The 63358-nt window shown below is 37.9% G+C and overlaps 1 protein-coding gene across 1 annotated transcript; it reads left to right on the top strand.

Annotated features, from left to right (window-relative positions):
• Positions 1-26990: 26990 nt before the first annotated feature.
• LOC149162121 (disease resistance protein RPS5-like) lies at positions 26991-31095 on the top strand. The gene is made up of 5 exons (XM_089435100.1): positions 26991-27234; positions 27304-28705; positions 28775-29634; positions 30507-30680; positions 30797-31095. The coding sequence occupies exons 1-5, from the start codon at positions 26991-26993 to the stop codon at positions 31093-31095; spliced, it is 2979 nt and encodes a 992-aa protein (XP_089291226.1).
• The last annotated feature ends 32263 nt before the right edge of the window (positions 31096-63358 follow it).

The raw sequence follows: 63358 nt of genomic DNA, 5'->3' as shown, positions 1-63358 counted from the left end.
TTGACATGGACTTTGCATGAAAATAGGGTGCCAAATTTTAGAGCTTTTTAAATTATGAAACCTAAAATTAAAATAAATACACCATATCTTATCCTCCTCAAATAATATAGCCTTTCCCCCATTTAGAGTATTACCAAGTACGTAATGTATAAGCACAAGATAACAAACACGGAAGACAAGAGACTTCCTAAGATCACTTCAAATGCCAATGAAAGTCACATACAAATTATGTGGGGGTGACATAAAGATTCTAATATTTTGGAGAAACAAGGATCTCAACTTTTGGAACATTGATACGGTAGAAATACCATCACATCTTAATTTCAAGACAACACGGAAGACAAGAGACTTCCTAAGATTACTTCAAATTCCAATGAAAGTCACTTACAAATTATGTGGGGGTGACATAAAGATTCTAATCTTTTGGAGAAACAAGGATCTCAATTTTTGGAAGATTGATACGGTAGTAAATACCATCACATCTTAATTTAAGGACAATTAATTTGTGGTGTGATAAATAAATAGAGGGAAATAAAATTTTTAAAACATTGTAAAGAGGCCATTAATACAAATATAGAAGATCAAATTATATTTTTTTTATAGCTAGGTTAAAGAGGAAAACCAATATTGCTAAAATAAGAATTGATTCTCATAAGGTCCTTAGCGAAACAAAGATTTGGACAATTTCTAAGATATCTACGGATGAAATAATTTGTCATATTTGTGATACTAAGAAGGTTAAGGATGAAAAACACTCTCCTAAAATGTCTTTCATATGCTCACATCAAATCTTAATTTTAAAACTATATTTGTAACAATACCAACCTTGCTAAACTATGGAGATTTACGAAAACTTCTTTGCAATTTGTTTACAACATAGAATAAAATGTCAAAGAAAATATATTAATTCCTTCACAATTTTTTTAAAGTTCGATAGATTTAAAATTGATATCAATGAATAATGAAAATGATAAATGTTTGCCTCAAAGGATAGTTGTATTGGTCGAGCCCTCATTGATAAGTACCTTGCCTATTGGGAGGTCACGAGGTCAAATCTCCTTGATGTTGTTGGGGTTAGACTTGATATATTAGGCCACTTTGGTGGATCTGTGTGGATTACTGCCCACGGATGTAGCGGCCACTAAGTGACCGTGAACCATGGTTGCCTTAACAAAAAAAAAAAAACACTGATAAAGGATTACGAAAAATAAAACAACCTTTTAAATATTGAGGGGTTTTTGCAGGCAAACATATGAGATATCAATTTGGTTTGCATTATTTACATAGAAAAACTCTTTTATCTAAGGTCATATCCCAAGTATTAACCACAACTAACCTTCTTATTATTTACTTGTATAGTCCACACTTGAAAAATATAATTCCTACTTGTCTCAGTTGTGATTCTTTCTATGTAAAGGAGTTTGTTCCTATTTCTTAAAAATTGTTTAGATCTAGATGTTTCCTAGATTGGTGTGTGGTTGAGATATTCTCTCGACCAAGTGATTGTGTGTCCAAGATAGTATACCTATCTTGAGACAACACTACGTGTATTTATATGTAACATTATTTGATTAATTTAAGGTGTGATTAGCTTTTCTAAATTGGTATCAGAGCTCATATGAGCCTGGACCTTGGCCCTTCTAGGAGCCGAGGGAAATAGGAGAATAATGTGACCATGTGAGTGATTGAGTGTGGTTTTTGATTAACTGTGGAAATGTGTGTTTTTCCATCTATTACATAAAGAAGTGACATGTTAGTGGTGACTGCAAGTAGCATTTTCTGTGACTTACAGCCTTGAGAATAATTGTGTGTGGCTTATGGCCGAACACAGTGTGGAGACTTGGCATCTGATTCCTGCCATTAAAAATGCTCTATGAGCGATTTGGTGGCCAGTACAGATGACTAAGCATAACATAGGTGGGGAGAGTCGTTTCGCTCCCTTTTCATTTAGACAATTTAACGATTCCGACATTGGTACCATATTTTCATGGCAAAATCGCTCATGTTATTGCTCTATCTCGTTTCTCTCTGCAATGTTGGGAACCCATCATGGGCGCAGACATACTACACCAGCTCCTTCGACAAAAACACAACTGAATTTCTTGGGCACGGTACCATGCGCTGAGAAATTGAGTTTGAACATTTGGACAATAAAGGTTACATTGTCAGAAGGGTAATTACCATTCAATCGAATATATGTTTTTTTTTCGTCATTTCATGGTGAAGGAATCACTATTTATACTGAACCCCAATGATGGAGAGATCGAAGGTGAAGCAATGCGAATTATTGTTCATCTGATCACTTGTTTTTAGATTTAAATTGTGGTTTTAGCGCAAAAATTAGATCTGCATTGCCTTGGAGGGTTTTGTGGGATAGATTCTTTGGAAAAAATAGATTAGAGGTTGTAATTTGGTGATCTAGCAAGCTATCTGGTAGAAAAATTAGTTGTATTTCTTGGTGTGTATTGGAGAGTCCACATAAAATATTTTTCTCACTTTGACTGTGTAAAGCGTACATAAGGAAGCAATCTATAGCTACAATCAGGGTTTTGAAAAGTGGCATTGACATAATGTTCAGGTAAAGGGTGTTGGTAAAACTCTAGATAGTCGTTTTCTCAATGGCCTTGCAGTTCTTCGTAGCAACATTCCAGAATTGTTGTGTAGTGAAGCGATGGACTCCCCTGGTGTTCCAACCAATCATGCCTCTGTCTTCTCACCACAGGAAAATGTGTTTTTTGGGACATGTTTTATGATGGTAATCTAAGAGAGGAAGCAGGAGCGATTGTTTGTCTTGTGGAACAATCTCTCCTACGTTTTGGACTAGTGGAAATGTTGATACACTCCCAGTATGGTGTGATTTTTTTTCAAATAGTGGTTTAAAGTCATTTGTGTGTAGAGATAGAGAATTTTAATGTTTTGTTAATATGAAAGTATATTTTTTCCTTGGAATCATGAATAAAAATATTGAGCCTTATTGAGCCTAGATAACTCAATATAGGTAAAGTTATTTTGTTAGAATTCTCGACTCTAACAAATGACAAGTTAAGCATGGAATTCCAAGACTTAATTGACAATGAAAAATACAAATATGCTCAAGATGTGAATAATTTCAAAAGATGAGGTAAAGGAGCAATAATAGCCATTAAAGGATGATAGACAACCAAGTTAAAGTCTGTGTGAGTTTGTGGAATAGACTCATGATGATGTACTATGTTTCATATACATTTATTAGTAAGCAAGTCTAGGATGTTTTGTAGTGGTATTTGTAAAGTATATACCTTGTAACTCCATGAGTCGGAGTGTGTAGTGTAAGCCTAATGAGGCATGTGTACCCCCATAAAGTTCGTGGTAATCTTAAAACCACTATGTAAGTGTAGTTTTTTGGTAAGCCATAAACCACTTTGCATTGTAGGTTTATGGTAAGCCAAAAACCATGTGTGGGGGTGAAGTGGACAGAGATTCTTGTAGCCATGGTTTAGGGTTAACCAATAAAACCCTGGGCATGGTTTAAGGTCAGCTGACAAAACCCTGGGCATGGTTTAGGGTAAGCCGATAAACCCAGAGCATGGTTATGGGTAATCCGAGAAACCCATGATGACAATGATGGAGGGGGACTTGTAATTACAGGTACATGTATGGAGGTATTGGTTGAATGAACCATGTACACGAATATGGAGATATTGGTTGACTGAACCATGTACACGAAAGACATCCTAGTTGACTGGTGATTGGTACTCATGCATTCCGGTAGATGGTTATTCCTTTATATGGACGTTGGCATATTATTTTTTATCATGTTTGTAAACACTTGGACCGCAACTAGACTTTGTAGATTGAGATTGCGACAAGTAGCTGTTAAAGGGGCGACTTAAAACATAACATTCCTACTTGTCTCAGTTGTGATTCTTTCTATATAAAAGAGTATGTTCTTATTTCTTAGGAGTTGTTTAAATCTAGATGTTTCCTATATTGGTGTGTGGTTGAGATATTCTCTCAACCTAGTGATTGTGTGTCCAATATAATCTACTTATCTTGAGACAACACTACATGTATTTATATGTAATATTATTTGATTAATTTAAAGTGTGATCAATTTTTATAAATTCCACTTCACTTTTTAAAAACATTTAAAATTAAAATTAAAACTCCTTTTTCATAATAATGTAGATAAAAATTGACAAATGTAAAATTATCATAATTTAACATAAATTTTGATTAGATATTCAACTTGATCTAAGAAGAACAAATAATCTTCCTTTACACAGTGTTTTCAAAAAGTGATTCTATTAATTTAAAATAGAGAACGAGAAGAATAAAAACACTGAAGCGTACATAGGAAAAGGATATTAAAGTATAAGTGATTGATGAGATTTTGGGAAGAATAAATGACAATCTTGACCGAGTTTAAAATTGTATGTAATTAAATGTTTCCAAATTCTCGGGGTTGGAAAAAATGGCATTGCATAGTGGAAATTGGAATACTTTTCCTAAATGGAATACGTTTTTGGAATGGCGAAATATTTCATAAAACTGACCTGCTTCCAATAGTGAAAATAAGAAGAAAATGGGGCCATTTTGGAGGGGACAAAAACCTTGCTACTCAGTTCGAATGGACTGGAGAGAAAAAAAAAAGTACTCATGGTTTCCTACCACTTCATGGATGCATTCAGTCCAATTTGAGAGCAGTAGGGTTGAATATCTGGGTTTTTTATTATATTTCTAAGCGTTTGAAGTGGAAGTGGAAAAACAAGCCAAAATCTACTATTTGGCATATAATTAAGGATGGTTCTGGTATAATGGAGTGTAGTTATAATTAGATTTAACAAGCAAGCAATGTGAATGATTGGATCAAAAATGATGGTTGGACTTTTGAATTTATTTTCATTAGAAGAATTAAATTTCTTACCATTTTCATACTTTTGTTTATAATTATTACTAGTCTTCATTGAATTAAATTTCTAACTTTTATATCTATTAAACTTTCATTCTCTTTTGGTAGATTGCATGTATTGGATAGTTTGAAAGGGGTTTACTCAAATTCATTTTTTCAAGCTTCTTTATTGGCTCTATAGAATTTTTCAAATCCTCATTTCCACCGACAATATTGTAATTATTGAAGTATTTGTCCTCAACTTCACTTGGGCTATACTCACTATATAAAGCATCAATTGCATGTTTCTATGAATTATTCTCATTTATAACCTTTCATTCAGATTTGACATCTTTTACTCTTATTCGAGATAATTTATCTCAACATATTCATCTAGTGTCTCTCTTTCCTCCTTACACTCATCAAGCACATCCTCTCTTTCCCCTCCTCCCACTATGTTATTGCTACTACCTAGCATGACTTCTTCCCTTTTCCTCAAATTAGGTAAGACATGGTTTTTTGTTGTAATTTAAACATCATGTAGAAATATTTATTCAATCCCTTTGACTCCTTGGTTTCTCTTGGAATCTCCTTCTCTATCTACCAACTCCTTAGTACAACATTGAATGTATGATAAAAAAATGAGTTCATTTCTCCTTGAAATTTTATTTTCAACACTGCTCTTTTGACAAAACCATATATGTTCATATCAATCCTCCATGTCCTTGTATCTACTCATTAACTCTATTTATCATAGATAACTGAAAATCGCAATGGCATTCTATTTGTCAATGTGCCCAACTTTCCAAATTAGCTATATGTGTATCCCACTAGTGTGCAAGGGTACCTTTCACAATCATGTCTGAAGAATGTATTATTTTTTCTTCTAGTATGAACTCCTCAAATACCATGAAATCTAAAGGGGCCATGCAACACATCTCCAATCTAGCGCACATATTTCTCAACTAATGTGCATATTCTATTGGACATCTCATATCCTCTTTCCTACCATCTATTCATTGCATCTTCATAATTTGTATCAAAAGAATATATTATCCTCCAACTCAACTCTCCATTTGCAATTGAATTTATGTAGTTATTTCTTATTGATATAATATTGCATATATTCCCAAAACTAAAGTTTGAACTTCATCATTGTTTGAGTACATGAATCTTTCACCTTTAATGGGATCCAAATGTGCAACAACCCTTAGTGCATCTATTTCAAAGACATCTTCTTCTTCTTTAAATTCATAATTGCATTGTCATCAAATGTCCAATATATTCCCAAAACATTTGGGTAAGGATCCTTTCCATCTATTATTTCATTCATTTCAAAATAAACCAGTTTCTTTTCCCCATCAATGTCAACCTCTACATCCTCTGCCCCTTGATGGGATAAATCCTATACAGATTTGCTAATCTTAGTTGAATAGGTGACCAAACTAGCTTTGGTCTCCCCATAAACTCCCAAGACTTTTGTGAAAGAATGTTCATGTTTATTTGTAGATCCATTATAACATACTCCATCTCATAACCTACTAACTCTGTTTTCATTTTAGATTCCTTACATGTCCTTATCTTGTTCTTAATAATGTTGTTCAGGAAAAGGAGCCAAGATAGGAGTGTCATCATCTAACATAACTTTCCACCTTATTAGAATCTTTGTCAACTTCCTAGATGCATTCCAATCATTAAGTAATTTGCATTTGAGAAAATAATTTACTTTCCTCTCTAGTTCAATATATTTGTTCTTATGGTTTGTGCATCCCTCTCTAACATTGGTGCATTCTATGAGGTCTCCATTTCATTATGTAGCAATTTCTTTGATTTGGGTAGATTAAATTTTGATGGTGATGGATAAATTATTATAAATTATCTTACTTGATAATATTTTTTCTGCATCTAGGTTAGTACTCCTTGATCTTCCTCTTGTCAATACAATGATTGTAACTACTTAACTATCTTCTTCCCTTTGTGGCTTTAAACTTACCATGTTGACCCTCCTTCATTTTTCTTCCAACTTCTCTATCAATTTAGAAAATTATTCAATATTGTGTCCAATACCATGGCAATGTCCACACACTATGTGGGGTTTAGTACAATAATGTGCAATTTTCACTAATTTTCCATAATTAAAGAAAGTAAATAGTTCACCATATCATCTTCATCCTTGTGCTTAGTATCCTCCTATTCCCTTGGTCATGCTATCATTTGACCCATGAACCCTATGTGTATCAATGATATGCTCCTTCTTGTAGTGACTTAAAATTATTTACATCATGCCACATAGATTTGCAAAAATCATAAAATGTTGTGTTCACGTTAATCTAGTATTTCTATAGCATGGGGCATTGAGGTGGCTTGTGTCCCACAACTTGCGTATTTCATACAAATTTCACTTTGTTCTTATTGGGAAAGGATTTGATGCACCAATCAAAATTTAATTAGTCAACACTAGATATTCATTTCTATGGTGACATACTATTCTACATAAAGTACATGGCACATTCTCTCTTCTAGCCTTACACTTGGGCATATCTTATAGTTGCATTAGGGGAATATTGAGGTCTAAAATGGGCATCCTAAGGAAATTATAAAATAATAGTGGAAATAATAAAATAAGACTAGATTACATCATCAAATTTTAGAGGGAAAAAATAGAAAACTATTTTTTCAACTCGTATTTTCAACTTATCTCCCTATGGGTTTACTCAAATTTCGAGCGACAACACACTTTGGATGCATAATTTGATCCCTCATCCAAGGAGTGCCCATGTTACATACTTTTGATGGATTTTGCTACACGAAAAATGAGAAATACATAAAAAAACATGAATTGTGATCACGTTTTCTCATTTTTCTTGTAGCAGGGTCCATCAAAAGTATGAAACATGGTTACTACTTGGATGAGGAATTAAATTTTACATCCAACGAGTACTACCACTCAAAATTTGAGTAAAATATTAGGGAGATAAGTTGAAAAATTAGTTTTATTATTTTTTAATCTTTTTACTTTTTTTACTCCAAAAATGGTGTATCATCCCCTATGGTTGACATCATCATCTTGAATCCTATTGGTTATTATAAAGTTTATTTTGGCTATATATTTTTCTTAGGAGGCCCATTTTAGACCTCAAAATTCCCCTAATGGACTAGTTAAGGCATCCAATTGATTTTGAACCTACATTAATCGTAAGATTGATTGAACACATCCCCTATGGATTCAAGGAGTGTAACTATATGTGAGGCTTCAACATATGTGGATATCTTATGCTGAGTAAGGGGAATTCTAATATGCGGGAATAGTATTAGAATGAACCACTCTCTATGCTAGACATATTGGCTTTGGAATGTCATTTTTTCCACCAGATCCTTAAATATTTGATCATAGTCCTAAATTATTTTCTCCCACTTTTTGTTTTATTTCCTTCAACTCTACAAGGCATTAGTTTTTAAACATGGGCTATTTTAATTCTTTCATCAATTCATTCTTTATTTCATTTATACCTTTGGTTTGTCCTACTGGAAGATATATTTCGCCATTCATGTACCATTGTATATCTCTATCTTTAAAAGGTATTTCTAAATGCACAATCCTTTGTGCTTTATATGTGATTTTATTCATGGTCTAAATTGCTTAACACACAAACTAGTATTGCTTGGCATCATCCCTCCAAGTTCCATGGAACATGGGGGGCTGTTTCTCGGACAACTAGTATTCCTAAAGAATGCTAGCCCTCTAGGTTTGGTAGCTACCCTATAAACAATAGTTTAAATCTATTCAGTGATTTCTTCTATGTGTAACAGATAAGAGAAAGATAAAGGAACCAACCTAGAACTTTCGCTTGATCCTTTGCTTGCTCTCTCTCTCCTTTGACAGAACCCACAATTCCTCCCCGTACTTAACACACTTGGAGAGTACCTGCACATGTACAACAAAAAAGAATCGTCAAAGTATAGCGATCTATTGAAACATAAACACTATAGAATCAAATACATAGTGAACATATGATAGCATTCACAAATAATAACATTCACAATTGCACAATCATATGGAAGAAAACTTGAAGAACTTTATTGATAGAAGGGAGAATTACAACCCAGTTGTCTGACCCAGCATCATCCTCCCAACTTTAATCCTTCTTCACCTCATGAAATAGCAAGATCACTCCAACAATACAATGCTCTTTCTTCAATTACAATCTATCAGCACTGACTTACAATTCACCACCTTCCAGCCTCTGGATCTCTTGAATGATGGATCCATTTATAGATGTTTGCAAGGGTGTGAGTCGTCCATGGGGTTTGATTAGTGTCATTCAACTTGTTACACTTGGTTCCATAAGAGAAGAGATAACTAAAGTTTAGATCTCTTACTCATCCTTGGGCGAATTCAGAGAGGCAAGTGGCAGAGGGAAGTTTCTAGAAGATTCTAAGAGAATCCACTTAGAAAACTGTCCCGGACATGTTTCCATCCTCACCCATCGCACCCTATAGAGGTCTAATCAGTATGCATCGCACCCTGGCAGTGGAGGAGTTAGTATGCATCGCACTTTGCCAATGGAGCAGTCAATATGGTCCAATTTAGGCTATTTCTGGATGGTTTCTCAGATGGAGCTTTTGGGGAATGATGTATTCAGATGATTATGTTCCTTTAGGGTATGAAACAACTCTTTTAGGGGTTGATGAGCCTTATTTTATCTACATATAAGTTTGGGGTTGATGTGCCCAAATATGTCTATAACAGTTGCCCCCTAAAGCATGAAGTCATAAATATTGATGTCAGGTGAAATGCTTTATAATGAGGATCCGAAGTTTCGAAACTGGAAGGTGACCTACATAAGTTACAATAAAATACATCATCATAATATAATTTCATGATCTAGCTGAGGGAGGCATTCCCATGCTCAGCTTTATAAATTCCATTTCATGTACATAGATCAGATAGTCGTCTGCAGATACAGACTGGTGATTCTTCAGATGTAGAGTCATCATCCACGGTTAGGATGACCATCTGTGTAAAGCCTTTGTACATTTGATGTTTTTTATTTTCCTGAATATATCGTAGCCCGGATGGATGAAACTAGATCCGGGGTCTTCAAAACTCGTTCAATATTTGCTCGATGTGCAAGTTGATCCATGTGAAAAGATGTTCTGAAGTTGAACATGGAGAGACATCGCCTGATTACCAACCAATAATGTGAGTTGTTAACGGATGCGAGAGGAATCATCGATAATGATAATGACCCTCAAGGTACTACAGTACAATTCACGTGGTGTGAATATATGATCCGATGTCGAACACCACGCAAAATCTTTCGGTCGAAGGCCATTGATGTCAACCTGTCGCCGGAAGTGAGAAACTTGCCATTGAGGTATGCAAGCTTCAAAGCACTGAAAGGGTTGTTCCTAAGTCAACTTCTTGGATAATGAGCTGATGTCGACAAGAAGTGACTCGTTGTAGGAGGGCCTTGATATCTCCCACATCTACGACACGAAACGAAGCAAATGATTTTCTGGAGGTGAAAATGAATTGACGACAAGGTTCAAGAATGGCGGTCATGAAAAAATGAAGGTTGGAGGTATTGTAGTGGATGAGATGTTAACTGGATGGTGGTTTCTCAACTGAATTACTTCTCTTGAACATGTCGGCGACACTGAGATGAATCGGTAGCGTTAAACCCAAAAGATGGATGGTATGAAAGACCAACGATGAGATGACTGTGAACGAAATAACCCAACCCAAGTCAATCACGGAGATGAAGTGAAAGTGTCATGTTCAAGAGCGACCTGCTACCATAAATATCTTCAAGTTTTTCCCTTTTCCCCAGTAATTGCTGACCAGTACCTCTTTATTTTTGTCAAGCTTGAGGAGGATAACATATGCTTGTTCTATAATTCACCCTTCGGGCAACCTGTCGTTATGTTTTAACGAGTCTAGCGACAGTGAAACTCGGTCTCGTCTAGAGTGGACAAGTTTGTCGCTATTGTTTTAACGAGTTTAATGACAAGGATAACTTGGTATTTTTCAAGTTTAGAGAGCTTGTAAAAGGACGAAAAGAAAACTCCATAAGTTCTTTTTTGAAAATAATCCCTTTGGTCCGAAAAAGGATAAAATAATACAAAAGGGATGACATTTCCGATCACTTTAACGAGCCGAAAATGATAAGCGCTCGACAATATTTTCATATTTAACGAGTCTAAAAAGGGTTTAAAGAGGAATCTTGACATTTCCAATCATGTTAACGAGCCAAAAATGACAAGTGCTCGACAATCTTTTCATATTTAACGAGTCTGAAAAGGGTTTAAAGAAGACTCGGTTTTTAGGCACGAGTGGTGTTTAGGGTAGCAACTGGTTCCTGGTGAATTCGGAACTTCTCAAAACATGTTGAATTCTGTGAAGAGGTTGGCTAATAAGACCACTCATTGCAACTGTTCCTCAAAAAGGTAAAACAACCAAGTGAGAGCGTATGATCGACCAAAAGGATGGTGGTGATGGGAGGTACACAACCAAGGTACAAAAGCTGATAGAATGGCAATCACAAAGGTTAATTACTGAGAATGGGTTCATTTTTTGACAAGCTTGAACCATGGGGGAACTATGCTTGGACTCAGTTTCATTTTTTTACAAGCTTAAAACAAAAAGATATGCTTGAAGGATGGGTTCATTTTTTGACAAGCTTGAACCATGGGGGAACTATGCTTGGACTCAATTTCATTTTTTTACAAGGTTAAAACGGAAAGATATGCTTGAAGAATGGGTTCATTTTTTGACAAGCTTGAACCATGGGGGAACTATGCTTGGACTCGTTTACATGCCCCCACCATGATGAAAAGGAGAGTCTTTTGTAACCAGATGGAAGTCACTGCGGTGAAGCAAGATGGTTATCCAACACCTATTTGGCTTCGTCCAGATAGACAAAGGTGAATGGGGTGATTCACTTCACATAACCTACAGGGAAATTTAACTATACCACTAGGTGCATGCCCCCCAAGCTTCATTACATTCACCTAAGTAGACTACTCATGGCTATCAGGTGGGTGGAATGAAGGTTCTTTTACGAGATCAAGTGAAAGACTCAACTAGGATTTTACAAGATCTAATCAAGGACTCGACTTGGAACTTTGCTCTAGGGGTCCTTGTTTCATTTTTTAACGAGGTTGACACGAGACAAGGAACTCTCCTCGAAGACACTTGTTTCATTTTTTAACGAGGTTGACACAAGACAAAGAACTATCCTCAAAGACCCTTGTTTAAAACTCATAAGTGGTCATGAAGGAGAGATCTGGTTCCAATGCCCGTAGTACATAATGTACAACATCACTGAATTGATCGTCAGTCGATGTAGGTATGGAACAGGTTGCCACATAATTAACCCGTGGCAGGGATGATACCATTGGTACAAAAGGACCATTTAGGGAAGATGGTTGACTAGGAGCCATATTTGGACTGGGAAATGAAAGTTGGTCAACGATGACAATCCTGCCTTCATGCGGGAAACAAATCACTCGAAAGAGTGTTGAAACAATAGCTCCATTGTGATAAACATAGTCACGCCCAAGAAGTAAATTGTAATCTAAAGGTCCTGGGACCACCATCACATTCAGATAAATGGTTTTTCCTCCCAAAGTGATAGGTAACTGAGGAAGGATCCCTAACAGTCAACTGATTCCTTTATTAAATCCCAACAAATTCTGTGAAACAGGCACAAGCAGTGGCGAACCGAGTGCTTTCCAAGAAGTTGAGGAAAGGATACTCACTGATGCACCTTCGTCTATAACAGTGCCAAATACAATCATTTTACAAACTTGTACTATGATCTGGAAAGGCACATAAGAAGGAAGGCGAGATCCTGCCAATCGATTCCAATCAAAGGAAGTGACTAGACTACTTGGAGGGGGTACCATAGAAACGGGATAATTAACCCCTTGAGTTACGAGAACTAGAGGATTTTCCTCCTGTCTTGATGGAACAGGCGGATTGCCCCCAAGCTCGTTAGAATCCGAAGTAACAAAAAGAACTTGAGCGGTATCATTTTCACTCTCTTCGGAAAAGGTACGATTTGCTGAAGGTGAAATCAGGTCAACTTTTGCCTCGACCTATTGATTTGGGTCGGGTATAGACTCATTGGATTCACTTTCAGAGAGAGTGGTTTTGACCAACAGTTGATTTTGGTCAGTCGGTTCATCAACTAGTGAAGGATTTAGGGAGAGTTTCCTGTAACCAGATGAAAGTCGTTGTGGTGAAGCAGGATGGCTCTCCATCACTCTTTTGGCTTCATCCAAATAGGGACAAAGGTGAAAAGGGTGATTACGTTCACATAACCTACATGGAAAGTTGATTTTTCCCTTTTGTCCATGAACTTTACTATCACTTGTTGATGGTGTGTTACCAACATGATCTCCAGAGGTTGATGACACGGGATGGTCTGAACGGGAAGACCATTCTTTCAAGATCCGAGGAAAGTAAGGAAAATTTCTATGAAAATGGTCTCTCGCACAAATTATGCATGGATATTTGACTTTGTGAGGCTTAAGGGACGGATTTTCATCAGATGTTGCATTCAAAGCAATGATTGCTTGGTTGCCCCCTTGCTGAATTAGCTTCTTCTTCTTCTTCTTCCCTTTCTTCTTCTTCTTAGCCACCTGGTTACTAGTACCAATACTTTCACCAAGCGAAGAGGAAGAGGGGGAGGGAGAAAGAAACGAGGAAGAAGGCAAAGGGTCAACATTAGGATCAACTGGAGGTTGATTTTGTCCAGTTGGAGGTGTACTCGATTGCGGAGAAATCACGACATTTTGAACCAAGGAGGTTGAAAACAACCATAATGGCAAGCCAATGGTAAATTCCGGAAGGGAAAATGTAGCCATATAAGGAGCACCAATATTTTCGAAAGAAGGAAAAAGACTAGGATTCCCATCAAAAGGGATTCCTTAATCGATGGACTCTGGATTTGTCGCCATATGTTTCAACCTAAGATCAACTAAGGAATAGGAATGTTATTCACAATCAATTAATTTTAACAACACTTAGATGCAACTTTGCTTTTTCAATTTTAAAGAGTCAAGAAAAAGCTAAAGATGACTCTAGTCTCCTTCAATTTTTAATGAGCCTGAAAGGACAAGTGCTCAAATGGACCTTTTCTTTTAAGGAGTCGAAAAGGAACGAAAGTGACTACTCTGGAAAATCTAGACAGAGGGATTACCAAACCAATCGCAAAATTGCAATATACACCTTGGTGATAAATTAAAAAGAAATTACCAAGGACTTATGTATGACAGTCAATCTTCCTGAATGTTGTGTTCAGTGCATTGCGATCAATAAGGCGCAGACTCAGTTTCCTATGGATAAAGGATTTAAGCATATTGTGGTCTCCCAATATATATGCAACGGTACAGGGAGCACAAGTCCGAGCTAGCACTTGTCATATAAAGGAGGATGAATCACCCAACCTTTAATGAAAATGATAGCCACTAGTTTTAACAACGCTGGAACACGTCACTAGCCTAGACCTTTAGATATGTTGCGTTAAGTTCCAAAGCGTTGTTAGGTTCATTGAAATTCATTTTAAAGTTGATATTGTTTAGAGTTTTCCTTTCAATGGTTCAGCACGTGATGATGATCTGAAATTCCTAAGATGCAATCTACAATGATAAACAATCTTTGTTTATTTCAGCAATGAAAATCCTAGCTACTAGGGAAAGAAGATAACAGTGCTTTTAAGAAAAGAGCAAAGAGCACACACTAGTGCATTTCCCTAAATCATATTTTCGTACACAAATCAAAAAATGCTAAATGAAAATGCATGTATTTTTTTTCGCTCTCCTTAATGTGAAAGATGCCAAAAGGAAAACTAAATGCAACAAAGATCTGAAATATTTCACTCAAAATGACATTTTCGACAATTTCTTCTTCAAAAGAGAAAGGAAGACTAAAAAATGACACTTTCAATTTTGAACAAAATGCTTTTGACACTTTGAATGTAAACAAATCAAATCAAATGCATCAAGAAAAGTTCAATCGATTATCAAGGGAAGGAAGAATTTACGACACTTCTCTTTTCAACAAAAAACGACAATTACAACACTTTTTGTACCAAAGCGACAAATCGACTAAAACAACTTTTCGAAAAAGGATTGTAAATGATGAAAAAATACACAAAAAAAATTCACTAATCCTAATGTAATTGAGGCTAATCTAAGTGATGCAAGTAAGCTTCAGTAAAGAGGCACTGTTCATTTGCAGCAAAACAACCAAACAAAACTAAAAACAGGTCAAAATCCTTCAATTTCTAGATGGAAAAAGATTTCAATCAATCATCGCACTTAGGCTTCACAGAAATTGAGATGGATCGCACTTTCTACACTCGGGAGGTGCTATGTATACTGAGTCACAGTGAAAAATAGCGTGATGGCCCAAGGAACGCAACTGAAATGGGTTTTGGCTCAAATGTGGAGTTGTTTTCAATGAGTTAAGTTGGGTTTTGATGAACAATGATAAGCAAAGTATGATGGAATGTCTTGAGAGGTTATTGAGCTACCAAAAGGGCATCTAGATGTGCTTCCAAGTCAAATTTTTAATTCATAAACTAAACCAGAGATTGACTGAAGCAACATTCATCTACTATGCAATTGCAAAGCAAGAGCAGTTCGAAAGCTACCTGGTTGACTTCAGACTCTATCTATAGTTTATCAAATTGAACATAAAACAAACAATAACAACAAACAAACATCTATTCATTCCCCAATAGAGTCGCCATTTTGTTTCTAGGAAAACTAGTATTCCTAAAGAATGCTAGCCCTCTAGGTTTGGCAGCTACCCTAGAAACAACAGTTTAAAGCTATTCAACAATTTCTTCTATGTGTAACAGATAAGAGAAAGATAAAGGAACCAACCTAGAACTTTCATTTGATCCTTTGCTTGCTCTCTCTCTCCTTTGATAGAACCCGCAACTCCTCCCCGTACTTAACACGCTTTGAGAGTACCTGCACATGTACAACAACAAAGAACCGTCAAAGCATAGTGATATATTGCAACATAAACACTACATAATCATATACATAATGAACATATGATAGCATTCACAAATAATAACATTCACAATTGCACAATCATATGGAAGAAAACTTGAAGAACTTTATTGATAGAAGGGAGAATTACAACCCAGTTGTCTGATCCAGCATCATCCTCCCAGCTTCAATCCTTCTTCACCTCATGAAATAGCAAGATCACTCCAACAATACAATGCTCTTTCTTCAATTACAAACTATCAGCACTTACTTACAATTCACCACCTTCCAGCCTCTGGATCTCTTGAATGATGGATCCATTTATAGATGTTTGCAAGGGTGTGAGTCATCCATGGGGTTTGATTAGTGTCATTCCACTTGTTACACTTGGTTCCATAAGAGAAGAGATAACTAAAGTTTAGATCTCTTACTCATCCTTGGGCGAATTCAGAGAGGCAAGTGGCAGAGGGGAAGTTTCTAGAAGATTCTAAGAGCATCCACTTAGAAAACTGTCCCAGACATTTGTCCATCCTCGCCCATCACACCCTATAGAAGGCCTAATCAGTATGCATCGCACCCTGGCAGTGGAGCAGTTAGTATGCATCGCACTTTGCTAGTGAAGCAGTTAGTATGGTCCAATTTAGGCTATTTCTGGATGGTTTCTCAAATGGAGCTTTTGGGGAATGATGTATTTATATGATTATGTTCCTTTAGGGTATGAAAAAACTCTTTTGGGGGTTGATGAGCCCTAGTTTATCAACATATAAGTTTGGGGTTGATGTGCCCAAATATGTCTATAATAGGGGCCTAATAATTGTATCAATTGTTGTTCTTTCCATTGAAATATTGAAATTACTTGTCATTGCTCCACCTGTATTATTTGTTACTATTCCTATTCTTTGCTCGTTTATATTTCTAACTTCTATACTTATCAAAAAATTATCATTTTTTTTAGAGTACATGCAGGGGATGGTTCTAAAGGGGTTTGTTCAAATCCATTGTCTCTAATTTCTTCTTCAATGTATCTAGAGAATTCTTTGATCTTCATTTTCTCCAATAGTTCTACAATTGCTAAAGTATCATCACTTTCAGTGGAATCATCCTTCACTTAACTTAGGGAATACTTTTTTTGTAAATCATGAGTCACATGTTCCTCAAAATCATTCTCATCATTAACCTTCCATTAGGGATTGACATCTTCTACTTCAACTCTATCATAAATTATCATCGTATATCTTCTAGTGCCTCTCTTCTCTTTACACATACCTCTAGTTCCTCTCTTTCCTTTGCATACTTAGGCATACCATCTCTCTCTCTCTCTCTCTCTCTCTCTCTCTCTCTCTCTCTCTCTCTCTCTCTCTCCATACTACTACCTAGTATGTCCTCTCTCATTTTCTTTAAAGTATCCATCTATAGCTTCCAAATTGTTTTGCATAATACGTTCTTGCATTCATATCTCCTTGTCACAACTTTATTTCACTCCTTTAGATCCTTTTTTTACGATCTATTTCATCTTCCCTTCCTCTTTCATCAAGCCCCCCTTTCTAAGGGCTTATGTTTCCATTGTGCTTGATATCATCTACATCAACCCTTTGTACAAAAACAAAATCTTATTCCATAATAGGATTACTTTGAGAAATATTCCTATTGGCCTCATCCTAAAATACCTCTCATTAATGCTAAAAGAGGTCAACTATAATTAATAACAAACTCTACAATGTAACCCTCCTTAACTTCTTGAAACTAATAATCTATTGCATACAACCACTAGTTATCTAATATATTGAGCCTTTCAAGTATATCTTGATAACAAATTATAGGTCCTTACCTTGCGTTCAAATCATAGTCTGTAACAGTGACCTATTGTGTCATAGTTTACAACAGTGATTATATCTCAAGTATTAATCACAACTAACCCGTTTATTATGGAGTTGTATAATCCATTTCACTAAATCCCAAGTATTAATCACAACTAACGAGTTATATCTGTTTAGGATTATTTGCATAGAAAAACTCATATATATTTATGATTATATCCCAAGTATTAATGACAACTAACTTGTTTATTATGGAGTTGTATAATCCATTTCACTAAATCCTAAGTATTAATCACAACTAATCCGTTTATTATAGAGTTGTATAGTCAACTTCACTTAATATTATTAAAATTTTACTAAATAAATTAGAAAACAAAATAAATTTAAATCAAGATCAAATAATAAATTTAATTTTCTCTTCTTAAAAAGATGAAAAAAATATATAACATTTAAAAATAAAAATAAAATTAATAAATTTATTTGTATCTTCTCAGGAAGATGAAAGAAAAGAATATATAACATCTAAGATCTTCTAAGAAAGATGAAAGAAAAGAATATATAACATCTAAAATTCCTTGTGAGAAAAGAATATATAACATTTAAAAATAGAATTAGAATTCGTTTTTCACAACTTTAGAATATTAAAATGTAGAATTATATTTGATTAGAGATTAAATTTGATCCATAGAATTGAAAATAACAAATAATCTTTGTTTACACATTATTTTTAAAAAGTGATACTATTAAATTTTTATTAATATAAAATAAAGAATTGTAAGAACATCCATAAGAATAAAAAAAACCGAAGTGTAAATATTAAAGTATAAAGGGTTTAATGAAATTACGGGAAGAATGAAAAAACCTTACATGTAAATATTAAAGTATAAAGGGTTTAATAAAATTATGGGAAGAATAAATGACATTCATTGTTTAAAATTGCATGGGGTTAAATATTCCATATTTCTTTTCATGGAGTCATTATTTTAAGCCCCTGCAAGCTTCTTTGAAGCCCTTGTGTAAATTAGTATTATGGTATCAGAGCCAGTAACGTCTGGTTCAACGGTTAGTACTCAACAACACTCTATATTCAAATGGAATCTTTCAGAAAGTCTATTTCTTTCTGTGAAATAGAAGAAAGAGAGTCATTTGTTCAAGAAAATCCCCTTAGGGATATGTTTGCATCTGCATCTAGTCTAATTCTAAATTCTGCTGAGTTAGAGTATGAAGAAACACAGCGCTCTACTAGATGGCAGTTACCCAGAATAAATGCATCTGAAGTTTACTCAGATCTGTCTGCTTTTCATTTAAAAGGTGCAACTAGAATTTCTATTAAGGAATCTATAAGCCAAATTCAAGAAAACTCCGATTTTGTCCAATCTATTCCTCTTCTGAATTCTAAACAACTTCAGGCCGAGGCAAAAAGATTAAAAACTTAGTATCTTCATCTGGGATGTATACACATTGGGATTCATGCTTTAATGCATCAGGGTCTAAACACATTTGTCTTGGCCACTGTTCGAGATTTGACCCATAATAAATACACTGACTCATTGATAGGTGGAATTGTAGCTCCCCGTCCAATGGCCCTGTCTATTTTGATTGCTATCCTAATTTCTCTGTATATGTTTTCGATGAAACAATTGAAAATATGCTTCAGATGCAAATCCAGACAACTGGATTTGACATGGCCAAAAAGAGACACAATGTTGCTATACAAACTAGAGGTTGCTTTTGTCATACAAATACCCTCTATCATGTAGACTTACATGCCCCCAACAAAGAGTCAAAAGCAAGTGTAGTTGTGTTAACAGATTCTCGAAATCAAAATATTGAACACCAAACTATAAGATGGGAAGACCTTACTTTCCCAGAACACTGGGTGGTATCTAATCCCAAGCCTCCTGCCATAAAGAAAATCACTTCTGCTGATATCAGAGAAGAACCCTCCTCTGCTATTCTTTCCTTCCCTCGAAGATCAACTATTGATAGGCAAATAATAGATCACATGGGCAGAAGTTCACCATTATACAGAAATCCTGAGTTTGTAGATACAGCTTGCTCTAGCTCCAGTTCAAATTCTTGTAAACATATTTCATTATTTGAGTTCGCACAGATAGTAAATTTTTCCTCACTTGAAGTAAAATGTCCAGAATGCCATTGCTCTGTAAATCTTAACCATCTTGCTAAAATGGTCATGCATGAGAATCATCATCCTAGGACGGGAGAAGCTCCAACTTCTACTTCTGTAAATCCTTGTGCAAACCCTAAATGTTCAGACATACCATTTCCCCATGAGTCTGAGCATATTTTGATGATGCATGAAATAACCACTTTAGAAAATGAAGATCCAAGATTAACATCAATATTTAGCACCATGAGGCCAGCAAAGCCTAGATATGGGCTAGGATACTTAGAGCAAGCAAATGGTTTAATACCAGATTCAAGATTTGGTAAAATACCAAATCACTGTAAGAAGCCTGCAGTCATGGAAATGCAAAAAATTTTTACTTTGATGAATCGCTATCCAAAACACAAAATTGGTGCTCAATGGATAAAGGCTATGTTAAATTGGGATATCTTTACTCATCCAAAGGCTGAAGAATTTGGTTTAAGTCATTCAATTGAAGAAAAGATAAGATTGTCCCAAGATTGGAAACAGTTCATGGAAGAAACCAATACCTGGATTTCGTTCTATTCATGGATCTAGAAGAAACAATCAGAAACAGTGATGATGATTGATAGCACTGCAGCCACATAATCTAAACACTACTATTCAACATTAGATGGCAGCAAAGTTGAAACTCCTACCACATTCCCCTCTTACAGAGGAATAGTCTTAGGAGAAGGCTAGAGTTTTGCTAAAGCCATTCTAGAACACATTGATTCTACTTCAGGAAAAATAAATGAACTGGTAGGAAAAGTTGATAAAATGTCTTTATCAAAAGAAGATAAACCAGTTCCATCCTCCTTTTTGTACAAAAGAAGTGGAAAAATACAAGATCTTGTCAAACCTGTTGACAGGTTTCCCCATCTATTTCCTAAAGAAGTTGCACCTACACAGAAAGAAAAACTGAGGCCTCTAGTTCAGAGGAACACATCTCTTTGGCATCTCTGTTCAAAGAAGAAGAAAAGGAAGCAGAAGTACTTCCTATATACGAGCCCTTTGAAAGCTAGTACAACAAATATTCTGCTCCAGATTTAAGAGGCAAAGGTAAACCTCCAGATTCCCGCACATTCTTTCCCGACTCTCACAAAGAATGGAACATTGACAACCTTAGTGTTGGTCAAATCAGGAAAATGGTGGACATGATGTTCACTGAATATCAGCTCAAGTGTTTGAGAGGGAAAAATGAAGTAGAAGCCTGTAAAACAATAATACAATGCTTCACCGAGACATTATTACGGTGGTGGGAGACTGAGTCCTCTCCAGATCTAGTAGCCAAAATGGAAGAACGATTGCTCAAAGATGAGCAAGGAAATAATATACAAAATTCTGATGGGATTGTTCAGAATAACATGATTGGAGAATTAACCTCCATGATTGTAGAGCACTAGTGTGAATTAGAAGCAGAAATGGCTGATAAACATGAAGTCATCCTAATTAACTTAAAGCGCAACAAGATGTCCCAGTTTGAAGATTTCCATCGAGATTGGATGCAACGCATTTATGAGGTAAAAGATTCAAAGAACCTCCTCTGGAAGTAGGTATATTTAGCAGCCTTACCTTCAAGGTTTGTTGATTATATTCGCCTGCAAGAAAATTTTTAAATGCCATTTGAATCTTATACATGGGGATAGATTTATTCTAATATAACAAAAGCTTTGGTTGGCTTATGCACTAGCACAAAAGTTAACAAATCTCTTGAAAAATTGTCTAAAATTCCAAACAGTAAATCTATTTGCAGTAGATATGGATTATCTATTGATGATCCATTAGTCAGAAAAAGAAATATTAAGAGAAGAGCTAGAGAAGAAATGAAAAATACCACCAAGCACCATTACAAGAAAAAAGGCCTATCTTCTAGGCCTAGAAAGCAACAAAGAAAGGGATATTACAGGTATGTCCCTAGAACTCACTACTACAAGCCATCAGATATCCATCTACATAGTGCTAAGCAATAACAATGGAACAAATTAACATTCTAGCTTTGGGGTAAACTGGACACATTGCAAATAGATGTCCAGTAGGAGAAGAGTCCAAGAAAAATAGACGAAAGAAATCTCAACCTCTATCACAGAAAAAGAATGTAAAAACAGAAAAACCAGAGACCCCAATGTTTTGCATGAGATGTGGGTCTAGAACACATAAAACAGAGCAATGTTAAAATGTAGTAATCAGAGATCGTCCTCTGATTCAGCAACAACAATTACTTTATTCTTCCGCTGGACACTCTAGTTCCAGTTCTATTTATACATCAGAAGAAGAATATGAGGAATTGAATCTTCACACTCAGGCTTGTAACTGCTTAGATTCTAAAGAATGCCAATGTAATTACTCAAACACAGATTCTGACTCTTTTGGTGATTCTTCTAATGATGAACCAGAAATCAAATAAAAAGAAAATGTCTTAATGGCCCAGACAGAAGAAGAAGAAATCAAGATTTTGTCACAAATAAGAGCAATGGAAGACGGTGAGATGAAAAACCGTCTTACTGAAGCGTTCATGGACCAGCTAAAATCTTCCAGCCAGAGTAAAGTATCTTCAAAGAAGCCCTTATTCATTGATGCCTCCTATGATCGCAATGAAAAATCTTTTCAACGGCAAAAACAGCAAGATAAGGTTCATGCACTTACCTTGGGGGAGGTAAGTAAAGAAATTCATAACCTTAAATCTAAAATTTCTGCATTAAAGATTCAGGTTGAAAGGTTAGAAAAAGGAAAACAAAAGGATGCAGTAGATCCACTAGATGAATTTGATCCACCAGACTTCCATGGTTCAAATATCCAGATATTTGAGGGAAAAAGGGATCCCACTGCTGGTTTTCAGGAAATGAGGATACTTGCAATAGAGTATCAACAACACCATGTACAGGTTAACATATGTATTCAAGGTGAAATGTTTAGTCTAACTTCTCTTATAGATTCAGGAGCAGATGTTAATATTTTAAACACCAAAGTTGTCCCAACTAAATACTGGACATCTGAAGAAAGAAAGGTGATTGGATTGGGTGACAAAACACTTAAATATGAAATACCCAAGACTTCAATCTGTTTTGATAATCATTGTATAAAGTTAAAATTTGTAGTCGAAGATATCCCAGTAGACTGTATTCTTGGCAATATCTTTTTGGCTGCAGTAGAACCACATGGGTCTATCAAATTGAAGAAAAACAAAGGTGGATATTTCATCACACTTCCAACATCCAGTGGCACCCCTAGAAGGATTGAGATGCGTTACATTTCAAATCCCAGAGTTTCGACAATGGTACAAGCCATGAAGGAGTTGGATAGAGCAGAGTCAAAGCTGTTAGATCTTAAAGATCTAAAATCTACAATTCAAGTCTCACAATAGTTAAAGCATCCTGCCAACCAGAAGAAAATTGCTGAGATAAAATAGCAGATTGAAAAGGAATGTTGTGCTGAAGAACCTAATGCTTTCTGGCATCGAAAGTAGTATTCAGTAGAACTACCATACAAGGCAGAATATACAGGAAAGCTCTGCAAAATCAAAGCCATTCCAATGAATAAAGTGTACCGTGATCTCTATGAAAAGGAGGTACAAAGACTACTAGAGAAGAAGCTAATCAAATAATCTGATAGCCCTTGGAACTGCTATGGGTTCTATGTAAATAAAAGGGTCGAACAAGTCAGAGGAATCCCAAGACTGCTAATAAATTATAAACCTTTGAACTCTGTTTTAGCTGACAACACTTACCCAATCCATCATAAAGGAGATCTTATCAGCAAAATTGCAGGAGCTAAAATATTCTCCAAATTTGATCTAAAGTCAGGGTTTTGGCAAGTTGCAATTTCAGAAAAAAGATAAATTCAAGACTGCCTTCAGTGTGCCAGCAGGGCACTATGAGTGGAACGTGATGCCTTTTGGTCTCAAACATGCACCATCCATATTTAAAAAGGTGATGGATTCCATTTTTAAACCCTTCTTTGACTGGTTAATTGTATATATTGATAATATTCTTATATTCTCAAAGAATGTCCAAGACCATTTTCAGCACATAGAGATTTTTGTAAATACCATTAAAAGAAATGGTCTTGTTCTCAGCAAAAATAAAATTGAAGTCTTTCAAACTTCAATTAACTTTCTTGGTCATACAATTTTTAATGGCCAAATCTCTCTGCAAAAACATGCTCTGGAATTTACCAGTAAATTTCCAGATGTTATTACAGATAAGACGCAGCTCCAAAGGTTCCTTGGATGCTTAAACTATGTTAGCAATTTCTACAGAGATTGTGCTAAAGATAGAAGTTTGTTGAATCAGCGTCTTAGAAAGAATCCAGAACCTTGGACTGAAGCACACACCAGAGCAGTGAAAAATATAAAAGCCAAGGTTAAATCCCTTCCTATTTTGCACATCTCCGATGATGAAGCATATAAGATTGTTGAATCTGACGCTAGTAACATCGGATGGGGGGCATCCTAAAGCAATATAAAAATAATGAAGAGCAAATTGTACAATTTGTTTCAGGTACATGGAATCTTGTTGAAAGAAACTACTCTACCATAGAAAAAGAAGTGAAGGCAGCATGGAACTGTATAGATAAATTTGAAATACATCTTGTCAATAAGCCATTTCTCCTCAAAACAGATGCATCAGCTCTCAAAAAAGTCTTGACCAAAGACATTAAAAAGCCAAGAGAAGAAAAATTCGCAAGATGGCAAGCTCTCTTTGCTAAATTCGATTTTGAAGTGGAGCACATAAAAGGAGATGAAAATTGTTTGCCAGACTTTCTCAGTAGAGAACATATTCAGAACCAGCATCAAGAACATGTGATGATCATTGTGACAGAATGGGACCCAGCTCAGCAACAAGAAGTGTTGAGAACAATCAATGAAGATCAAAGTTGGGATGAATATAAAAATAATTGGAAACCTACATGGCAGCTCAGAAATACAAAGGTTTTAGATGCAGACTTACAGCCGCACACTGACATCCTACATCTTGTTCCTGAAAGAAGAGTATTTCCGAAAGGAAATCGATGGATACATGATATGGTGTACAACAGCAGTATGGCCGCATCCCACCAAGCTGAAGAAGCATTACAATATGCTTTCCATGACATTGCAATGGTATGGTCAGAAGGAGGAGACAGAAGGAAAATCTTTCATAGATTTTTCTCGATTAATAGAATCAGAAATACAAACTGGCCAATGATGAGAAATAATACTGCACTTTGGCCAAAAAATGATCCAAATCACATTTTTCCTAATACCATTTATAATTTCTCTGGATACAAAAAATTATGGTGGGACATTTTAAATTTCAATGGAAAAGATGAAACTCATTATACAAAGCTTAAATTTGGATCCACAGGAAGCATGCAGAAAAATCAACAAGCATAATGGTTAAGAGACTGGTGGAAAGATTATGGAGTAAATAGAACTACAATTGATCCAGTCTACTATGAAAGTTATTTCCAAATGCAGTGTGAAAAATGTTTTGAAAGAAATATTTTAGAATGTTTCCATATACCATGTAAAAGGGTCAGAGATTTATTTCAGTACCCTAACTATGCAACCTTACAATAATTCATGGCTAGGCATGATGAATGGCTAGTCATGACAAAAATAAAACATCAATATGTACTCAATAAACCCATGATCGTCCAACGAATTTATACTAAAGCATGGGATGGGATCATATATCCTAGAATCCGTTTTCCAGGGAATACACTTCTTAGTAGTCCCAATATATAAGTGGTTCTCGTGGGCTTTTCCGAAAAGTATCTACAATGTAATTATGATGTCTAGTCACGGACTGAATGTGACCAAGTTTCTAGTGGGCTTTACTGTTCAAAAAGCATCCACTATGTAAAGTTTATGCTTTCACTATATAAATATAGTACAAAGATTATTTCCTCATGAGACTCGGAGCACTTCTCCGACTTTTGGTGTGCTTTGAGCCACATCTCATGGATTGACAGAATATTTCGTACTAAGTTTGTTTGCCCGATGGTCGGATGATTGTCCCCTCCTTTTCCTATATAAGAAAGGGGTAAGGCTCATAAGAGGCATTCGGAGTGAGAAGATTTTTAGAGTCGAGGTATTTTCCTGCTCTGCAATTGTGGACTTCGATCTGATTTGTTTGCATCACGAAGAGATCTCAAAGTCTTAGGTGATCTGAGAAGCCTGCGCATCTGTGTGTTCGGCACAGGTGAGAACCTAAAGTGGCCAGATCTTTAGAGAGTCTGTCTATATGAGTGTTGATTGTTTAAAGACTGAGTCTGTGATCTTGCCAGGTAGCCTCCAGTAAGCTATCTCTTTGTTGAGTAGAAAAAGTCTAGTAAAAGCGAACACAGTCTATCTCAGGATTGAACATATTGTAATCCATTGTAATCCATTTCTGAATTAATATAAAATAGTGTTATCTTGTTTCCGCATCTGAGTACTTGTGCATTATAAATGAGTTGTTGAGGTAGTATCCATTTGAGTTACTATATATTGAGGTTCGCCAAAAGTTCGCCAGAGGTTCACCAACGCACAGAAGGGTCGTCAAACTGTGTAAGACGAGGAAGCCATGAAAGGTCGACAGAGAGAGAAATGTGTTAGTAGGTTCATGCATGGGTTCATATATGGGTTCGTGTAAATTAGAGTAAGTGGAAAAAGTGGAGAAGAGACTCAGCAAGGCCTAGCAGCTGTGTTGCTATTGCAAGCTTCTTTGAAGCCCATGATATGGAAGCCATCTGTAAAGGTTCCTCCCATCTCTGCAATACGAATTTCTGTAATAAAGCCTAGAATTGATTCTCATCAAAATTACGTTGGAATCGAAATAGAAATGGTACTATAGAGATTGAGGGTATCCAAACCTCCTCTTAAGTAGGGCCACTGTAAATAGTGAAAAGAAGAACAAGGTGGGGCCATTTTGGAGGGGACAAATGGCTTGCTTCCACCCACCTAAAGTCAAGTTGAGTTGCTGCTTCCGAGCTATTGAGTAGGAATGGACAGGAGAAAATAAATAAATACTCATGCTTGCTTGCTACTTCATGGATGCATTCACTGCAATTTGAGAGCAGAAAGATCTGAATATTGTTAGTGCTTTTGCAGTGGGAAGAGAAATCTTGAGCGCCTCTCATTTGGAAGACCTTGCGCTTTCTCACTCTTGTGAATGCAATGGCCTACTGCTTAGATATTGGGAGTGGGGCTGCAGCCAATGTTTTGCCCAGCCTCTTGAAAAAGGTTGTTCAAGAGGTGAAATTGGTCATCTCTTTGCCTCAATCTTTCCGCGACATGGAGCATGAAGTTGAGCGTCTGAACAATCTAAGGCATGATATAAATGTGGAGCTCACTCAAGTACAAATGAACCCTAAAAGAGTAGTGAAAGCTTGGCTGGATAAGGCGGGCGAGGCCATTGAAAGTTCATAATCTATTCGCACAGATTACGAGCAACACAGAAGGTGCCTAAGTTGGTGTCCTAACTACTTAGGCCTCTACAGAATCAACAAAGATATCAGAGATTGGAAAGTAACTGTTGCTCAGCTCCACTCAGAGAAGGATTCTGATTTTCCTCCAATCGAGGAATATAGGGATTCTAATCTGCCTGCCCAGTTGCAAATTTTGACCCCCGAAGCTGGTTTTGTAGGAAATGCAATAAAATCTTTACAGTCGGAGGTTGAGGAGAGGTTGACAGAAGATAGCAACACCCGAATTATTGGTGTTTATGGCATGGGGGGTGTCGGTAAGACTTCGCTACTTCAGACCATCAACAATAGCCTCAAGGTACGGAGTTCTTTTGATCCCATCATTTGGGTAACAGTTTCCAAAGATTGCGATATCTCAAAGATGCAAGATTGCATAGCCAGTAGATTAAACTTACAGAAAAAATTCGCTGACAAATCTGATTTGGAAGGGCGAAAGCATAGGATATGGTCTTATTTAAAGAATAAAAGATTTCTTCTTCTCCTAGATGACTTGTGGAAGACTCTTGAGCTGCAAAGCCTAGGAGTGTCAATGAATGACACTGGTTCTAAAGTTGTTTTAACTACTCGAAATAAACGAGTATGTACCAGTATGGGAGCCAAAGATCCAATAAAAGTGGTACCTCTGTTGGAAGAGGAGGGCTGGCGGATATTTTCTAAGCGAGCAAATGCTCCACAGGGAATAGAAGGCATTGCAAGACAAATAGCAGGAGAATGCAAAGGTTTGCCTCTCGCTATAAATGTAGTTGCCGCTGTAATGGCAGATAAAGTTTATCCACATGAGTGGGAACATGCTCTACTCCAGATGCAAACCATTGATAAGATGTTTTATGCGCTGCACGAAGAAATGGACGAGAAAGTATTCCGACATTTGAAATGGAGTTACGATGTTCTGCCAGATTATTTGAAGACGTGTTTTGTGTACTTTGCAGCATATCCCGAAGACATAGAAATCTACTGTGAAAAGGTCATAGACATGTGGATCGCAGAAGACCTGGTGAACAGTAGTGGAGAGAGCTATTTGCTTGATACTGCGCACAGTTTTATCGACTTCCTCCAAGATCGTTGTTTGATTAAGGTGGTAGAGATGGATAATGTGGGAAGGGTTGAGTCTGTTAAAATACACGATGTCATTCGTGATCTGGTGATTCTCATTGACCAGAAGGAGCAGATGTGTTTTTTTAAAGCAGGGCAGGGCGTGAGTCATTTTCCCTCTGAGACAGACACCAACGGCTGTGCAAGAATGTCATTGATGAGGAATGCTCTACGCTCCCTGCCCACAACCTTTCGATGTTCGTCCCTCTTAGTTCTGTTGTTAAGGGAGAATCCTGGTATTAAAGAAATTCCTAGAAGCTTCCTGAACGAGTTGCCCTCATTGAGGGTGCTTAATCTTAGTATGACAGGAATAAAGTCTCTTCTGCCCAGTATCAGAAATCTGAAACATCTTTCCTCCCTCCAACTACAACTCATGGGCATCAGGGAATTGCCAGAAAGCATTGGCGATCTGAAGGAGCTCCAATTCTTGAATGTTAGTCAATGTGTTCATTTAAGGTGCCTTCCGGAGAGGATAAGTGAACTCAATCATTTGAGGGCCCTAGACATAAGGGTTTGCTTAAGATTGGAGCATCTTCCGTGTGGTATCTCGGAATTTGTTTCACTAGAGAGATTGCAGTTTAGCCCGATGATTGTATTGGATTTAGAGGAGGAGGAGGCATGGGAAGATCTCCAAAGTTTGAGCAGTCTCAAGGTTTTGGAAGTCGAAATAAAATCGGCAGTTAAGGAGGGAGTTATGGGAAATTGGTCAAAGATGAGACGTTTATCTTTGTACTTTGAGGGTCAAGATTACCTTCCCCAGGATATGCAGGGGATGAAACATCTGGAAAGTTTCTCTCTTTTCAGATGTGATGTGGAGCGGCTGCCTGGTTGGGTTACGCAATTCCGAAAGCTCGCACACCTTTGGCTAAATGGATGTAACCAGCTGAAAGATCTCCTCGTGGAGTTGCCATGTCTGAGAACACTATGGATAGAGGGTTGCTCTACGTTGGAGGCGTTGGAGTTGGGGATGGGTTTTCCAAAGCTACAGGAGTTGAGTCTTTGGTATTTAGAGTCGTTGGAGTGTGTGGGGCCCATGGGGGCAGCAAGTGGAAGTGGAGGGTTGGGACCATTACCCCCCATGCTTAAGTTTCTACAGGTACATGGATGTCCGAAATTGAAGAGATTGTGTGGGGCATGGGATAAGTTGAAGTGTCTAGAGAAAATAGAAGGAGAGAGAGAATGGTGGGATGCAATTCAATGGGATGAACCCACCATGAAAACGTCACTTGATGATAAATTTAAAAGTATATTTTCTTAGATATCGTACGTGGAATGGATTACAGTCACTCATTGTGCAACTTGTATGTAATATCTTGTAAATATAATATTTATATTAAATCTTATTTAGTCACTCGCCATTTAACATATGTTTCCCTCTTAACTTGTAATTCCAATATATAGACAATTTGATATTTCTCTGCAGAAATAAAGATTTTAATCAAGATATGTCGAAGCTATATTTTTTTAATTAAGATGGGGAAAAGTCATATAGCTAGGCAAATATATTATACATTCAACATAATAATTTAATAATATACGTTGACCGAAGGCGCGAGGACCAAAGGCATGAGGACCGACCACCCCGTCCTCTCAATGCACCTTGTGTACGGGAGATGGTAATGTAACTTGTGTGAGACTTCAATCAGTGTTGAAACTCATGGTTAGAATTCAACCTCCTCTTTAATAATAACAATATTAAATATTTTCTCTGATGGGGTTGATTAACCAAGCCAATGATGATATCGAGGTAACATGTGGGTATTCATGAATACCACATGGTCAAAGGTGCAGTGACCGACCTCCCCGTCCTCTCAATGCACCTTGTGTATGGGAGATGGTAATGTAACATGTGTGAGACCTCAATCAGTCTTGAAACTCGTGGGAGGTGGCATTCGTCGACAATTTATGGAGGGTGGCGAGGTTTGCTATCAGACATTTTGGGTTTGGTCTTGTTATGGTAAATGCAGTTGAGCTTTGAGTGAGGGAGCCACTGTTTCTGATGACACCCTGTCTCGGAGAGGTGTTGTCTTCGTCGTCGGCATCCCATCCTCCGCTTACAAGTGTGCATTATTTTTAATTGCCAGCTTGATATTCGATTTATGGTCATCACGCACAGGGAAGGATTCAACCTTCTGGCTCTGGTTTTGTTTTGTTGGTCCTGCTGGGGTCTGGTGGCATCCCCTATGCGCTAGAGTGAAATTTGGCTCGTTGCCTTACATGGTCCCCTCTCGAGGTTCTGCAAGGTCAGGCGATGTCTATGGAGCGTGTGTGCTGGATTTTGGATGGTTTGGTTAGTGGGGGTCCTATTTAGGGAGAGGGACTATGAATTGCAAATCCAAGTCCTTGTTGCTGGTTTGAAATTGTGCTTCTTTGTGTTCATCCTGGGTTGGTTGATTGTGGTCCCAGCCACAAGGGTGGGGCGTTTCTTCTCGGTGACATTTGAAGTCACCCGCTGGTCAGCTTCAACTCATCCCAATGGTGTAGGGTCGGTCATAATGTGTCTGACTCCCTATTTGGCCCGTTCATCTTCGCAACTTAAGCCCAATTTTGGAAGCCCGGGGGGTGGTGCGTCTCCCTCACAAATGGAAATGGTGGCAACTAGCTTTGTGCAGGGTGGTATTAATGCAGGTCGCTTGGGACGGGGGGCCTCTAGCAGTCACGGTGGCAGTAGGGTGAGTCATTATGGTCAGGTGGTTTTTGATTAAGTACTTGAATGATTGGAAACCTCTAAGTGGGTGAGGCGGGAGGAGCATGTAGAGCTCATTGCCACTTTGAACAAAATGTACTATTTCCAACACCATGTATGCGAGCGCGTAGTGGTGGTCTGGCGATGCCAAAATATGTTATCTGAGAAAGTAGAGAAGTTGGAGGCTTGGATGGCCCACTTTGAAAAGCACGTTCAATGCTCCTTCCGTCCTCCTCATCTTGCAAAAACAACTCCAAACAACCCAACCTCCAACCTATATCATATGGTAGTAAGTTTATAAAACATCCTAGATGGTAGTCACTCATTACGTAACGTGTATGAAATAAAATATGTTGTAAGTGTTATCACTCAGGTTGTCCTTAAGCTCCGGAAAAGGATACGGCCGAGGTAACCACAGACCAACTTTGGACTGCAGGTTCTAGCCAACCTGCAATCAGAGAGGGCTCTCTCTTTCAGATTTAACTTTGTTGAAAAGGATTTTAGGCTAGGTTTTGAGTTCAGAGGGTTTTTGTTTTGTTTTTGGTGGGAAAATTGATGTTTTCAGATAGAGGCAAGGCATAGTCTGAACGTTTCAAACCATTGGGCGTGGAGTCGAGGAGGGGAACTGCTGGTGCACTTCTTCAGTCACAATAAGGAACATGGAGCAAGATAGTTGCGCATGAAACAATGTTTCAGGTATTAATGATGGAAAGAATGCTAAGTAATGAGAGGCAGTTAAGAATCTCTCAATCAGCTTAGCAGACGGGGGTAACAGAGCTCTACCTAGGGGCAGTAAGGAATCCCTAGATAATTGGCAAACACAGGTGAATCGGGGTAAATATGAGCCCGGGGGAATTCACATTCATAACCAATACATTCAGAGGAAAACATAAAGAAACAGCAGAATTGAGCATAGAGTGTACTTAAACAAATTCTAAGCTATTCTTTCTTTCTGCTATTTAGATAGTGGTAAACAATAAACAGAGGTAAGATGCACTTATTGCTTCAGACTGCAGCACAAGAATTCCATCTTCAGATCTTCAAAAACATTCATTTACAACAGACAGTTTGCCCTCCAAGCTTTCAGCAATCTTTGATTATAGAAAAAACTCAGGTATACAATGCGAGTCTCTAGTGAAAATTCTCAATTTACCAACCTTTGTAACAATGTAGAGGGCGGTATATATAGGAAAAAAAAACGCTCTACAGCTTCTTTTATTACATCTTGACCTAAACAGGTCCTAAAGAATGATTAATTTGACCTAATCATATCTGAAATAAATGCATGAAAATATCTTTGGCTGCGTTGAGGGCCGCCGTATCAAAACTGAGTAAATGATGTCCTCGGTGGCTTGATGCAGTGTTTTCTGAAATAAATGTGTATGGGTTTCTGTATCTCTGCTGTTTGGTGGCCTTGAATGCCTTAATTGTGATTTGAGGGCAAGGATGGGCTTACGCCTCCTGACTTGACTTTTCTGAGGGACTTATTAATGTACAGGTGCTTCGAGCCCATAAAAAAATCTTCGGCTGATACTCTTTGGCTCTTCTTCTTCCTCTGATACTCTTTGGCAATAAACCGATGCTGCTCTGACGTGATGTGTGTTAAATCAACATTTAATGGCCGCTGTTCGGCCTCTGTTTTCTTCAAAACTGTTTTCTGCTCCTCTCGGCAAGCTTCGCGAAGAAAAATGGGTCATCTGGCGCCTTTCAGGCCTGCTGGGGCTGCATAATGAAAAGATTCCCTAAAGATTCCCCATTCAGGCCTAATTTATCCAACGAGGCGCCAATCGCTCATCAAAAACTGCCTCAGAAACTGATTCCGGGGCTCCGGAGTGCGATTTTCGCCCTTCGCGCCAAAAAAGTGATGATGACGTCAGCGATGGGACCTCGTACGATGGGTGACGTCAGCATGATGATGTGGCGGGATGACGTCATCACGTACGGAGGTGACATGGCAGTACGGCGGCTTTGATGATGTGGCAGGACACGTGGCAGGTGACTCGGCGGTACAGTGGCAGGAGGGCCACGCAGGTGGATGACGTGTCATGGTGACTGGGCAGGGGGGTGACGCAGGCAGGTGACGTCATTGCGCAGGAGTGGTAAATGGTTTTGGGCGCACCGCCTTAACGCCTGGGCTGTTTCGTTAGAGGGGGCTCCGCCACAGCCCAGGAGGTGACGTGTGGCGGGAGTACGGCGACAATACCGCCCATCTCCCGGACGCTAACCTTCGGGCGGTTCGGAGATGGGACAGCCCGCCAGCCGTTGATCTGGGCGCAGGACGATCGGACGGTTGGCGGGAAGGGCGAGGCGACGGCGGGTTAGTGGGCGGGGATATCCAAGGGATATTCCGATTTTAATAATGCGCGGCGGGGGTTGTAGACTTAGGGAAAGTGGGTCATGGGGTTTAAAATGGGCGGGTTAATGTATTTACAGTTGGGGCTTAGGGATAAGGGGTAAAACATGGGTTTAATGCGCGCGGGTTTAATAATTTATGCCCAAAACTTTAAGGTAAGGGGGCGGAAAAGAGGGTTTTTGAGGGTTTTTAGGGTTAGGGGAGAGGTTGTTAGCATGACCAGGTGTCATCTAACTCCTGCTATGACTCGGATGGGCTAAAAACAGCCCCAGGTGGACCATTTTTTCCCGGACTTGGAAAAAAAATGGCTATATTGCCAGGGAGGGGATATTTACATAGGGAAATTTTATATACATAGTTTTAGTAGGGGAAGGGGAAAACTAATAGGGAGTTATATACTAGAGTTAGTAGTTAATATGGAGATGATAAGCAGGCGCTAAGGTAGGGGACCTTAGGCTTATTTTCGAGGGAAAAGTGATTCATAGATGAGAAATAAAGGATCCTTGAGTGAAGCAGATCTTCACCAAGACAAATGACATGGAACATGATGAAACTAAGAGGAATCAAGCAGATCTTGACCTCTTTGGGGAAATTAGTAAGTGACTTGGGGAATAAGAAGAAGGGGGAGTTAGTGATGTCCAGCTTGAGCTCCACCAAATGAAAAACTGCCTGCAACTGTGATCTGGAAAGATATACACTTAGTAACACAAAATTGATCATAAGTCATCTTTCTGCAACCTCTCAGCTACCTACCCAGCCTACTTTCCTAACATTTTTTCTTCTTTTTGGTTTGGGTGCACTTAGACTTGCAGACCCTGATTTATAATTTTTCTTTTGAATGTTTCCTATCTAAGTCTACACTTATTTCTGCCAAGGGCCCAGATTAAACAGTTGGGTCCCTTTTGTTTCTCTACCTATCTACAAATCTGCCAAGATTAAACTGTTTGGTCAGATACATTTCTCTATATTCTAAAACAGGAAATTGAAACCTAGGGAGGCCAAGATTAGACTGTTTGGACCTCCCTTAAATGAAAATTCTTCAAAACTGGAACAACTCATCAAAATTGGAATCAGCAGTGGCATTTGGACTAGCACACTTCATGGCTTTCTTCTTTGGTCTCCTCTGGAAATATGGAACACTGCAGCTTGCAAAGTATGACATATTTGGCATGTAAAAATGTCAATCATGAAAGATGAAACCCTGTTGCAACAGGAGGCTAACAGTGGCTCCACTTGGGGATGGCTTTTCCTTGTGAAAAGCCAAGAACAGCAGGTCAGACTGCCTTGATCTTCTGTGGTTGCTGTAGACTGGAAACATTTGTTCTGGCTGCTAAAAATATAAACTTTGAACTATGAACAACCTCCTCCTCAACTGAATTACTGTGAACTGTACAGCATCGCCTGCTTTCTTCTGCGTGCTTGATAATTATGTACAATGCTGTTGGAACATGCCTTTGATTGCGGATAGTTCTTTTCTACCATGAATTGCTTGTAATGTGACAGTTTTCCTTTTACTGTTTTGCTGAAATTGGTGCAAAGACAAAGTTTTCAGAACTGGGGCACTTGCATCAGCTACATCTTCACAGAATTTACTGTTGTTCTTTAAACAATCGGCCTGCTTATACAAAAATAAAAACAGAGTGTTGATATACACAAATAAGACTGTACAAAGATATATACAAAACTGCATTGTGTCCCTTAAAAGGGATCATGGTAATGTTTCAGCATACGGCCATTGACAGGGCCTTCTTCGGCAGTGCCGTCCTCTATAGATCTGAGAAAATAAGTGTTATTTCCCTAAACAGCAGAAATAACCAATGGACCTCTCCATAAAAAATCAAACTTGGCATGTTTGCCCTTGTCTTCCCTTCTTGAGTCCCTTCTTAGAACTTTGTCACCAACATTGAAATCCTCAGCCTTAGCTCTCTTATCAAACATCTTTTTGAGCTTTTCTTGCACAATTTGAGCTCTGTCATAAACTTGTTCTCTGGTTTGCTGCAGATGGATGGTCTGATTGATTCTTCGTTGGATGTCATTTGGTTCAGCCTGAATCTCTTGTAACAGTTTGATAGTAGGAATGCCCAGTGATGAAGGAAATCTAGCCTCCATGCCATATACCAGCTCATAAGGGCTCATCCCAATTGATCTTTTGCTTGAAAGTCTGTCTGCCCATAGGGCATTTACCAGCTTTTTGTGCCAGTTCTTCTTGTTTTCTTCCAACACTTTCTTTATAATGTTGATGAGGCTTTTGTTAGATGATTCGGCCAAGCCATTACCTTGAGGGTAATAGGCTGTGGAGTGGCCCAAGGTAATATGAAATCTGTGGCAGAAATTGATCATTTTTTTGGACTTAAAGGCAACGGCATTGTCAGTGATGATTTTCTCAGGGTAGCCAAATCTAGAAAGGATATTGCACTCAAGGAATTGGATAATGATGGTGTCATTGGCTTGTCTACAGGGAATGGCTTCAACCCACTTAGTGAAATAATCAGTGGCTGTTAGGATCCATTTGTGCTGGCCTGAGGAAGAGGGATGGATTTCTCCAATGAAGTCAAGACCCCATTGTTGAAAAGGTTGTTCGGTTGAGATGGGTTTAAGGGGCAGGGGTAACAGCTTTCTCTTGCCGTCAAAAATTTGGCATTTGTGACATGACATGGCAAATTTCTTTACATCTGCAAAAAGAGAGGGCCAATAGAAACCAGCCCTTAAAATTTTATCAGCAGTGGACTTCCAGTATAGATGTCCTCCACATTCACCTGCATGGAATTCTTTCATGACATTGTTAGTTTCATTCATGGTTAAACAATTAAGCAATATACCTTCATGATTTCTCCAAAATAATGCACCATCTATAACACAAAACTTTAAAGCCTTCATTTTCAAAAATCTTTTCTTGGTTTTGGACAATCCTGGGTGAGCACACAAGTTTAACAATACAAAGCATATATCAGCGTACCATGGGGATTGTAAAAAGATTTCACTGATCTGTGGAGTCGCCAGCTCCGGTTTATTGTCCAGCTGGTTTATGTCTAAGGCTTGAAAGTTTGTTTCGGACATCAGTTTAGCTAAACCTTGTCCCTTTATCAGCTTGGTTGGTTTTATTTCTATGTCATACTCTGTTGGGTCCCTATAATACTAGTGATTACCCCATTACTATTGTAGTTATACCCCTTATTTATATTGTTGTGCCCCTATTACCCCCATATTGTTATTTCTGTGCCCCATAGAATCCCTCTATTGTTATTTTTGTGGCTTTATATTATTATTGTTAGGTCGGCTGGATTATATTGTGACTCCTTAGACTCCTATATATAGAAAGGAGGTTTTGTCATTTGTATCATCCAAGAATTGTTCATTTATGTAATGTAAAGGAGGTTGCCCCCTCGAAGAGGCTGAATTCTAAGGCGTTGATCTATCTTTTCTATCTTTTCTTGAGCTGGTTTCATAACATTTGGTATCAGAGCTTTGGATTCTAGGGTTTCGCTGCTCCAAACAGGTCATCGTGGCATTTTCGCTATAACTTTTTTTCTGTGACGTTTCAGAAGTCGCAAAAAAAAACCATTTGAGAAGAATTGGCGCTGAACCTTGGGTCCGAATTTCAGAGCTTTTTGCGTGATATTTTCGGAGATATGATCTGAGGAAGTTGGTCTTTTTGCAGACTCCTGAATTACATTCAAAACAGGTGACCTGGGGAAAATCGTCATAACTTTCTCTCTGAGGATCGGATTGAAATTTCGTAAAAAGGTACAGAAAGAGGACGGACTGTAGTTTCTTGTGTGTGTGTTTCAGATTCAAAGGTTGAAACAGTGACTCGTGGCACGTCGTACAAGTTCGCTCTACTGAACCAGTCTAAAAGCAAGTCACTGTGGGAGATTTCACATAACTCTTCCTTGGAGAATCCAATTTGGCTCAGACTTGTGGCATTGGAAAGAGGACGCAGAAGGCTACTACAGGTAGCAATTTCAGAACTGGATGATCCGAAATTACAGAGATACATCAGATTCAATATCAGGCTTCTATAAAGTGAAAAAAGGTGTGTAGTTTTTTTTTTTTTTAATTTTTATGTAAGCTTGGTTTAACGGAATTCAAAGGGCATAGTAAAGCATTATTATCGGTAACTGATGCCCCGAGGAAAGAAAATGCAAACACCTAGTAAGGAACCTGAAAGCTCTAGCATGACTCATGAAGAAGAGGAAGAAATGCTACATGATATATCAAAATTACAAGAACAAGTGCAACAAATGTCACGCTCACAAAAGCTAACAGAAGCTAAGATAAGTGGCGTGGAATCTAAGATAAATGGCGTGGAATCTAAGATAAATGGTGTGGAATCTAAGATAAAGGGCATGGAAGCTAAGATGGAGGATTCGATGGTAAATTTGAAGATAGATTTGAAGACATACATGGAAGAATTGAAGAAGTTGCTACAAGAAAGGGTCACTAATGGTGAAAAGGTAGTAAAGGAAACTCATGATGAGAACAAAAGAAATGTTAATCATGATTCCATAGACTCTAATGTTGGATCGAAGACTCACCATGTTCCAAAAATCGATATGAGGAAGTTTGATGGCAAGGATCCCGCCACATGGATATTACAGATGGAGCAATTCTTCGATCTCAATAATGTGCAAAACACACAAAAGGTACGTATGGCAACTTTATATTTGGAACCAAATCAGTTTGTATGGTATCAATGGCTTTGTTCTCGTAAACAATTTATCACTTGGGCAATTTTTACGGAAGAATTGATAGCACATTATGAGGATACAAAAAGCAACACTTTTTTTAGCCAATTGATAAGTCTCAAACAAAAGGGTTCAATAATGGAGCACATTGAGGAGTTCCAAAAATTGAACATAAGGGTAAAAGATATTCCAGAGGAGCATAGGATTGATGTGTTCATAGGGTCTTTAAAGGATAATATCCAACATGATGTGCGCCTTTGGGAACCTGATTCATTAGAGAAGGCATTCAGGTTAGCAAGAAAAATGGAAAGCAAAATTATGGCAACTAGGAAGCATACCATTCACAACTATAAAGACGGAAGTGTTGTTGCCCATAGTCTTCCACAACCTACAAGGTTGACACCACAACAATTGGAAGAAAAAAGAGCAAAAGGGCTTTGTTACAATTGTGATAGCAAATACACAAAAGGTCATAAGTGTGCTGAGAAGAAATTATTCTACATAGATTGTGAAGAGGAAGAAGAAAAGGAGCAAGAAAGGTCAAAAGAAGAGGATATATTCCAGGAACAAAGCCTAGATGAAGAACAAATAAATCCGACCATATCTTGTAATGCATTGGCGGGAATTACCACTCCTCAAACCATCAAGATAGAAGGACAAATCAAGAAGAAAAAGGTAATAGTGTTGATTGATTCAGGAAGCACCCACAATTTTATTCATTGTAGGGTAGCAAAAGAATTGAATTGCTTCCTATATCCAGCACCAGAGTGTCAAGTGATGATTGCAAATGGAGGAACAATAAATTGCTCTAGAAAGTGCCATAATATCAAGCTATCCATGGAAAGTGCCATAATATCAAGCTATCCATGGGAGAATATGTATTGACTAGCCCAATGCTTTCCATTCCAATGGGAGGTGCTGATGTTGTACTAGGAGTCCAATGGCTACAATCCTTGGGTACAATAGCTTTTAATTTTCAAGAACTTTTCATCAAATTTTCTTCGGAAGGAAAGGAAGTTGAATTAAGGGGTATTGCAGGGAAACCAGGAAAGATAATCAGCTCTAATGGTATGACAAAGCTTCTAAAAAAGGAGCAAAGAGGTGTAATTGCACAATTATGTTCGCTAGATGTTTCCACATTGGAATCATCTATTTCTCCAGATCTCCAAAAAGTCTTGGACAATCATTCCAAGGTATTTGAGACTCCCAAGGGTCTCCCACCTATGCGTGATCATGATCATGCTATTCATCTGATTCCAGGAAGTGTTCCTCCAAACATCAGGCCGTACAGATATCCCTATGTCCAAAAAAGTGAAATTGAACGTATGGTTGCAGAAATGCTAGAGGCTGGTATAATTCAACCGAGTCAAAGTTCTTTCTCAGCTCCAGTAGTATTGGTGCACAAGAAGGATGGATCATGGCGCATGTGTCCAGATTATAGGGAGCTCAACAAGCTCACTATTAAAGATAAGTTCCCCATTCCTGTTATTGATGAATTACTGGATGAATTGCATGGATCAATTTACTTCACCAAGTTGGATCTTCGTTCGGGATATCATCAAATCAGAATGAAGATTGAAGACATTCCAAAAACAGCATTTAGAACTCATGAGGGTCATTATGAATTTTTGGTCATGCCTTTTGGCCTTACCAATGCACCTTCAACATTTCAAGGTTTGATGAATTCAATTTTCAAACCATTCCTTAGAAAATTTGTGTTAGTATTTTTTGATGATATACTAATCTACAGCAAGTCTTGGAAGGATCATGTTGAACATGTTGACAGGGTGCTACAACTATTGGAGGAGAAACAATTATATGCAAAAAGATCCAAATGTTTCTTTGGAGTCCAGGAGGTGGAATATTTGGGTCATATTGTATCTCATGAAGGAGTTAAGGTAGACCCTAGCAAAATTAAAGCCATTAAGGAATGGAAAATCCCCACATCCATAAAGCATCTGCGAGGATTTCTTGGGTTGACAGGGTATTATCGCAAGTTTGTTAAGAATTATGGGAGAATAGCAGCACCTCTAACAACATTATTGAAGAAAGATTCATTTTCATGGACTCCGGAAGCAACAAAGGCCTTTGAACATCTTAAAGAGGCAATGTGCCAAGCACCGGTCTTAGCTACACCGGACTTCACAAAAACCTTTATTGTGGAATGTGATGCTTCAGGAAATGGAATTGGTGTTGTTCTAATGCAAGATGAAAGACCCATTGCTTTTGAAAGTCGTCCAATCAAGGGAAAGTTTTTAAGCAAAGCTATTTATGAGAAGGAAATGTTGGCAATACTCCATGCACTTAAGAAATGGCGACCCTACCTAATGGGAAGACACTTCAAGGTAAAAACGGATCATGATAGCCTTAAATACTTTTTAGAACAAAGATTATCCTCTGAAGAGCAACAAAAGTGGGTCACAAAGATGTTGGGTTATGACTTTGAAATCATCTACAAAAAAGGGAAGCAAAATGTGGTGGCAGATGCACTCTCAAGAAAGGATGAGGATGTGGAAGCATTGTTGTGTGCCATTTCTATTATCCAACCAGATTGGATAAACGAAGCAAGGGAGGAATGGAAGAATGACGAAGAAGTGTGGGCACTTATTCGAAAGCTACAACAAGATTCCAGTACTTCTGATACATTTAGCTGGCAAAATGATTCGTTATGGTACAAAGATCGCTTATACCTCTGTAAGAATTCCCAGCTAAAACAAAAGATTCTTATGGAATTGCACACTTCTCCCTTAGGAGGGCACTCAGGATTTTTAAAAACTTACCACAGGGTTAAGAAGGAATTTTTTTGGGATGGCCTTAAATCAGATATTCAAAAGTTTGTGGCGGAATGTTTGGTTTGCCAACAAAATAAAGTTGAAACAATTAAGACACCAGGTCTATTACAACCTTTATCCATTCCAAGCCAACGTTGGGAGGAGGTTTCAATGGATTTTATCACAGGTTTACCCAAGTCTGAGGGAAAGAGTGTCATCATGGTGGTAGTTGACAGACTTACCAAGTATGCACACTTTTGTGCATTATCACATCCATTTAAAGCCAGTACAGTTTCTACTGCATTTATGGAAACAGTTCAAAAGCTACATGGAAACCCAAAGATTATTGTAAGTGACAGAGATCCCATTTTCACTGGAAATTTTTGGACAGAATTATTTTCTTGTCTTGGTACTCAGTTAGCTCATAGCTCATCTTATCATCCTCAATCTGATGGGAAAACTGAGATAGTAAACAAATGTTTGGAAGGATATCTTCGTTGCTTTGTATCTGATAAACAGACACAATGGGTCAAATGGTTGCCTCTGGCTGAATGGTGGTATAACACTTCCTTCCATACAGCAACAAAAATGACCCCATTTATGGCACTTTATGGGTATCAACCACCATCCATCACATCATATTTAAGAGAAAATTCTAAGGTTCAGGCAGTGGAACATCACATCGAACATCAACAACAAGTCCTCCAACTCTTAAAGGATAACCTCGTGTTGGCACAAAATAGAATGAAACAACAGGCAGATCAACATCGCAGTGAAAGAAGTTTTGATGTAGGTGATTGGGTATTCCTACGGCTACAACCATATAAGCAAATGTCCCTAAAGCAAGCTAAGAAGGATAATAAATTATCACCAAAGTATTATGGTCCGTACAAGGTGTTGCAAAAGATTGGTACTATGGCATACAAATTGGAGCTTCCTGCAGCTTCTCGATTGCACCCAGTTTTCCATGTTTCATGTTTAAAGAAGGTTATAGGTGACAAGCTCCCAATTCAAACAATATTGCCAGAACTTGATGAGGAAGGAAAAATTATATTGGAACCGGAAGCAGTCACAGAAACAAGAACTCGACAGCTACGAAATCGATCAATTTCAGAGTATCTTATCAAGTGGAAGAACTTATCCGCTGAAGATTCCACATGGGAGGATGAGAATTTTATGCAGAAGTATCCAGAACTACTCAAGCGTTGAGGACAACACTTTTTTGAAGGAGAGGGGCATGTTGGGTCCCTATAATACTAGTGATTACCCCATTACTATTGTAGTTATACCCCTTATTTATATTGTTGTGCCCCTATTACCCCCATATTGTTATTTCTGTGCCCCATAGAATCCCCCTATTGTTATTTGTGTGGCTTTATATTATTATTGTTAGGTCGGCTGGATTATATTGTGACTCCTTAGACTCCTATATATAGAAAGGAGCTTTTGTCATTTGTATCATCAAAGAATTGTTCATTTATGTAATGTAAAGGAGGTTGCCCCCTCGAAGAGGCTGAATTCTAAGGCGTTGATCTATCTTTTCTATCTTTTCTTGAGCTGGTTTCATAACATACTCAAGGATGCTTGCGATCCACTTGCCTCTTTTGCCTTCTAATCCTTCTTGAGTCAATATGTGTTTTACAGCGGCATGTGGGACATAGGCAATCACGTGTGAATATAGAATGTAGACTCTGAAATCCTTGATGGCCTTGACAAGTGCGTAGGCCTGATTTTCCATTATTGGGTACTTCAAAGGGGCGTCTCTTAAGGCTCGACTAAAAAAAGCGATTGGTTTTTCGGCTCCCTGTTCATCCTTTTGCAAAAGGACAGCGGCTATAGTGTGATCAGATGCAAACGAAAATATGATGAAATCTTTGTCAAACTGCGGGCTAGTTAGGACAGGGGTTTGTGTTAAGGCCGATTTGATACTCTCAAATGCTTTCTTGGTTTCAAGAGACCATTTTACCTTGGCATCCTTCTTTAACATGTTGCTTAACAATCTTATCAGCTCAGCTAGATTTGGAATAAATCTTCTCAAGAAGTTGATTTTCCCAATGAATGCTTGTAGCTCTTTAATGTTTCTTGGAAATGGGATTTGGAGGATGGCTTGTATTCTTTCGGGATCAATTCTGATTCCATCCTTTGATATGATGTGGCCAAGTAATTTTCCTTCTTCGAGGCCAAACAGAGACTTTTTGGGGTTCAAGGAAATACCATATTTCCTACATGTCATGAAAATTTGCCTAAGATGCTTGAGGTGTTCTTCATCAGATTTGGAAAATGGTGTTAAGTCATCAAGGTAGACAACTAGGAAGTCATGTATTTCTTTGGCAAAAGCAATATCCATTGCTCGTTGAAAGGTAGCACCAGTGTTTTTAAGACCAAATGGCATCTTTACATATTTAAATGTTCCCCAGGGTGTAGTAAAGGCAGTTTTGTCTTGGTCGTCCGGGTGAACAAGTATTTGGTTGAAATCTGAAAAACCATATAGCAAAGAGATTCTACATGATCCCACTACCCTTTGTAGGATGTGGTCCATTTTGGGCAAAGGGTAATGGTCTTTTAGGGAGACTTGGTTTAAATTTCTGAGATCTACACAAAGTCTGATTTCACCTGTCTTTTTCCTCGTAGGAACAAGATTGGACACCCATTCAGAAAATCTGATGGGTGCTATTATGCCTGCTTCAAACATCCTCTTCACTTCCTTCTCAATCGGGGGAAGAAGCATAGGGTTAATTCTTCTAAGTTTCTGCTTGAAGGGTTTCTGGTTTGGTTTTAAAGGAATGGTGTGTTGGATCACCGAGGTGTCATAGGATTTCAAGTCCTCATAACTCCAAGCAAATACATCTTGGAACTCTTTGAATAAGTCAATGTACTTGGGCTTTTGATCAGGTGGTAAATTTTTGGACAGTTTGATCATTTTTGGCTTCTCTGCTGTCCCAATGTTGTGTTCCTCTATCTCAGTGTTTATGGGCTGCAGTTTTGGCTTTCTGGGCACGTCATTAGCATCAAACATGTCTTCTAGTGGGGTCAGGCTGGCAGGCAGAAAGTTATCTTTTAAGTCAATGATCTCTGTCTCTGTTTTGTCTACTTCTTCCAAGTGTATTTGTTTCAGTTGTTCTATGTTTTCTTTGTCAAAAATAGTTGGTTTCAGGATTTGTTTGGTTGTTGCAGCTGTTATATTTTGCTGATTTTCATCTGTTTGGTGTTGGGATCCGTTCATAGCATCCATGTCGATGTTAATATTCGCAAATTCATGCTCAAGGGTGAGGAAATTATTAATCTGGGCATCATTTTTGAATACTTGCCAATCTTTAATGTTATTTGGGACAGCGGGCCTATGTTTTATTTCAGTCGTGAAGTGATGGTTTGGGTCAAAAGGAAGCTTACATGTACTAGCAAAGGTGGCTAGGCTGTGTGCATGAATGTTGTGATTTCTGGAAATCTTGTCAAGCTTGAATTCAGTGAATGCCTGGAGTATATTAGTAGCAGCAGTCCTATAGGCTCTCATTCTATTGTCATTGGTTACAAAATTGCCTTTCATCTGTTGTATGATTAAATCAAAGTCTCCTAAAATAGACACTTTTGCAGCTCCTAGAGCTTTGAGGAGTTTGAGGCCTAGCAACAGAGCCTCATATTCTGCCATGTTATTTGTGCATTTAAAATTCAGTCTGTAGGCATGACCTTCTGCATGGTTGTTATATGTATTGTGAATCCAGACACCTGCCCCTGCTTCTAACTTGTTGACAGAGCCATCAAACTCTAAATACCATGTGATTTCTTGCTTGTGGTTGATGCCTAAAGTGTCAGTCAGCTTAGGATTGGGCAGATTCGAAACTTCTGTTTGGGAAAGTTCTTTTGGTATGCTGGTTGCATTAGCTGTTGTGACAGTTTCATCAGTGTGTGCAACTGGTTCTTCGTTGATGTGTGCTTGTTGCTCTAGAGTAAAGGGCTCATTATCAATTGGAGAATTTGTATCATCATTAAACAAAATAAAGGAATCCATATCCGAGTGGATAGAATAAATGGGAAAATTTTCAGGCTTGCTCTCACTACTTACCACATATTTCATGAGCGTTTCTCTATACAGTCTCTTTGGTTGCCCAAAGACTGAAATGGTGGCATAGGAAAGGTCTAATTGAAGGGATCCTTGGAGCTTTGCTCCCCATGATCTTGACAGGAGCATACCGTACTTTGGTGGAATGTCAGCAACCACTACATCCATGAGGATGGTCTTGTTGGGATATTGGACTAAGGAGACACACAAGTCTTTGATGACGCCTAGACATTTCACTTGACTTGAGTCAAATGAGTATAAATCTTTGTAAGGTCTTGTAACATCAAGATTCAGTTTTTCCATAACTGCTTTGGGCATAATATTGTGCGATGCCCCTGAGTCAAACATAGCATTGTGAAAAACTTTGTCATGTATATGCAAACTGACATAAAAGGGTGGGACAGGTCCATGTGTTGATTTTCCATTAACTTCTGGGCCAAACAGCAGCTCTAGGGTGTCATCTAAAACATTTACATCATCCTTAACCTCTGGCATTTGAAGTGATCTTTGAATTTGCTGCCTATATACATCGTGTTTGGCAAGTTCTGAGAGGGGAATGGATATTTTCAACTTAGCTATTTCTGTCTCTAAATTAAATGGCTTTTCCATTGGAGTCTTGGTGTTGATAATGGCAGTTTTTTCTGTTTCATTTGAATTATCTGCGTTTCGCTTTTGTTTATCACTGCTATGGGAAGTTTTTGCTTGCGGTTTTTCAACTTCAGGAAAGTTTTTTGGAACCCTGTTCGAGCTTTCTTTCGAGGAAGAAGGTGGCAAAGGCTGATCTTTGGAAGGCTGTATTTCTGTTATGTCTTCTACAGTCACTTGATGCCGGTTTGGAACAGGTATATCAGCTGGTTCTACTATGACAGCCTTGCCTTTAGTCTTGTTGGGTTGTTTGCCTTCCTTTGTTTTGCTAGGTTCGGAAATGTCAATGGTCCTAGTTCTCAGCTTATATTGTTTGTGTACTTCATACACAGCAGTATCATAACCTTGTTTAAAGTCAAAAGACTCGCCAGACTTAGTCTGAAACTGATTGTAATCGAGTTCATTTTGGTCTTCTTGGGACAGGACAGTTTGGTGCTCACCCTTTAGATCCATTAAGTTCATTTGAGTGTCCTCTATGGGTTCACTAGAAGTAGATCCTTCAACATAATTATCTTGGAAAGGGGGTCTTATATCATGGTCTTGGTTAGTCCTACCAGCATTTGTGTTCTGCGTTTTCCTAAAATTTGGGTTCCTTATGGTATTGGACTGCTGTCCTTCCCATGATGCTTTTCTCTCAACATTTTCTACTCCCTCTCCCAGCCTTTGCAGGCCATTGATGATAGCATCAAGCTTTTGATCAAAAGCTGAGGGTTCTTCCTTAAAGGTGGTTCTTCTTTCTATTCTAGCTCTGTTTCTTTTGGCAATTAAATTGGCTTGTACGCTAACAGCAACATTTTGCATGTCCGCAAGGGTCTGAGGAGCTCTTTCTTTTAACTAGTATGCCATATCCGGGTCGAATCCATCGGGAAATTTGTACAAGGCAAGGTCAGGTGGAGGCCTTAAGTTCTGTGGTATTGCATTATATACATTATTGAATCTTGCACAGTACTCCAAAACGGTCTCTTGAGGACCTCGTTTAATCGTATCATATTCAGCTAGTATGTGCAAGGGGTCTTTCTTTTTCTCCCATCTGTTGGTAAAGGATTGGTAAAGCTCATCTGGGGTGGTTATGGAATTTGCAGTAAGTGATCTGAACCAAGTTCTTACATCACCTGTTAAACTCTGAACAAAAATTCTCATTCTCACGCTATCATCATCTATCTCGTAATTTTCAAAATAGTCTTGCATCTTTTTGGTATGCTGAATGGTTGTGAAAGGACCGGTGCTGTCAAAATAGGTAATTTTAGATTGGTACTCTTGAGGTAAAGCCCCAGCATTAGCAGGTAATTGCAGGGGTGCATATCTATTAGCCATATTGGCAGGTATAAGTGGAACAACTGGGGTAACGGAGATCACAGGAGTGACTGGAACGCTGGAAACAACAGTAGTGTTAGTATGTGCAGTGAATGAAGGTGTGGAAGAAGTACTTCAAGATGTAGGTGATGAACTAGGGGAGACAGGGGCTGAACGAAATAGAACCTTGACAGGAGTCGAAATACAGCTAGGGTAAGCTATTTCAGGGCTCAAATCAGCAAAATTTTCCTGTCTTTCTTGCTTCCTAAGGATTTTCGAGATTATGTTAGGGTTTTCAAAAATAGCTGGAGGGTTGGGATCTGGATTTGACCTTGTCTATCGTGGATTTTTCTTGGGAGCCAGCTTCCGAATTGTTTTTTGGGTATTTTTCCTGGGAATGTTTTTGTAATCAACAAGGGACAAATTAAAATTTGGGACAGCTTATTTGTAACTTAAAACTTAGCATGAATATTGACTGAAGCAGCATTTATTTACTCCTGTTAATGCAAAGCAAAAAACAGTTTCAAAGGCTTCCTGGCTGACATTCAGACTTCATCTGTAGTTTTAAGAGATAAACAGAAATTGAAAAGTTTGATTTATGGTCTCAGCGGAGCTTTCTTACCTTCTTCATGAATCTATCTGAGGAAGTTCCCCAGTGGAGTCGCCATTATGTTATCACTCAGGTTGTCCTTAAGCTCCGGAAAAGGATTCGGCCAAGGTAACCACAGACCAACTTTGGACTGCAGGTTCTAGCCAACCTGCAATCAGAGAGGGCTCTCTCTTTCAGATTTAACTTTGTTGAAAAGGATTTTAGGCTAGGTTTTGAGTTCAGAGGGTTTTTGTTTTGTTTTTGGTGGGAAAATTGATGTTTTCAGATAGAGAGGCAAGGCATAGTCTGAAAGTTTCAAACCATTGGGCATGGAGTCGAGGAGGGGAACTGCTGGTGCACTTCTTCAGTCACAATAAGGAACAAGGAGCAAGATAGTTGCGCATGAAACAATGTTTCAGGTATTAATGATGGAAAGAATGCTAAGTAATGAGAGGCAGTTAAGAATCTCTCAATCAGCTTAGCAGACGGGGATAACAGAGCTCTACCTAGGGGCAGTAAAGAATCCCTAGATAATTGGCAAACACAGGTGAATCGGGGTAAATATGAGCCCGGGGGAATTCACATTCATAACCAATACATTCAGAGGAAAACATAAAGAAACAGCAGAAATTGAGCATAGAGTGTACTTAAACAAATTCTAAGCTATTCTTTCTTTCTGCTATTTAGATAGTGGTAAACAATAAACAGAGGTAAGATGCGCTTATTGCTTCAGACTGCAGCACAAGAATTCCATCTTCAGATCTTCAAAAACATTCATTTACAACAGACAGTTTGCCCTCCAAGCTTTCAGCAATCTTTGATTATAGAAAAAACTCAGGTATACAATGCGAGTCTCTAGTGAAAATTCTGAATTTACCAACCTTTGTAACAATGTAGAGGGCGGTATATATAGGAAAAAAAAACGCTCTACAGCTGCTTTTATTACATCTTGACCTAAACAGGTCCTAAAGAATGATTAATTTGACCTAATCCTATCTGAAATAAATGCATGAAAATATCTTTGGCTGCGCTGAGGGCCGCCATATCAAAACTGAGTAAATGATGTTGTCCTCGGTGGCTTGATGCAGTGTTTTCTGAAATAAATGTGTATGGGTTTCTCTATCTCTGCTGTCTTATGGCCTTGAATGCCTTAATTGTGATTTGAGGGCAAGGATGGGCTTACGCCTCCTGACATGACTTTTTTGAGGGACTCATTAATGTACAGGTGCTTCGAGCCCATAAAAAAATCTTCGACTGATACTCTTTGGCTCTTCTTCTTCCTCTGATACTCTTTGGCAATAAACCGATGCTGCTCTGACATGCTGTGTGTTAAATCAACATTTAATGGCCGTTGTTCGGCCTCTGTTTTCTTCAAAACTGTTTTCTGCTCCTCTCGGCAAGCTTCGCAAAGAAAAATGGGTCATCTGGCGCCTTTCGGGCCTGCGGGAGGCCGTATAATGAAAAGATTCCCTAAAGATTCCCCATTCAGGCCTAATTTATCCAGCGATGAGGCGCAAATCGCTCATCAAAAACTGATTCCGGGGCTCCGAAGTGCGATTTTCGACCTTCGCGCCAAAAAAGTGATGATGACGTCAGCGATGGGACCTCGTACGGCGGGTGATGTCAGCGATGATGTCAGCATGATGACGTGGTGGGATGACGTCAACATGATGACGTCATCACGTACAGAGGTGACGTGGCAGTACGGCGGCTCTGATGATGTGGCAGGACACGTGGCAGGTGACTCGGCGGTACAGTGGCAGGAGGGCCACACAGGCAGATGACGTGTCATGGTGACTGGGCAGGGGGGTGACGCAGGCAGGTGACGTCATTGCGCAGGAGTGGTAAATGGTTTTGGGCGCACCGCCTTAGCGCCTGGGCGGTTTCGTCAGAGGGGGCTCCGCCACAGCCCAGGAGGTGACGCGTGGCGAGAGTACGGCGGCAATACCGCCCATCTCCTGGACGCTAACCTTCGCGCGGTTCGGAGATGGGACGGCCCGCCAGCCGTTGATCTGGGCGCAGGACGATCGGACGGTTGGCGGGAAGGGCGAGGCGACAGCGGGTTAGTGGGCGGGGATATCCAAGGGATATTCCGATTTTAATAATGCGCGGCGGGGGTTGTAAACTTAGGGAAAGTGGGTCATGGGCTTTAAAATGGGCGGGTTAATGTATTTACAGTTGGGGCTTAGGGATAAGGGGTAAAACATGGGTTTAATGCGCGCGGGTTTAACAATTTATGCCCAAAACTTAAGGTAAGGGGGCGGAAAAGAGGGTTTTTGAGGGTTTTTAGGGTTAGGGGAGAGGTTGTTAGCATGACCAGGTGTCATCTAACTCCTGCTATGACTCGGATGGGCTAAAAACAGCCCCAGGTGGACCATTTTTTCCCGGACTTGGAAAAAAAAATGGCTATATTGCCAGGGAGGGGATATTTACATAGGGAAATTTTATATACATAGTTTTAGTAGGGGAAGGGGAAAACTAATAGGGAGTTATATACTAGAGTTAGTAGTTAATATGGAGATGATAAGCAGGCGCTAAGGTAGGGGACCTTAGGCTTATTTTCGAGGGAAAAGTGATTCATAGATGAGAAATAAAGGATCCTTGAGTGAAGCAGATCTTCACCAAGACAAATGACATGGAACATGATGAAACTAAGAGGAATCAAGCAGATCTTGACCTCTTTGGGGAAATTAGTAAGTGACTTGGGGAATAAGAAGAAGGGGGAGTTAGTGATGTCCAGCTTGAGCTCCACCAAATGAAAAACTGCCTGCAACTGTGATCTGGAAAGATATACACTTAGTAACACAAAATTGATCATAAGTCATCTTTCTGCAACCTCTCAGCTACCTACCCAGCCTAATTTCCTAACATTTTTTCTTCTTTTTGGTTTGGGTGCACTTAGACTTGCAGACCCTGATTTACAATTTTTCTTTTGAATGTTTCCTATCTAAGTCTACACTTATTTCTGCCAAGTGCCCAGATTAAACAGTTGGGTCCCTTTTGTTTCTCTACCTATCTACAAATCTGCCAATATTAAACTGTTTGGTCGGATACATTTCTCTATATTCTAAAACAGAATTGAAACCTAGGGAGGCCAAGATTAGACTGTTTGGACCTCCCTTAAATGAAAACTCTTCAAAACTGGAACAACTCATCAAAATTGGAATCAGCAGTGGCATTTGGACTAGCACACTTCATGGCTTTCTTCTTTGGTCTCCTCTGGAAATATGGAACACTGCAGCTTGCAAAGTATGACATATTTGGCATGTAAAAATGTCAATCATGAAAGATGAAACCCTGTTGCAACAGGAGGCTAACAGTAAGTATAATATTTTTGTTAGTCACTTACCATTTAACATATGTTGCACTTCTCACTTGTAAATCCAATATATGGTGAATTTTATATTCTTCTCAACATAACATTATTTTTAATCAAGATCTGTCGAAGTTATAAATGTGTAAGATGGGTCAAAGTCATACAGCTTGGAAAAACAATTCAAATTATACATTCAACATAATAATTTAATAAGTTGCCTAAATGTCACGTTGTTAATGAAATAAATAATTAATTACTAATCATTTTTAAGCCTTGCAACTTCAGTTTTATAAATAATATGTTTTTTAAGGTTTGTAACTTTCCTTTTATAAATAACATGTTTTTATTAATATAAATATCATATGATTGTAAGATTATATCATAAATAATTTGTTTTTATTAATACAATATATCATATGATTGTAAGATTATATCATTAATTAATTAATTATTTAGTTTAATTAAAATTAAATTTGATATACTCAAATTTATTATATGAGAAATAAGCAGTTTAATTGTTTTAGATTTTTTATGAAAATTAATCTATTTAATTTTTGGTGAGGTTATAATTTCGAAATTTTTTAAGTCACTTGACTTGTACACATTATATAACTCAAATTTGCAATTTTAATAAATCTTTCCTAAGGACAAAAACATAAAACAATTACACAAGGCTAAAATAAATAATCTATCAAATTTTGAAAAGTACTATATATTCATTATTTTGAAACAAAAATGTATTTAAATAAAAAAAAGATTTAAATAAAATATTGAATATGTAGAAATATATTTTAGAATCCACTTCTTTCTCAAGGATAAAGTATAAGTTATGGTCTTCTCTAGGTGGAATAAAAAGATATTATCAAATTGATCCATGTATTATCATCTTTCAGGGATCCTGTAAGTGCAACTAAGAACCCTTGACTTATGACCTTGTTGAATAAGTAGTAGACAATCTTCTTGATCCATCTTCCTATAGAGGTGAATCCAATTCTTATCTTAGAGGGAGAAATAATTTCCTTTAAACCAATGAGGTGATCTTTAATCTTCTTCGACCTTAGCTCTGATACCATGTTGAGAAATCAATGCTATTAGGATTAGGGTTAGATTTCTCTTTCTTGATAATTACTTGTGAATTATGTTGCCTTATTTTACTTTTTTGTTATATTATCTTTCATCAAGCAATTACTAAATTATGTGTGCATGAAGATCACAAAAACACAAGACATGATATATAGGCACTCTGCCAGGGAAAAACCCCTATCTAAGGGAAAACCTAGTCAAAAATCTCTTCCTTCAATAGTTTTCCTTGAGACCCTTCTACCTAGACAAAGACCTCCTACACACCAAGCCAACCTCTCCTTATTCAATCAAACCTTCAACCTAGCGGCAACAACACTTCGACCCTAGAACTTCAACTTAGCAGCTTCTGGCAACATCAACAACTTCGACTTAGACAAGGAGACTTCGATCTCCTAAACCAACCCACACGAGAGAGAGCGAGAGAGAAAGAGAGAGAGACCAAAATTTAGATTTTCTTCTTCTCCTTCACCTAGACCAAACTGACACTCCTTTTGGACCCTTCCTTTAACTTCACACTTCTTCCCAGCTTCCATATTCCAATTTCCAAAGATCGAACTACTCTTGAGAGAGTGAGAATCGAGATGCTCAAATGAAGTTGAACTGCCTTGTATATATAGCCTTCCTTGAGGCCGACTTGGTGTGAAGTGTTGAAAATAATACTGAGAGGGCAGGGAGGTGAATCAGTATTATTAAGTCAAATGCTTTTTCAATTTATACAAAGATTTGTATACGCTACTTTAGTTAATTAAAACAGCGTGTATACGCAACTCTGACTAATGAAACTCGCGTATAACTTTCAGACATAGAATTTACTTTATTCTTCAGATGTTGATCATTAATCTATTTGTCAAAACCATATAACAGTAAGCAGGAACAGAAAAGTAGAGTAGACAGTCAGACAAAAGAACACAAGATATAAGGTGGAAACCCAATGTGGGTGAAAACCACCTGCTGCAATATGTCTCTATCTTATTTCAATTAGAAACCTCTTTTTACAATGATTCTGTACTAGTGCAGTCTTGTACCAGCACACAGGCTTCAACCTACAGAAGCTACAACCTTCTCTCGTTCTCCAGCTTCTCCTGGAAGGGAGCTACAACCCCCTTAGCTCTTGTACTAGCTGAGGTACTAGTACGTAGGTGCTGACCTACAGAAGGCTTCAACCTTCTCTTTCTTCCAGGGACAACGTTTCATAAATTTTCAAACTGGATCCATGAATATCAATCAAACATAAAGTAGATCTGCAACAACCAATCTCCTTTGTACAAATACAGAATCAACCAATAACTTCTCAGAATGTTGTAACCAGAAAACAACACCAGTAACCAGACACCAAATCTGAACCCAGAACACTGCAGCAATAAACAGAGGCAGCTAAAACATATTTCAAGAGACGTATGCTACTTCACCAATAGAAACCTGCGTACATACGCAGATATGCCAAACCCAAACAGCGTATACACAGTCTTCACTTGCTTAACCTGCGTGTGTATGCGCCTCCGTTGTATCGAACCTGCGTACAGATCTATAAAAGATAATTTATCCTTTTACTTAATCAGACATCAGTTATACCCAGATTATCAGATTTATAGATTTAATCATGCGCCAAATATAATAGATCAAAATCACACAATGATACTACTATTCAAGCCTTGAGATCTCGACCCATCAATAGATCTTAACCATCGTGTAATGCTCAGGTTCCTCCTTGATTCAGATCCAGCTGTAACTTACCAACCAATCACCAGTATTCCAGATCTTTCTCTTCTCAAGATATTCAACACATAAGTCCATCCCCTTGCCAAATGATCTCCTTCCCTTTTTATAGTCTTAAGCCTTCCTCAAACCATGGTCCAAAACCATTGAGAACTAATACTAGGGACCCAATACTTGGGTTCAACACTTTAAATGCAATACCAAGGACCAAAACCATAGGTTCAAATATGTCAGACTAAATACCATGGACCAACCATAAGTTTTCCCACATGTACGCGCTTTTCTTTGCATGAAAGTGTGTGCATACGTATACGCGCCTTATGATCAGTACACCCACGTGTATACGCGACTTTGTTACGAGGAACCTGTGTATACCTCATTTTATTTCATTCTGAGAGTCTGAACTGTGATCTGCCATTTGAGTGAGTTGCCATCAAGGACAATACTTATGTCATAGAGCCAAACCTGTTCCAAACCTGTGTCATAATGACAACATGAATGTTACATAATTTATTTTTGACTCAAAAATAATTCTTTTTACATTGTTCGAAAGCCCAAGAAGGGTCTCATAAAATATACAATGACTATATTGACTCTTTATTAATCCTAGAAGTCCACAATGGGGAATTTGACTAATAAAATGAGGACCCAAGCATGAAACCCATGCTTTAATAAGTCATTGTGACAATAATAAAAATTCCTTTTGCAAATACATTTTATGAAGATTGAACTTGGTTACATTTTTCAACACTGCCAACACTGACTTGGAATGGATAAAGGTTGTAATAGACTCGGGGTCTTCATTTTCTCAACTTTATTTTGTTGGAAAACCAAACATTCTCCCACAAACTTCTAAATATTAGATTTAAGGCCATCCAAAAAAAAATATTCTTGACTCTATGGTAAGTTTTTAAAAATCATGAGTGCCCTCCTAAGGGGGGGTGTGCAATTCCTAAAGAATATTTTGTTTGAGTTAGGAATTATTACAAATATATAAGAGGTCTTTGTACCATAATGTATCATTTTTCCAGCGAAATCATTCAGATGTACCAGGATCTTGCTGCAAATTTTGAATGATTGACCACACCTCTTCATCATTCTTTCATTCATCCCTTGCTTCGGTTATCCACTCAAGTTGGATAATAGAAATTTCACAAAGAAATGATTCCACATCTTCATCCTTTCTTGAGAGTGCATCTGTAACAACATTTTTCTTCTTTTTTTGTAGATGATTTCAAATACATAACCCAACACCTTTGTCACCCATTTTTGTTGTTCTTCTGAAGATAATATTTGTTCCAAAAAGTATTTAATACTATCATGATTTGTTTCTATCTTGAAGTGTCTTCCCATTAGGTAAGGTCATCATTGATTCAGTGCATGTAGTATTGCCAACATTTCCTTCTCATAAATAGGTTTATGTAAATACTTTCCTTTGATTGGATGACTTTCAAAAGCAATGGGTCTTCCTTCTTGCATTAAAACCGCATTTCGTGAAGCATCGCATTCCACAATAAAAGTTTATATGAAGTATGGTGTAGCTAAGACCGGTGCTTGGCATATTTCCTCTTTAAGATTTTGAAAGGCCTTCGTTTCTTCTGGAGTCCAAAAAAAAGTATCATTAATGATGTTAGAAGCGTCTCGCATAATTCTAAACAAACTTGCAATAATACCCTGTCAAGCAGAGAAATCCTTGAAGATGCTTTATGGTTGTGGGGATTTTCTATTCCTTAATGGCTTTAATTTTTTTATGGTTTATCTTAACACCCTCATGAGATACAAAATGACCCAAATATTCCACCTCTTGTACTCCAAAGAAACATTTGGAGGTTTTTCATATAATTGTTTCTCCTCCAATAATTTGAGCACCCTATCAACATGTTGAACATAATCCTTCCAACACTTGTGGTAGATTAGTATATCATCAAAAAATACTAACACGGATTTTCTAAGGAAGGGTTTGAAAATGGAATTCATCAAACTTTGAAATGTGGAAGGTGCATTAGTAAGGCCTGTTGTAACATGATTAGTTTAGATAATTTAAATTTTCTAATATATTAGGTTTTAGTAGTTTATAAATAATAAATGGGCCTGAAAGAGTAAATGCGCCCTCAAAATGTAAATTTAAGTTTCATTGGCTGGTTGATTTTGTTAATCATGCATTTAAACATGATTAAATGATGTGATAAATTAAATTCAAACATGGTTTACAAACAGATGAGAGCGAATTTAATAAAAATGGAAAGAGGTTTTTGTTGATAACATACTCATGTACAAAAACCTCTCTCAGATTTCTAACAGTTGTTATGGTTTGGGATATTCATATGAAGCTTTGCAGCCATAGTTTCGTGAATTTTCCTGTTTTTAGTTAGAGTTTTCAAATGCAGTTTTCGAGCAAGTGGAAATGAATTTTTAAAACCTGAAAGAGGTTTTTGTTAACCACATCCTCATGTAAAAAAAAATCTCTCAATTTTCTAACAAATATTATGGTTTGGAAGATACACTCTCATCATGTTTAGCCTATTTTTCCGATTGTGCAATGTCTTGTTTAAGCCACCTTTTTGTAGAACATATTGTGGATAATAAGAGATGAATCTTTGCAAACTGGAGGAGTTTTTTGTTCCTAAGATACTATACTACAAAACCTTCTCTTATTTTTCACACAGCTAGCTCGTATTGAGATATTCGAAGGGATGGATAAACCCTATTTTTCATAAATTTGGGAGGAAAAAGCTCAAAGACAGTTAGTGACTTGGAGGCCACCTCATCAAATATGAGTTGCAATCAAATTCGAATTGCTCTTCTTTATCAATAGAAATCCTCAAAGATAGTACCAGAACTCTTCAAATAGTTTTAGTTACCTTTATTTGTGTTCTATTTTTGTAATACAATTTTCAGATATTTGTAATAGCTCTTGATATTTTTATCAAGATATTTTGTGATGAAATTGTATAAATACTTCATCAATTGAAGTAATATGTGTGGGATTTTGATGCCAAGGCTCTTCACTTCGTAATAGCGTCTACTATAGTATTTCTAATGAAAGCCTTCCAACTCCAGTTTGACAGAATTTTGTGTTTTCTAGTATGTCTTTCTAGTGTTTCATATCTTATTTCTACACATGTTCAAAGAATTTATATGAAGGTGTGGGTAAGTGTAGATTAAGTCTTAATCTCTCTGAAATCCCATATAAAATCATAACCTTTAGAAAGAGATTAGCGTATTGGACTATTTGTCCAAGATAACTACTCTCTGATTGGTTTTTGCTTTATGCCTTCTGATAGCTATTAAAAGATATTAGCTTATTGGACTATCTGTCCAAAATAGCTCCTCTTAGAATTGGTTTCAGTTTGGCCTTTAGTTGCCTTTGAATATATTTTTTTGGGCTGTATAAATCTTCTACACGCATCCAAATTTCCCTAGTTGTTAAGAAGTCTGTCTGACTACTTAATTATTAGGAATCTCCTTACATTCTTCTATCATAATCCTTGAAAGCTAAGTCATTCTGTCAGGCTGGAAGTTGACACTTTCTGAAGGGACCCAGTGAGAGAGGCCTCTAATCATGAATATGGATTGTCATTAATCGCCAACCATCCCCAATTAAAACCATAAATATGGCCATTTTTCGTCAAAGGTTGTTGTTCAGTGACAGGTGAACAATGTTAAACAAAGCCTCGTAACACATGAGGGAGTCCCCTCTGGTTCAAGAGCCAGCTTGAACCTAAAGGCTGGTTGAATTGGTTTTCTGGTGTAGTTTTTGCAGCCAAGGACTGCCTACGGGAAACAGGTACAACAAGGCCAAAAGGCATGACCAAAAATTCATAATGACCCTCATGAGTTTTAAATGTTGTTTTTGAATGTCTTCAGTATTCATTCTAATTTGATAATATCCTGAACGAAGATCCAACTTGGTGAAGTAAATTTCTCCATTTAATTCATCCAACAATTCATCAATGATAGGAATTGGAAATTTATCTCTAATAGTGAGCTCCCTATAATCTGGAAACATACACCATGATCCATCCTTCTTGTGCACTAATACTACTGGAGCAGAGAAAGAACTTTGTCTAGGTTGAATTATACCAGCCCCTAACATTTCTGCAACCATACGATAAATTTCACTCTTTTGGGATAAGGATATTTGTAAGGCCTAATGTTTGAAGGAACACTTTTTAGAATCAAGTGAATCGCATGATCATGATCACGAATAGGTGGGAGGCTTTTGGGAGTCTCAAACACCTTGGAATGATTGTCCAAGACTTTTTGGAGATTTGGAGAAATAGATTATTTTGATGTTTGAACCCCTAGTGAGCATAATTGTACAGGTACGCCACATTTTTCTTGCTTCAGAATCTTTGTCATTCCATTAGATCTAATTATTTTTCATGGTTTCCCTGCGATACCCCTTAATTCAACTTCCTTCCATTCCCAAAAAAAATCAAGAAAAGTTCTTTAAACTTGAAGGTTATCGTCCCCAAAGATTGTAACCATTGGACTCCTAGTACAACATCAACACCACCCATTAGAATGGAAAGGATTGGAATATTCAATACCGATACCCCCATGTTTAGCTTGATATTATGGCACTTTCCAGAGAAATTTATAGTTCCTCCATTTGCAACCATCATTTGACACTTTGGTGCTGGATATAGGAAGAAATTCAATTCCTTGAGTATCTTACAATGAATAAAATTATGGGTACTACCAGAATCAATCAGCACTATTACTTTTTTCTTCCCTATATATCCTTCTATCTTGAGAGTTTGAGAGTTACAAGATATGGTCGGATTCATTTCTTCTTTCTCTAGGGTTGGTTTGTATTGTATGCTCTCCTCTTTTGATCTTTCTTGTTCCTTTTCTTCATCCTCTTCACAGTCTATGTAGAATAATTTCTTCTTAGCACACTTATGACCTTTAGTGTATTTTATATCACAATTGTAACAAAGGCATTTTAATCTTTTTTCCTCCAATTGTTGTGGTGTCAACCTTGTAGGTTGTGGAAGACTAGGAGCAACAACACTTCCATCTTTATAGTTGTGAGTGGTAGACTTCCTTATTTCCATAATTTTGCTTTCAACTTTTCTTTCCACCTTGAATGCCTTCTCCAATGAATCAGGTTCCCAAAGGCGAACCTCATGTTGAATGTTATCTTTTAATGTCCCTATGAAGACATCAACCCTATTCTCCTCTGAAATATCAGTTACCTTAATATTCAATTTTTGGAAGTCTTCAATGTGCTCCTCCATTGAACCCTTTTGTTTGAGATTTATCAATTGGCTAAAGAAGGTGTTTCTATTTGTATCTTCATAATGTGCTATCATTTCCTATGTAAAATTGACCAGGTAACAAGTGGTTTATGAGAATATTTAATTTATGGAAGTCTTCAATGTGCTCGGCCATTGAACCGTTTTGTTTTATATCTATCAATTGGCTAAAGAAGGTGTTGCTCTTTGTATCTTCATAATGTGCTATCATTTCCTACGTAAAAATTGACAATGTAACAAGTGCTTTACAAGAACAAATCCATCTATACCATACAAACTAATTGGGTTCTAAATATAAAGATGCAATACATATCTTTTGTGAGGGTTGCACATCATGTACATCAAAATATTTCTCCATATGTAGTTTCCATGTTACCAGATCATTGCCATCAAAATTCCTCATATCCATATTTAGAATGTGGTGGTTCGTAAACCCCACACTGGAGTCTCTAAAATCATCATTCATATTCTTTTTTGTCCTCATCATGATTTTCATGGATTACCTTATCACCACCGGGAAGCCTTTCTTGCAATAATTTTCTCAAACCTTCGTTCAAACCTTCTATTTCTTCTTTCAAACCATCCATCTTAGCTTCCATGCCATCCTTAAAACCTTCCATGTCTGATTTTAAACCATCCATGTCGCCTTTTAGTTCACCTTTGGTTTCTCTTTGTGAGAGTGAAATTTGTTGTACTTGGTCCCATAATTTTGATATATCATGCTGCAATTCTTCCTCTTCATGTGGCATAGTAGATTTTTCTGAGGCCTTATTGGGTGTAGAATTATTTTTCTTAGGAGACATTTTATACCCCATTACTGATATCTATGCTTCAATATGCCCTTAGAATCACTTCAAACTGATTTTTCAAACAAACACTATACAATTTTTTTAAAATACACATTTTTTTCTTGATTTTAGGAGCTCGATATTGAAATAGTTGTAACTTTGTAATTGTGGATCTGGAAGTTTTGAAATTACTTCTTTTGGTATCTCTCTGAGTCTTCTTTCCAACCCCGCAAGTCTGATTGATATTGGATTATTCAAGAAATATTTATGCCAAATCTCCCACAATGTGTTAGAAAATTATATATTACGGAGCAATGGAACACATAAAATATTGCAGAAATATAAAAACGCACAAAACAAGAGAGACACAGATATACGTGGTTCACCCAGTTTGGGCTACGTCCACCCCGAACGGCCAGTCCTTCCTTTCTATTATCCAGCAAAATGAAGAGACACAACCTACAGCAAATCCGTTGTAATATCCTCTGTTTTCTCTCACAGTCTCACCTCTCTGTTTTCTCTCACAGTCTCACCTCTCTGTTTCTCGCTCACAGAATACACATCTATCACACAGCCTCAAATACAATACCCTCATACAAAGAGAGGGGTTGCCTTCTAGGGCAAAAAACCTTAAACTAAACATAAGTTCTACCGTCAGATCATCCGCCTAATGAACGGCCCAGATTGACTAGAAATTACTATACTTTTACAAGGCAATTTTACAGTTGTTTTTAGCTTCGGGGGCGCTGCCCCCCTGGACCCCCCCTGCAGCGAATATTTTACAGGCGGCGTTGTCGCCCCCATTTCGAACTAGGGTCCTATGTGGCGATACCTTTGAATATAGAAGATAATCAGGTTCCACACCCAACACAATGGCCTAATTATGGACTGGTTCATTAGATCGAAGTTGTAAAGGATGCCACGTATCACTGTTTCTGATCCAGGTGGCTCCAGAGACACACACATGACAAAGAGGGCTTATGCAAGCTTGAAAATCAAAGTGATTAGAATGTTTTTAAACCAGGACCAGAGCGTAGATCTTGTCGTCCTGGTCACAGCGGTGTGAATGGTTCATCAATCCGAGCTCGTATGAGGGAGAACGATCCAATCAAAGTTTTGGTTGAATTTGGTGACTAGGCACACTTAAGGAGGCCACAATTTGGACACAATCTGGCCACCAATTTCGGCCAACCTGGGCCAGATTTCGAGCGAATTTATGGCCTGATTAATTTGTCTCCTTTGGGCAAATTTTGAATTTGTTAAAAAAGACCATGGATTTTTTTTTTGTTACAAAAATATATAAAAAAAAATGGTGGTGGGCCATAACCCCTGCCACCACTGTCGGACCCCAAATAAATTATATTTATAAAAAAAATTGGGCTGATAGGTCGTGACCCCCATCGGGCCCCCAACCTTACCATAACAAAATTAATTTAAAAGTGGCTCGACGGCCATCACCCCACCGAGCCCTCCAACCCTCCGCACCATATATAAACATAACTTTAATATGGGGTGGGCACGGGCCACCTCCGGTGGACCCGACCCACACCCTCAAAACCCCAACACCTTACATAAATGCCACAACATAATTAAAAGGGGCCGGTGGGATTTGAACCCACGGCCGACGGGAGGGTTGGCCCCACCCACGCGGCGGCCCCACGTTGAATCCATATATGATACGTACCACCCAACAACCCAAAATACCAATGCGCCTCCATTAAAAGATTAATACGCCAACAATAGTGCGGGAGTTATGGGATAGGCCGCCCAATGTAGACCCAAGCCCCCTAAAAATATGTGTGCTTTTTTTTTTAAACAATAATGTATTAAAATGGGAGGGGTGGGGTTTGACCACCCGACCCCTCCTCAACTAATGGCCATTATTACCATCACGCCAAACGGGTTCCTTGGTTTATCTGCCCAAAACTTTATATAAGCTCAGCATTTACCTAGTTGTTGATCATTTAAATGAATTTAATATAGTTACCAGTCAATTAAGTTCTGTAGGGGTAACTTTTGATGATGAAGTTAGGGCTCTGTTATTTCTGTGCTCATTGCCAGAAAGTTGGAATGGTTTAGTTATGGCCATTAGTAACTCTATCTCTGGATCTATTACTTTAAAGTTTGATGATGTTGTCGGTGCAATCCTTAGCGAGGAAATGCAACGGAAAAGCTCCGGTGAGACATCAGGTAATGCTTTGACTGCAAAGACTAGGGGAAGAAAAATGGAAAGAGGAAAGAGCCCTCGATATCGCAGTAGGTCAAGAAAAGGCAGATCCAAGTCCATATCGGGGATAGTGTGCTGGAAATGTAGGAAGAAAGGACACCTAAAGAAAACTGCAAGTCTCGGAAGGGAAAAGAAGGAGATGCACAACAAGAAAATAATCATGAAGCGAATGTAGAAGGTCATGTGTTGTAAGATGCTTTGATTCTTTCTTTAGAAAATATTATTGATGCCTAGGTGGTAGATTCAGGGGCCTCATTCCATGCCACACCTAATAGGAAACGTTTTCATGATTATGTTCAAGGAGATTTTGGACAGGTTCGATTGGGTGATGATAAACTTTGTAAAATCATTGGAATGGGTACAGTATTCATAAAACAATAGAATGGAAATCAATGGCTATTGAAGGAGGTAAGGCATGTTCCAAATCTAAAGAAAAATCTTATTTCAACAGGGCAGTTGGGAGGTGAAGGTTGTGTGACTACTTTTACAGATAAAACCTGTAAGGTCACTAAAGGATCTCTGGTAATAGCAAAAGGAGAAAAGGTTGGTACATTGTATTAGTTCAATGGTATTTCTAATTCTGTTAATGCTTTAACCTCTACATGAGAAGATACGGCATTGTGGCATCATGGCTCGGGCACATGAGTGAGAAGGGGATGCAAATTCTTCACTCAAGAAATTTGTTTCCAAGTTTGAAGCATGTTGATTTAAATTTCTGTGAGAATTGTGCTTATGGAAAACAGAAGAGAGTCAGATTCCTCAGAGTCGAGAAAGAAAAGAAGAGAAAAAAATTAAAGCTTGTGCATACAGATGTATGGGGACTTGCTTAGGTATCATCTCTTGGTGGCTCTCGTTATTATGTTACTTTTATTGATGATGCAACCAGAAAAACCTGGATTTATTGTATTCGAAATAAATCTATTGTATTTGATACTTTCAAGAAATGGAAATATTTGGTTGAAAATGAGACAGGAAAAAGGTTGAAGTGTCTCAGATCAGACAATGGAGGTGAATATTGTAGCAAAGAGTTTGATAGGTACTGTTTAGAGAATGGAATTCGCAGAGAAAAGATAGTTCCAGGAACACCACAAGAAAATGGTGTGTCAGAAAGAATGAACATGACAATCATGGAGCATGCAAGGTGCATGAGATTGCATGCAGGATTTCCTTTACAATTTTGGGCAGATGTTGTAGATACTGCTATTTATCTAATAAACAGAGGGCCTTCAAGTTCTTTAGACGGTGGTATTCTAGAGGAGGCATGGACAGGTAAAAAGGTAAACTACTCTTTCTTAAAGACTTTTGGTTGTGAAGCCTTTGTCCACATTAATAAAGAAAATAGAACAAAGCTTGAGGAAAAATCAAAGAAATGTACCTTTATTGGATATGGTGTTAATGATTTTTGTTATCGCTTTTATGATTATGAAAAACACAAAATCATTAGGAGCAGAGATGTCATATTCAATGAAAAGGTTCTATATAAGGATCAACTGCA

This window comes from Pinus tabuliformis, chromosome 5_2 (assembly GCF_031772625.1).
Source record: "Pinus tabuliformis cultivar Carrire ecotype Pingquan chromosome 5_2, CPIR1, whole genome shotgun sequence".
Lineage (NCBI taxonomy): Eukaryota > Viridiplantae > Streptophyta > Pinopsida > Pinales > Pinaceae > Pinus > Pinus tabuliformis.
This window is presented reverse-complemented; position numbering and strand designations above follow the sequence as displayed.

Bases quoted from the DNA above. Each gene is read 5' to 3' on its own strand.
- LOC149162121 (XM_089435100.1), top strand. From the start codon at position 26,991: ATGGCCTACTGCTTAGATATTGGGAGTGGGGCTGCAGCCAATGTTTTG. The intron at 28,706-28,774 runs GTCTCTTCTGCC...CATGGGCATCAG, and splicing joins CTTAGTATGACAGGAATAAA to GGAATTGCCAGAAAGCATTG. The intron at 29,635-30,506 runs GTATATTTTCTT...CATCACGCACAG, and splicing joins ACTTGATGATAAATTTAAAA to GGAAGGATTCAACCTTCTGG.